Below are 72,089 nucleotides of genomic sequence, written 5' to 3'. Positions count from 1 at the left end.
TGCTCCAGTATCTGGCAAAAGAGGGACCTGTCAAGAGACCATAGGGCTCAGTAACTGGGAAGCTACTGGAGAGAGGCTTCTTCAGGTCTCCATTGACCTCACACCCTAGAATTAATTCTGTGCCACAGATTTCCAGAACCAAATCTCAAACAGAGAGAGTTTGTCTCCAAGAAGTGCTGACACATCTAAAATCATGGGCTCACAGGCTTATAGGAGGGAAAGGCTCCAGTCAGAGCCTGCAAGACCAATTACCAGCAGAGATAACAAGATCACAAGAAGCAAGTACAGAACATAAGCAACAGAAGCAAAGGATACTTGGAATCATCAGAACCCAGTTTTCCTACCACAGCATGTGCTAGAGCCCCCCATACACTGGAAGCAAGATTCAGATTTAAAATCACATGTCATGATGATGATAGAGGACATTAAGAAGGACACAAATAACTCCCTCTTTAAAAAATGCAGGAGAACACAGGTGAACAAGTAGAAGCCCTTAAAGGGGAAAAACAAAATTCCCTTAAAGAATTACAGGAAAACATTAAAAAAAAACTGGTGAAGGAATTAAATAAAACCATCCAATATGTAAAAATGGAAAAAAGAAACAATAAAGAAATTACAAAGGGAGACAACCATGAAGATAGAAAACTGAGGAAAGAGAAGAGGAATAAAGGAGATCAGAGAGAGAAACTCAGATGCAGAAGATACCATAGAAAATATTGACAGAATAGTCAAAAAATGCAAAATCACAAAAATTCCTAATTAAAAAAATAGAGAAAATCCAGGACACAACAAGAAGACAAAGCCTAAGAATACAGGTATGGAAGAAAGCAGATTCCCATCTTAAAGGGCCACTAAATAACTTCAACAAAATTGTAAAAGAAAATTTCCCTAACCTAAAAAAAAGAGAGAGAGAAATGCAAATGAACATATAAGAAGCCTACGGAACTCCAAGTAGACAGGAGCAGAAAAGAAATTCCTCCCATCACATAATAATCAAAATACAAAATCACGAACAAAAAAGAATATTAAAAGCAGTAAGGAAGAAAAGTCAAGTAACCTATAAAGGCAGACTTAACAGAATTACATCAGACTTCTAAACAGAGAGTCTAACAGCCAGAAGATCCTTGGAAGAGGAGAAACAGACTCTAAGAGAACACAAATGCCAGCCCAGTCGACTACACCCAGCAGAACATTCAGTTAACATAAAGAAAACAAGATTTTCTACAACAAAACCAAATTTATACAATACATTCCCAGAAATCCAGCCCTACAAAGGATAATAAGTGAAAATCTCTAACACAAGAAAGAAAATTCCACCCTAAAAGAACCAAGAAAGTAATCTTTTTTCAAAAAACCAATAGATGATAACAACACAAGTATAATTCCACCTATAAAATTAAGAATAACAGGAAACAATGACCACTTTTCTTTGATATCTCTTGTAATTAATTAACTATATTCCCCAATAAAAAGACATAGATGAAAAGACTGGGCAAATTAACAGGACCCAGCATTTTGCTTCATACAGAAAACTCATCTCAGTGACAAAGACAGAAACTACCTCAGAGTCAAAAGATAGAATAGTTTTTTTTTACAAGCAAATGGTCCCAAGAAAGAAGCTGGGGTAGTTGTTATAATATTAAGTAAAATCCACTTTCAACCAAAAGTTATCAGAAAAAGATGAAGAAAGACACTTCGTACCCATCAAAGAAAATATCTACCAAGATGAACCCTCAATCCTGAACATCTATGCTCCAAATGCAAGGGCACCCATATTCATAAAAGAAAATTTATTAAAGCACAAAGCCCAAATTATAACTCAGAAAATAATAGTGGGAGATGTCAATACCCCACTCTCATAAAGGGACAGATCATAGAAACAGAATCTAAACAAAGGCACAAGGAAACTAACAGAAGTTATGAACCAAATGAATTTAATAGATATTCTATAGAAAATTTCATCCTAAAATATATAAGAATATACAACGTTCTCAGAACCCCACTGTTCCTTCTCCAAAATTGAACATATAATCAGTGACAAAACAGGCCTCATGTACCAATGATAAATCGGGATCAGATAAACTGTTAAAACTCTCCTATAACCCATGATGAAAAAGGAGCAGTTATTAAAAATCTCCCAACCAAAAAAAAAAAAAAAAAAAAGAAAGAAAGAAAAAGCCCAGGAGCAGATGGGTTTAGTGAAGAATTCTATCAGCCCTTCAAAGAAGACCTAAGAGCAATATTCTTCACATTGTTCGACAAAATAGAAACAGAAGGAACACTACCCGATCTGTTCTATGAAGCCACAATTATGGTCATACCTAAACCACACAAAGACCCAACAAAGAAAGAGAACTTTAGTCCTATTTTCTTTATAAATATAGATTCAAAAAATCCAATAAAATTCTTGCAAAACAAATCTAAGAACACATCAAAACCATCATTCACAATTATCAAGTAGGCTTCATTCAAGGGGTGTGGAGATGGTTCTATATATAAAAATCCATCAACATAATCCACCATATCAACAAACTGAAAGAGAAGAAAATGATCATCTCACTAGATGCTGAGAAAGAATTGACATAATTCAACAATCATTCATGATAAAATTACTTGGAAAAATTAGGAATTTGAGGTCCATACTTAAACATAGTAAAATAAACATAGAACAAACTAGTAGCCAACATCAAACTAAATAAACCGGAACTTAAAGCAGTCCCACTAAAATCAGGGACTAGACAATGCTGCTCACTCTCTCCCTACCTATTCAGTATAATACTTTAAATCCTATCCAGATCATTTAGACAACAAAAGGAGGTCAAAAGGGTACAAATTGGAAAGAAGTCAAAATATCACAATTTGCAGATGACATGATAATATTTTTATATGACCTCAAAAATTCTACCAAAGACTCCTAGAGCTGATAAGTTCAGCAAAGTGGCTTGATATAAAATTAGCTCAATAAAATCAGTAGCCTTCCTCTCCTTAAAGAATAAACACAGTGAGAAAAAAAATTAGAAAAACAATACCTGTCAATATAGTCAAAAATAATATAAAATACCTTGATGTGACTTTAAAAAAACCAAGTGAAAAATATATATGATAAAAAGTTCAAGTCTCTGAAAAAAGAATCCAAAGATATCAGAAGATAGAAAGATTTTTCATGCTCATGGATTGTCAGGATTAATATAGTTTAAAAAAAATCCAGCCATCTTGCTGAAAACAATCTACAGGTCAAAGCAATTCCTATCAACATTCCAAAGCACTTCTTCATAGAGTTTGATAGAGCAATTTGCAAATTCATATGGAATTACAAAAAGCCTGGGAAATTAAATTTTTACCAACATTAACAGAATTTCTGGGGGAATCACCATTCCTGACCTCTACCTGTATTACAGAGCAACAGTGATTAAAAACTCCATGGGTTTTAAACAGAGACAGTCATGTAGATCAATGGAATAGAATTGAAGGCCAAAATTGAGACCACACACCTATGGTAACATGACCTTTGTCAAAGAAGCCAAAGCTATCAAGTGAAAAAAAAAAAAAACAAGAAAACAAAACAAAAACATAATTTGCAAATAAATGGTGCCAGTTCAACTGGAGGTCAGCATGTACAAGAATGCAAATTGATCCATTTTTCCCTCCTTATACAAACCTCAAGTCCAAGTTGATCAAGGACCACCACATAAAATGCGATACACTAAAACTATATAGAAGAGAAAGTAGGAAGGAACCTCAAACACATAACCATTGGCTTATGCTCTGAGATCAACAATAAACAAATGGAACATCATAAAATTTCAAAGCTTTTGTAAGGGAAAGGATACTATCAGTAGACCATAACAGCAGCCAACAGATTGGGAAAAGATCTTTACCAATCCTGTATCTGATAGAGAGCTAATATACAATATATACAAAGAACTCAAGAAGTTAGACTCCAGGGTACCAAATAACCATGTTAAAATGTGGTACAGAGGTAAACAAAGAATTCTCAACTAAATATATTAAATGGCTGAGAAACACTTAAAGAAATGTTTAACATCCTTAGTCATCAGGAAAATGCAAATCAAAACAACCCTAAGATTCCACCTCATACAATCAAAAATGGCTAAGGTCAAAAACTCAGGTGACAGGAGATGCTAGAGTGGATGTGGAAAAATAGGATCACTCCTGCATTGTTGGTGGGATTGCAAGCAAGTACAAGCACTCTGGAAATAAGTCTGGAGGTTTATCAGAATCTTGGACAGAATACTACCTGAGGACCCAGTTATACCACTCCTGGTAATAAAGCAAAAGATATTTCAATATATCACAAGGACACATTTTCCACTATATTCATTGCAGCCTTATTTTTTATATCCAGAATGAACCCAAATTTCTTTCAACAGAGGAATGAATACACAAAATATAGTACATTTACACAATGAATTACTATTCAACTATTAAAAAACAACTGTTTCATGAAATTCTTAGGCAAATGAATGGGACAAGAAGCTATGATCCTGAGTGAGGTCACCCAGTCACAAAAGAATGTACTTGGTATGCACTCACTGATAGTGCATATTAGCCCAAAGGCTTGTATTACACAAGATACAATTTTTAGACCACGTGAATATCAAGAAGAAGGAAGGAAGAAGTATGGAAGCTTCAGTCCTTCTTGAAGGGGAAACAAAATTCTCACATTTGGAAATATGGAAACAAATTGTGGAGCAGAGACTGAAGGAAAGGCTGCCCCACCTGGGCATCCATGTAATATATAAACATCAAACCCAGACAGTATTGCAGATCCCCAGAAATGTTTGCTGGCAGGAGCTTGATATAGCTGTCTCCTGAGAGGCTCTGCCAGTGCCTGACAAATACAAATGTGGATGCTGGAAACCAAACTTTGGACTGAGCATGGGATCCTAGTTTTAAAAAAAGAACTGAAGGATCTGGAGGGGTTTGCAATCCATTGGAACAACCACAATATCAACTAACCAGACTGACCAGATATCCCCATGACTAAACCACTAACCAAAGAGTTTATACACATAGAGGGAAACAAATTAGCAGAAGATGGCCTTATATAACATCAGTTGGATGAGAGGCCCTTGTTCCTGTGAAGGCTGGATGCTCCAGTGTAGGGGAATGCCTGGACAGGGAGTTGGAAGGGAGTAGGTGGATAGGAGGGTGGAAGGGCCCCCTCATATAGGCAGGGGTATGATGGCAGGTTGCTGGAAAGAAAAACTGGAAGGGGTATAGCATTGGAAATGTAAATAAAGAAAATATCCAATTAGAAAAAAGAAAAAAAAACATAAAAAATAAAAAACAAAACAAAGTTAAAGTAGAGTAAAATCATTTCTGAGACACATAGATTAACAAAGTCTGATGAAAGAGGTTTACAAAGTTATCATCATTATCTTCTCAACCTAGGATTATTTCTTTCAATGGAAAACAAGATGTTGGAGGGAAAGAAAAAAACTATACTTTTTCTGTACATAAACAAAATACACTGAGTAATTTATTCTTCTTTTGCCTTGTTCTCCCATACAAGCTATCAGCCAGAAACAGAATAAAAGGTGGCATCTGCATGTGGAATCTATTCCTGATGCTTTTACTAACACCATCAGCCCATGGCACAGGCACACTAAGCAACATTCACTTTAGCTAAACATGGCAGGGTGAGGATGTGTTTGATATATCCACAGGACTTGTTTGACAAAATTGATGTTAACTGTACTCCTATAAAAACATTTCATATCCTCCTTCATTGAAAAGCTGTATTTAAAAAAAAAGAAAAGAAAAGCTATCTTTAGGCATAATAGGAACAGGAAGAAGAGATTCTAAAGATTAGCCTGAAGGTCAGCTGCATGGGAAGCCAGAAATGTATTAGCCTACCTGGATTTAATTCAATCCCGGAGCATGTTTGAGATAAATAAATAAATAAATAAATAAATAAATAAATAAATAAATAAATAATCTCTTTTCATGAACTTTGGAGAGGTGGAGACTATGCAATTAACCCAGAAGTGGGTATGCTCTCTCAAAACCTTCTTTGTGTTCTTAGAGCAATGCCTCGGCTTGAGTCTGACCCAACCTCTAAGTTTATATGTGCTTCTCATTTAATAAATTCTCTTCTTTCATCTAAATGTCCATTTGTTTGTGTACTATTTTCTGTAGAGGCACAACTTGGAAACACTAGCAGCTGCCCTCAAAACTCAAACAAACATGTGCATCATCCTGGCAAGAAGCCAGAAGGAAAAGTTAAGCATACTATCCAAACTTCTGTAGCTCTCAAAAAGGGCAATAAACTACTCTAGCCCCCATCTTTGAGTGCTTTACAATGAAAGGCAGATTTCTGTAGATTAATTCACAACATTCTTGGAAAATCAGATGTGACGTCTCTTTCCTTCCCTCTCCCCTGCTTACAGCACCCCATGCATGATGATTGAAAGTGAGCCTTAAACCCTGAGAAATTCATGCAGTGGCAATGACTGCCTAACTTCAAGATTGAGTGACATCCATGGAGTGATGATCCACATTTAATTTGTGAAATGCCTAGATACTATAGATACTCCTGCCCTGATGGTGAATGGCCCCATGTTATCATAAACTGCCCTCACCACAGGCAGAAGTAAACATTCTATTTTGTTGTCTTCTTGGTGTGTGCTATCACTAAGAACGTGCTATTCACTGAGCCAAAATAGTAATTCTCATGTAAGCCAAGTTAGTGATAATCACAAGAAGCAAGATGGTGATTGTGATAACACCATCCAAGATGCCAGCGATCATGTGACTAGCCAAAATGGTGGTAACCGCAAAATTCCCTAAGTTACTTAATGTCAGTGTGTGCCTCAGTAATCATAACACCGCTAGAATATTCCATGCAACTATTTTGTACAACCTAATATATTTCTCCTTCTTTCTTCCTTTCCTTTTCCTTCTCAGATACCTATCAGTAAGCAGAAGCATAAGATTCAGATAGAAATCTGATATGGCAAACATCATGACAGCTATTCCCCAGTCAGTTTTTCAGAGCTTGGAATATTGAATCCTATCCACAATAACTTGCACATCTGAAGAATTAACATAACTAGGGTAATAAGGAATAAACAAATAACATACAGAAAGAAATGTTGAGATTGTACACTCTGATGGAGATGACCCAACAGCAACTTGGGAACTCCAGGAATTATATTTACATCTTAATTGAGAAAGCAGGTTCATTATATGCTGACATTATATGGAGGCAGTCTTATTTAATTTTAGTAAGAGGCCCTTTTTGGGGAGCAGTCTCAAGCTGTAAGTGTGCAGGAAATGTATGCTGTTGTTGATAGTTTCTGTGTACAATGGTTTTAGCTAAATGTGAATCAATTTAACATCTGTATTTGGATCAGAGGAAGGCCTTACCATTTCTCTGAGCCTTGCCTGGGAAATGTTTTGCTACTTCTTTGAGTCTAAGACATTGGGGTCCTGGATGTGGTGGTTCTTATGGCAACAGCATACATTCACCTTTGTAGGGCTTATTCTCTTCTCTACATCTTTCCTTTTGATATTTCTTATATGTTCATTATGAGTCTTCAAATTTAGTTTTGGAATAGTTCACTGCATTGCTCAACACTAGATCATAAAGATGTTATAAGAAAAACCTTAACAGCTGCTATGCTTAACAAAAACAAAAAGGACTTTTTTAACAAGTTAAATGGATTAGAGCCTCAAAACATGTCAATGATTAATTGGAAATACTGTCAGGAGAAACAATCTGATTGGAATGTGTTTGTATTTCTAGGATGCGGATGCTATCTGTGATAGTTTCAGTAGGTTTGACCCATAGGGAGTGAACAGTACTGTTAAAAGTTGTGGTCTTGTTGGAGGGAGTGTGTTACTAGGGGTAGGTTGGCTTTGAAGCTTGGCCTGTATACAAGTGTCACTATCTCCTAGCTACAGTCAAATCAAGATGCAGTGTTTTTAGCTCCTCCTGTGCCATGCTTGCCTGGACTCTGCCATGCTCACTTCTGCCTTGATGATAATGGACTGAACCTCTGAACCTGTAAGCTGGTCCTAATTAATTATCGTCCTATTTTAAGAGTTGCCTTGGTCATGGTGTCTTTCTTCACAGGAATGGAAACCCAAATTAGGACCCTAGTATTTTTGTGGGTTAAAACACCTAGGAGATGGGCTATTTAATTATATTTTCTTTTATTATGAGGAGTAATTATCAAAAATATATGTTGGCCATTATATTACATATTAAATCCTGTTTCAATCAGCCTGCCACAAATAATCTTAAGTGAGCCCATTGGCACCTCATATGGTTATAGAAGTCCTTCCCAAAATGGTGGGAGTCAGTATTAATAGGTATGAAAGGATGTGGCCAAGTAAAAAAGTGAAAAAAAATGGTGGCAGAAGCACATTAAATCTGGTTTGCTTCTGTTCTATCCCGATTGACCTACATTAATATGATGAGTAGAAACATCAGAAATGTAGGTGCTGAATTATTTTTCAGAACAAGGCATTGTGCTCCTTTCTCCAGCATTTGCATTACACTTTTTAACTGACCCCATGTTTTGTGGTGATATCTCCCTTGTATTTTTTGCAGGAGGCCTCCTCCTCTGGATCTACACCATCATCTTCAAGAACTATATTTTTGGTTCTCTTAGAATATATCAGCTGGCATCAGGCTCTTCACCAAATTTGTAAATCATTGTGTACCTTGAAGATACCCAAAATGGCAATTCCACACCATCAGGAAAGACATGACATACTTTCATTCCTACATCAAATCTAGTGGGATGGGCCAAATTATTTTCCTACCATTAATATTTTTCCATAGTACTCTAGGTTTTACTCACCTGTCCTTTGGCATCCACTGACAGTCTATAGGGTAGGAATCTTCTGTGCAATATTTTATTTTATTTTTTTTTCTGTTCACTATTATAATTTTAAAAGAAAAATAAGGCTTTATTTGGAGAATTGGTAGGAGAAGAGAATTTTTCCATTTTTATTTTTCTGATCGTTGTTTGAGACATCTGTGGTATCTTTTTATAATAGTCTGTCCCTTGGATTGTAAAAAATGCCCATATTGTGAAATTATTTTATGTTATGCATGGAAATTTTTATAAGCAAAAACTTGTTCATCTTGAGGCATCTGTGCTTCAACAGGGAATGTGGCAAAGCAGTGAACAGTAGAGTGGTTTGTAACTTCCCTGTGTGAGCAGAGGCATAAACACAATAAGAGTATAGGTATCAACAGAAACAAATTGTGCTCTCCCAAAGGGAAACACATGGGGAACATCCATCTGGCAAAGAGCATTGGGATGTAACCCCCTGGGGTTAACATACTCATGCATGACAAGCTGGAAAGGAAAACATTGAGCTCATTGCTTAATTAATTATTTGCCTAATCTACTCTCAGGAAAAGAAAAATTATTTACTTGAAAAGGAAGACTTTTTATATTATAGTGTATGCCTATCACTGGCTTTTATCCCTGCATAGCAACAGGGAAGCAGAATAGGGACTAAAACCACAGTGCCTGTTCATGTATTACCTTTAGCCAATGACTGGAAAAGACATGAATGTGACAAAATATGGCCAACATAGAAAGCACACTAATAGTGGAACAAGAATTCCTAAGTCCTGTGAAAAAGATGCTATGTGTTTGACCAAGGTAGGCTCACATTATCCCTTCTACATAGGAACTTCCTATAATCATGGTATAAAAGTCAAAATCATCTAAAACCATGGAGACTGCAAAGAGTTACTTATACTTGTTGAGTGGAGGTGCAGGATACACTTTGATTTTTACAACTTAACAAAAAGTGGTAGACAACATACTATTGCCAGAAACCTCTGTAATCATAGTCTTAGCCAAAGCAAAGGGTTGAGAGTATGTGACCTTGGGGAAAATAAACCCATGACTTGATGAATAGTCTAATATCTTGGATGGCTAAATATAAGAATCAAGCTATTCAGGGTAATTAACCGACTAACATTGCCAGGTAGTAGACTATTGCCAGAGCTGATATTGGTGTCTGGAATATGAGATGGTAATTTTGTCTGTGGTTTACCTAGAATCTCTGTAATACCTTTGTCCCCACTGAGATTAATTTTGCCATCAAGTCATCGTGAGGATTTAGAATCCTGCAAGAGAGATGTCATAAATGTATCCATTCCAAATGTTCTGCAGTTACCAAAGTACCACAGTGAGGACCATGGATGATTACAGGAATCCTACTGAAAGTGATATGGCTGGGTCTCATCTCTGTACTCAACTACTCAGCACAGCTTCTTCCACTGTAAATAGAGCCATCTAAGCCCCAGTCATAGAATAACATAGAGAAGAAGGACTTGTCTCCCCTTCTAAAATTTGGGAAAGTGGAAAAAGTTCCTGGGTCCTAAAGTGAAGGTCAAACCCAATTAACATCTCATAATAGTTGTTGAAAATCATTCTAACATTTGAGACACTTCTTGTGAATATTTAGCTTTTCAGGGAACACATTATATCCCTCTATAATTTTCCTGAGTTGTTGGAATGGAGATGTCTATTGAAACTATTCTTGTGTAATTTTAAGACCCCAGTCCTAAAGACTTTTTTTAAGGCTGATAAAATTCATTGCAAATTTAGAAGAATCAGGATGACTGATCAAAATATTATCCATATAAGTCATAGAGGTTTTTTGTCAAATAGAGCTTGATATCTTCCAAAGCAAGCTCCTGACACACAGAAGAGCTGTTTCTCTGACCTGAGGAAGAACTTTCTATTAAAAGTGATGTGCAAGTAGAGCATGATCAGGCAAAGAAGGGGTAAAACCAGATTTTTCAAAATCAGTTGTGTGTTGTTTTGTGAGAACAATCTCCATAACCTTATATATTTGACAATACAGCCCTTAGTTGTTGGAATTATTTGGGAAGGATTGGGAAGGGAGATATTATTGGAAGAGGTATGTCACTGGGATAGGTTGTATGCCTTCAAAAATGCATCTCTCTCTCTCTCTCTCTCTCTCTCTCTCTCTCTCTCTCTCTCTCTCTCTCTCTCTCTCTCTCTCTCTCTCTCTCTCCCTCCCTCCCCACAGCTTTGGATCACTCTATCCCCACAGCTGTGGATCAAGATGTAAGCTCACAGCAACTGCTTCAGCATCTTACCCACATGCTGATCTCTTAGCCATGATGATCATGGACTCTAGTCTTCTGGAGTCATCAGATACTATAAACATTTTATAAGTTGTTTTCATGTCTCTTCACAACATTCAAAAAGCAATTAATGCAGCCAGAATGTAGTGAAATGGTGAAAAGCACAAGTCCTTTAAATCAAATATAATTAAATATAAAGGGAATGGTATAACAGTAGGCAATGCCAGTCCTAGTTCTAAGGCTCCCATTGCCTGAATGACTCTATTCATGGTTCTTCATTCCTGCAACAGCCATTGTTTAGATGATTTCTTTTATAAGATAAAGACAAGGGTGTTCCAATGACTAGTAAATGGTCCTTTGTTTCCAGTGTATAATTGTTTCCCCACAAAAGCAGCACTGATAGTCCATTTTTCTCCCAGGATGAGCCACTGGTTGACCCAGAGAAGTTTCTCTGATAATCAAGTGATCCAGAAAGCACATTGCCATAAGGTTTGTATTATAACATCAACCATGACCACCAGAAAAAGAAAAAAAAAAAAAAAAAAAAAAGATCGATCATGGGATACCACAGAGATGTCATTTATCATTATCCTAAGGATTTATTGAAATATTGTACCTTGTTGAGTTTCACCTAAATTTAATGGGTGAAATTCTCTGTGTAACATCTGATGAGAGATAATGTGCTTCCATCTATATAAAAGAACTTCTGTTTGTCTCAAAATATCTTGGCCACATCAATATTAAGGGATTTTGGATAGGATATATGGCCCCAAACACCTTAATGACTTTTGTATTCCACCAGCAGACCATTGTAATGTCTGTGCCTCATTGATTCCCTGTAGATAACAAACATCTGGCTGAACTGGCCATGGTGGGCCATCAGTGTCACTCTGCAATTATGGACATATAGATCCCAATATCAGGAAACCCAAGGTAAGCTTTATCATTAAGTACAGTTTCATTACTCTTTGTATAGAATAAGCACAAGTTCAGGACTCAAAACATCCATCTTTACAAGGCTAAGTGTCTTTCCTCTTTTAACATTGGGGATTATCACCCGAAGAGCATTTTTAACGTGTAATATCAAGAAAAGTTTCAGGCAACTGAATCAGTACTTCAATATATAATCTTAATTTATTATTTCAGGTGAATCTGTGGTCCCTGTATGTTCTGACTACCTCTTCCTAAAGTAAGTCTTAGTGTGCTTAGAGGCAAAAACTCATATACCAAGATGGGTTTGGGTCATGTTTCTGGTTTATATAAGTCAGAGGGTGGAAATGAGGTTTGGTATTGCCTGATCATCATGATGCACTTTGGTCACTGAAGTTTATCAATTTGTTCTGTTAGTTCATGGGGCCCTGTATAATGATATACCCTACTCTGACTAGACCTGGGAGGTCATCATCTGGCATTTCCCACCCTTCATCAGAGATTTCCCATAAATATCCATTTATACTCAGCATTCATAACCATCCCAGTATATTCCTACCTGACATCATAGGCACAACCTATCTATGTAGACCATCTGTGGGGTGCTCAAGCCCACTTTTTATAATTTGAAATCTCGTGGTAGTAATTATATGAGAAATGTCTCATTTTCCAACTTGTATAACAGGTGCCATGTTATCCCCTTAGCGCATATAATTTCTTTAAGGGCTGCTGCATGAGCCACTCTTTGCAAGTGGCTAGTACCTATGTCTGCACACAATCTAATCATCTCTTATAAATGTAATCACTTATAAAAATCCCTAAGTGCCTCTGTGAAATCTTGTTAGCAATTGTTTCATAAGCACCATGCCTGCCTTGGGGTCAGCTATAAGACATCTCATAACTCAAGTTTGATCCTGAGAACCTAAAGAAAAAGAGGGTAATACTTTACTATAATACGGCATGGCCTCAATGCAATCTGAGTGATGGGAAAATTTGGCCCAAGGGTGGAAACTTAAATTATAACATCCGGCAGGTTGGTCTGTTTTGTAAAAATAAAGAAAAATTGTATAAACTTATGTTCAGGTCCTCATTGCTCTCTACCAGAAAGGTGTGATATACAACAAGTAGCTAAAAGTAGAAACACTGACCTCATAAATGATCCCCTTCTGTGTAAATTTTAGTTTTCAAATGAGAAGCAGTAAGCAACATGGTCCGAATAAAGTATCTCCTTCTATTTCACAGAGCTCCATGCCAACTCCACAATCTTCCACTGATCCCAAGTAACTATAAGAGAAAGAAGCACTACAGGACACATGTAGATTTATGTTAAGGCAATACATGATAGACAGGGAGAGGATGTGGGGAAAAGGAGAAGAAATGGAAGAGGAGGAGTCAGGGAGAAAGGGTAAGAGGAGGAGTCAGGGTAGAAGGAGGAGAGGACAGATCTATTATCATCAAGGCATGACTGTGTCTAGCCAGGCATGGTGCTGGAGGAGCTGAGAGTTCTATATCTTTATTGGAAGTCCACTAGGAGAAGACTGGCATCCATAGGCAGCTAGAAGAAGGAACTCAATGCCTATCCCCCACAGAGACACACTTCCTCCAAGGCTACACCTACTCCAACAATGCTGTACCTCCTGAATGTGCCATTTACTGTGCCAATGATATTCAAAAAACCACAGTGCTGAAGTACCCCTAAGAAATATTAATAAGAGTAGACTCAATTGTCTAAGACACAGGGATCCATGGTGAAGCCAAAACTTCTTACCCAAGAAAAATCCACCTAAAACCTTGCTAATTTCTTCAATTCAAGCATTGGAAAGGATGAGTAAATTAAGATTACAAACTATCATTGAAATTTTTCTAAAACATAGCCTACCAGAACTCTGAAAATGGCAAAAAAAAAAAAAAAAAAAAAAAAAAAAAAAAAAAAAAAGCTGTTGCCATCACTCTGATGAGTGAACATCCTTGAATTCTAACACCAAGTTCAGTTCCTACAAATTATTACCTGGAATTCCACTTTTCACTAGATCTAATATTAGATTCTGAGAGTTATCAGATGATGTAATATTTCATTTTTCCTTCTTCCATTTCCAGGAATAAGGCGTTGTCATAGTTACTGCTATATTGGTATCAAAAGATACCATGAAAGGTGAACTTTATAAAATTAAGCATTTAATTTAGGGATTGCTTACAGTTTCAGAGGGTGGGTCTATGATCATCATGGTGTGGATTATGACAGAAGACAGACAGGGTACCAGAGCAGTATCTTAGAGGATACATCTAATCCACAAACAGCAGACAAAGTGAGAATGGACTTTCGTGAGCTTTTGAAATCTCCAAGTCCATGTCTAGAGATATACCTTCTCCAACAAAGCCACACCTCCTAATCCTACCTAAATAGCCCACTGACTAGGAACCAAATATTCAAATATAGGAGACTAGTGGGCCCATTCTTGTTCAAACCACCATAAATATCCACAGGTTCCTATTTTAATCAAGGTTGCTGACCTTACCACTTCCTCTGACTATTGGGTTTACCTGAAGCTGTAATAACTACATCAACAACTCTCATTTATGAACACTACTAATCAGTATGAAGAAAACGGTCCACACTGAGGTTTCTATGTGTCTTTCTAGTATAACCCATATATTAGCCATAAACAGAAAAGTGAGAAGCAGCCCAAGAACTAAGAACCCAAATTTGAAGGATTAAGTAAAACTTTGAGTCAGAAGGCAACAGAAATTTCCTTTATAAATGGATGAGTTTCTCATTTGTGTGGAAGGGACAAATTTACAGTGATATGAAAATCTTCCTCTACACTATCCATGTGTGGTCTGTATGAGAAGGCAGAGAAGAACTGCACTGGAAAGTGAAGTTATGGATATTCAAACCATAAATCATTTGATCTAATTTTTTTGTGTCCTGTGTCCTGGGACAGCAGGATGTTTATTCTCCTAGTAACCATTTTTATGACTCCACTTTAGTAATAAATGGTAACAGGGACAAGCACTTTGCATGTCTCTGTCAGATAATGGGGTTGTATTACCATAGGATCAAAGGAAAGGCTGCTTGATCTATTTTATTCATCTTAATCTTCTAATCCTTTTTCACTGTAAATGTGACCTAGGAAGATCCCCTACTGTATCATCTCTCCTCCTCTGGGGATGTAATAATAATTTCCAAGGAAATTGTGCCTCTTCTGTTGTATATTAGTAAATACTGGATTCCTGTCTTTCACCTTAATACTTTTCCATTTCTACAGCATATGTTTGAGTCCAGAGATCAGCAACTGCTATTAGCCTACTAGATGGATAATTCTTGTCTTACCCCAGAAATGATGAGGTTAATATAATGTTGTGACCACTTTCCCAGACTTACTTAAATATACCAGAGAGAATTCCCAACTTCTAGGAATATTAAGAAGCTAAAGTCTTTTCTCCATTTCTCCCAGATGCAGCCTCCTACAGAAAAAGAACATATATAGCCTCAGGGTTACTAAACTAATCTTGAGTTCTGTGGCCTAAATGCCATCAACCCAGTATTAGAATTATCATGATGGAGGTGGAGTATACTCAGTGGTTTATTCATACCTACAAGAGTTAATTTTAAAAGGTCAGTCTAAAACCTGTCATTGGCACTAACAACAAACATGGGAGGCCATTTTAACTGCTATCTGGCACAACAGGAAAGTCCTCACTGCCTCTCACAAATGTTCCTGAAGAATTTCAAGGCCTTAGACATTTTGGCAACCAAAGCGGGGGAGGGGGGGGGATGCAATGCTTAACAGAATATATTGCTTTTGGATTAGTAATTCATGAAAAGTTGAACAAAGTTTTATAAAATTAAAAATGACTAGTATCTACTCATTTCTTGGGGAATAAAGAAATAGCCCACTGGTTGAGAGTTCTTTTTGCTCTTCCAGAAGACCTGAGTTCAGTTACCAGTATCTATATTAGTTCCCATTCTTTATAATTTCAGGGCATAATGTCTGATGTCCTCTTATGGACTCCATAGGCATTTTCACACATTGGAATATACTCACAGAAATATTAAATGTAAGATATACTCATGCATGTACACTCTCTACTTGCGATAAAAGTTATGGCTAGTCATTCTCTTTGGATTGATGAGGAGCTAGTAATAAGAAAGTAGCTGCAGTGACTCCAACAATTACATTTTATTAACTTCTGCTTTTGCTATCTGTATCTTAAATCTAATAACTCAATTTGTATCTCTTAGAATCTAACAATTACAACCAATTAAAATTCAGTCAAGGCTACCAACCAGTGGTTGACACAGATAATAAAATGGAACTTCCTCTCTAGTTCATGGACATAACAGAGAGAAAGGTATATGTTCATTCAGGCAGGAGCCCTACCTTTCATCAGCATAAAAACATCCAAAGAAGATGAATTATTAGTCTTCTGTACCCCAAAAGATTTCTGGGACAATTTTCACTGATAAATTAAGGCCAGAGGAGAATATAGTGGAGAAGCATATTTCAGAGATTAACATATAAAAAGCATCAGTATGGAAAAGGTAGAGGTCTATAGCCCTCATAGGCTTTATTCAACTAAAGGAGTATGATCTTAAAAGCCCACCTTATTATCTAAACTTTAGAGAGACTGATACTATGTAAGTGACCTAAAATAAAGTCATGCCAGTCACCAACTCCTGTCTTTCTCTTGGAGTCAGGCCACAGGCTGGGTCTGGTGCACCTCCTTTAATAAAATACCTTCTTTCCAGTAACTATTTTTATATCTCTGCACAATTCATTGTAAAGAGGCACGCATACTCTGATGGCTGTCCTCCAGATTCAAATCCATGTCTGTAACAGTCTGGACTTCTGATTTAGATAATCATTTTCTTCCCTGAACTACTAAATGATTTATTGACTATATGATTCATTTATTAATTATTCATTCACTTCCTTCCAACATCTTTTTAAATCAATTTTATTATTTTTCTGATCATAAAAATTAAATGTATTGTTCTTTAAAATGTAACTTATGGACTGTTTTAAAGAATAAGATAAAAATCATCTATAACTCAAGGAGCAGAAAATAAACCTTATTAATATTTAGACAAATTTCCTCTTCATATTTATATAGTATGAATATGTAAGCACTACTTTTGTTTCTAAAACTGGCATACATTCTGTTCATTGTCATTTTGTCATTTTTTACTTAGCATTACTGCATAAACACATGTTCCCACTTCAAATATGTTTTAAAACTTATTAATGGGAGCTTTATTTCTAGTATGAATGAGTAAGCCCCTAAAAATTATCCTGTGATAAGTTAAAAACAACAAAATAAAATATTACAGATTTCAGAAAGGAGTCAAAGCTTGGAGGAAGTGACCACCCAATAAAGATCTAGAGATTTTTTTTAATCAATCATTTAAATGAGTGTAAAGGAAAGAATACTTCCTTAGGCTCCTTGAAATTCATTATTTTGCTTCTTCTTCCTGATTCATTTACAGAAATAACTCAAAGAACAAAGCCACTTACAGATAGCAGCCCATAGGTCATACCAAGGCTTTTGTCATCAAATCAGTAGGAACAAGCTTTCCTTTGGGACTTAAATGGGGCCTAGACATCTCTGGTCACTGGAGCCAGGGATGGAACTGGAAAAGAAGGCATAGCCAGAGGCATAGCTGCTGTCTGAGCCTGAGTTTTGATTGTAGTCTTGGCCTGACCTTGGTTTATCTGAAACTAAGACCCTTTGAAATGAAAGCTAGAGCATATTTCCAGATCTCAGGGTGAACATACAAGCAAGTTGATTTAATTTGCAGTTTACCCTTTTGTCATCTTTTGTTTTCACTCACTCTTGTGGTTGACAAATGCCTAAATAGCTTCAGCCTGTGAATAAAGAGTCTTGGCCTTGCTGTCTTATATGTTCTTCATTGTGCTTCCTCTTTCCTTGTGCTTCTGGGACACAGGTATGTTTTTCTAGAACTTGAACACATTATTTAAAAGACTTATATTTTTATGATTAGAATTTCTTGATGGCATTTCTATGTACTTTTAAGAACTGGTTGTGCATGGTGTGGCTCTTGAATGTGGCTGTGCCTGCACTATAGTCCACAGTCTCTTTATTTGCTTTATATATAACTCTCTGAAAAACATATTATATCATCTATGTGCAAAGTTAAAATTCATTTGCTAAAAAATGCTAGGATTTTTAACATATTAACCTGGAGACTACTGAGGGTTAAATCTCTCTCATGGTCAAATTTGGACTACATATCCCTTTCTCTGTTAATATCAGAATAGTAGTATTAGATTTACCAATCCTTAGGATTTAAATTACAATATGAAAATAGAAATTAACTGGGTTTTGTTGAGGTTTATTAAGACAAAGCTACTTTCTAGTGGTCAAAAGAAAAGAATCTAAATTCTACCTTTGGCCCTGGATATAGACCTGGCATTCTAAAATGCCTAGAGCATTATATAGCATTGTCTCCACCTATTAAGGATTAATCTAAGTAGGCCTGTGAATCAGAGGCCAGATATACCCATTCAGCAAAAAAGTTCATTGACTTGAAACCAAACTATGATGGGGTAATAATTATCTGCTTAATGTGATATATCATCCTAAAAACCAGAGATCCAGGCAGTCATTTGCTTATACCACATAGGGCTGTCTCAAAGAAACCTGCGACAAATGTTACTCAGTATCTGTGACTCCTCCTAGCACTTATCATCCCACCCCTACCTTAAAACTCTCCAAGCCTAGAGTTGGACTCCCTTCCACAGGGTCCACCCATCCACAGGGTGTCTTGGCTCCTGGCTAGCTCCACTCCTGGATCTCTTTGGGTCTGCTCACCCAGTTCTATCTCCTCTTGATATCTCTCTCTTTCTCTCTCTCTCTCTCTCTCTCTCTCTCTCTCTCTCTCTCTCTCTCTCTCTCTCTCTCTCTCTCTCTCTCTCTCTCTCTTCTCATGGTCCAGTTCAGTCTGCTGTCCTGGCTCAGGCAGGACCCTTCCAGTTACCTCTGGCTATTCTCTTCCTTTATCTAAAATAAACCAGAATTCTCTTCGTGTCCTCATTTTAATACACACAGCACTGTGACTTATCTGCTTTTCTGTAAAAACCATGAATAGCCAATGCTTTCTGAGATGCTCTGGAATTTCTCACTCTTTTTCTCTAAAGTTATTCAACTTCACCAGGCAACTGTTTGTCTGCTTAAAAACAACATGACTTTCTTACTCCATTTCCTTATTTTTTTTTTCTGAACCTATATATAAATTGGTTTAGTAATGAAACTAAGAAACCAAAAGAAGAAATCCCAATTTTCATATAAAATTAAGAGATAACAGCAACAAACCCTCCAAATATTAAGGTCATGGTCCTAAAGACAAACATATTGATAATTACATTAAATAATGGAATATATCCTCAAAACCAAATGTCAGAAATACAAAATAGAATAAATAAAATAAAATAAAGACTCAAATATAACCGACCCATGATTGGTATGCATTAAATCCATAATAGATGTATAGGGAAAATTGATTGTTTTAATATATTTTCAACTGGAATGCCTAAGAAAGCCACAGAAGTTGTAGCAGAACCTGCTAAATGAAATGTTAAGATAAAAAGTGGTATATGTTAAGATACAAAGTAGAATATTTTGCAATAATAATATAATTAGTCTGCCTAGAAAGCATGCCCAAATGTACATGAAGAAACAAAATTGCAAACTCATAGTATAAGACTTACATAAACCAGAAAGTTCTAGGATATCTATTCAAATATTAAGCATAAATATAAAGAATCTGAACATCACTAACAGCAACATTAAATTACCTGATACTTATAGATAATTATAGATTATTACCCCCAAAACTATACGTTTATTTTCATAACCACAATATACATACCAAGATAGCAAGCACTTAAATAATCATAAAATAAATCTCAGTGAAATTAAAAAGCTTTGAAATTATACATAATATATTCTCTGACCATACTAGAATTCAATTAGAAGCCAATAAAAATAAAAATAACAGAAAATAAAGAAGAAAGTTGGAGTAACTATACTAAACTACAAGATTCATTACAGAGCAGTAATGCTTGTTATATGAATTAAAGGATAGAAACTGAACAATGGGATAAGATCAAAATGATTGATATATAGAATTAAAACTTTCTCAACAAGACTGTCAAGCCACTCCAATGCTGGAAAGAAAAATAATTTCATCAAATTATCCTGGAAAAACTGCAAGTAGAAAAATATGAATGTTATCTATTGTATATCAAAATTTAGTAAAATATGTAGAATATGTTATATGTGTATATGATATACTTCTATATAACCATAAAAAGGAGAAAAGGTATTTTATTATTAAGAAAGTGAGTGAACCTGGAAGACATCATGTTATCCTTTATTATAATTAATATCTGTTAATACTTATAATGAAAGGATTTTCTAAGTTAAAGATAGCAAATCTGTAAAACCTTGAGAATAAAACATTCAGAATAAAGAAAATATTTTGTTTAGTCTCTACAAAATGTTTTTGAACACCACAGATAACAATAATTACAAAAATGTATTAACCTCATCAAAGTGAAATTATTGTTATTTAAAACATACCTTTGATAAAGTAAAAATTTTAAGCCACAGAGAAAAAACATGTCACAGTATTAAGTAGTTCCCAGGTTCTAACAAGTAACTCAACAATATAAAAATTTTGTTGATAAAACATAAAAACCAATAAGATTCCTAACCAAAATAAATATTATGGCACAAATAACTAATTATATGAGGAAATACTCAACATAACAGTCATTAGAAAAACTCAAATTATGCTACAGTGGTTTACTACTAGGACATATTAAAATGACTCATACAAAATAAAATTAAAATGTCAACAATTAAAAATGTTAGTGATGTGGTGTAACTGGAATTATCATTGATAGCAGGAATGGAAAATGTCCTTGGAAAGCAGTGGCAACTTCTTCTAACATATTTTATATTTCTTTTTAAAAACACACATAGTAATTCAATTATTTTATTGTTAAGTAATTATCCATTAGAAATGTAAATTCATATTTATAGACACCTATCTAAAATGTTAATAGGTGCATTATTTGTAGAAACATATTTGTCCTTTAGTGAGTCAACAAGCAAATTGTGGTATCAATGTAGAATACTACTCAGTAATCAAAAAATGTTGGATGCCTTTATGTAGAACTCTAGAAAACATACACTAATCTGAAGGAAAAGAAAGTAAATAAGTGAATAACTTGGGCATGATGAATGGTGAAAGGTGGATTGGAATATGTCACAGAGTCTTTTATTGGTGTCTTAGTTACTTTTAAACTGCTATGGCAAAATACTGAGATCACAGAAACATATAAAAGAAAATACTTTATTGAATTTACGGTTTCAGAGCATTGGAGTCCACAGTAGCACTGCAACAGATGACAGGAGCAGCACCTAAGAGGTCACATCTTGAGATAAAAATCATAAGGAGGAAAGAAAGTAGACTGAAAACGGGTCTTAAAAGACCTCAAAATCAGACACCAGTGGCCCAGCTCTTCCAGCAAGTCCATACTTGCTAACCCTTCCCAAACAGATCCACCAAATAGGAAGCAAGTATCCAAGTATGTGAGCCTTTGAGGGCCATTCTTATTAAAAACAGAACATTATAATTTCCTGCCCTCATAGGCTTGTGCCATATTATAATATAAAATGAATTTAATCTTCCCTCAAAATTTCCTAGAATCTTTCAGTTCTTATCTCAATTTGTAAGACTCAAAACAATCTATCAATTTTAACATCCTATAAAATCAAAAGGTAAATTATATCCTCCCAACATACAATGACACAGAATACACATCACCATTCCAAAATGGAGGACTTGGGCCACAATAGAAATATTGGACCAAATCAAGAAGAAAACATACCAAGGCAAATTTCAAATCTGGTAGCTATATATCCAATGATAGAAATCTAAGATGGCTCCACATTTCTGGCTTTGCTGTTTGTGAGATAATTATTTTTTGAGCTCATTATACTTCCTGCTTGCAGCTCTCATTGGTCAACATCCCAAGACTTTGATACTCCTGGTATCAATTTATGTCTTATGTAGAAATTTTATTGTTGTGATAAAATACTATGATTATAAACAATTTGTGGTGAACTGGGGTCCAGTCTTAAATGAGTCAGGGGTCATCAAGGACTAGGGATACCTGGTAGGCAAATAAGAAAACACACAACTGAGATACAATACTGACAGACTGTTCTTGCTGTGAGATCCCCTGAACTTTCGAGTCAGGGTACTCTTATAGACTTAACTCAGCCCCAGTCTCTTATTGAAATCAGACAAGAAAGTTAGGTTACAAAGTTCATACGGGTGGGGGGTGACAAATGATTTTCTATTTTTCTCTGCCATTATTTTCTTGTGATATAGAGTAGTACAAATTTAGAACAGAAGCAAAAGAAACTATACAATCTCAAACATAAAAGTTTTGAAGGAAGCACATTTTTTTATCTCTTGACCACCAATCTCCAGTGAGGTTGGAGGGCACTGGTATTGAGGTCAGAACATCAGTATCTTTCAGACTTGTGTGAGAGTGTTTGGTTTCATAAAATGGCAAATATAAGGTCATGCTGACCCTGAAGTCTTTGTAATTTTTGGACCTCATCTATCTGTCTATAAAAACATCCTCACTTAATCTGTATGAAGAATTGCTAAGGGGTTGCCACCATTGTCCCTGAACCCATGGAACCCTTTGCTGACCTTCTGGGGAAATATCTGTTTGTTGTTCCATCATTATATGTGTAATAAAATTGTCCTGTTTAAATATGTAATAAAAATGTCCTGTTTTTATTATAAAAAATGAGACTAAGATGGGAGAACAGCTGCAGATTTACTCAACTTTGCCCGTAGCTCTAGGTTACTTTCATTTTCACCTGGAGCAAATGACTATAACATACATTTCTCTTGAATTCAAGGACAGCTTTCACTTTAATATTATTGGAAACATCTAGTTCTTGGATGTCAAGCAGGCTCCTACTGGGTCTTTTAAGTCACCAAATACCAGTTTAATCAAGAAAAGGGGAAAGAGAAATAACAGCAAATAGATAAGGAAAATGATAAATACTAAAAATAGTTGCAGAAATGACATCTCAAGATGCTTGAACCTAAGAAATAGGCCTTGGAGCCTCTCAGTACTTTGTAAAATACTGGGACCCACAAGAGGCCATAGCCTCATGCTTTGAAACATGGTACCCCTGGTAGCTTTTTCTTCCTAGCCATCAGAGGCACCAGACATCTCTTGCTTAAAGTCGTGTTTCTCCAACAGAGAAGGAAAAGGTTTATTTTACTTATACTTGCATATCATATTCTATCATCCAAATAAGTCACGGCAGAGACTAAAACAGGGTAGGAACCTGGAGACAGAAGCAGAAGCTGAATCCATGGAAGAATGCTGTTGAATGTGTTAGAAGAAAGCAGGATGAGCAATTCACAAATAGACAGGATATAATATTTCAACATGCTTGATTTTTTAAGTAGGATGATAGTTGTACTTTGTCATTTGTACATGTATAAATTTGTTCAATCAAGAACCCATTAGTAGCTTTTGGAAGAAATACACCACATTCTAAATAACTGTAATCAAATATTTAAATCCCCTCCAAAAATCCCTAAGCACTATATAAAAACAATCTAAGATACAAAGACAACTCTACTGGAAATGGTGTCCAAGATGAAGACTACTTAAAGAAAGAGTAAAGTGTCTATGTAGCCAACAATAAGTAGTTTAACACGTATAGGGCAGAAACTACATATGAAATAATATTTATCTTTCTGATCATAGGTTATCTCACTAATGTGTTTGTTTGTCCCATATATTTTTCTGAAAGTTATGAAATTTTACTTTTCTTTATGATTAAATAAAATTCTGCTGTGTGTGTATCACATTTTTATTATCTATGTGTCAATTCTATTTTCTTGCTATTTTAGTAAGAGAATTGTTAAATACAGATGTGCAAATATCTTTATAAGAGGATACATCGTATTTTAAGAATATGTCCAGGATTAGTGTGGTTGAATCACCTATCTAGTTATAGCTTTTAAAAAAAATCTTCTACACTGGTTTCAATGGTGGCTTTATATTCCCAGCAACAACTATAAAGACACTTTTTTCTATACCCTATCAGAGCCATCTGTTCTCATCTGTTTTCTTGATAGTAGTCACTCTAGCTGAAGTGAGAAAGAAAGTAGCTTTTATATATATTGCACTTCTCCAATGGGTAGAGATGTTGAACTTATCTAAAATTATTTGCATTTGTCTATCTCTTTCTTCTTTTTTCTTTATTTCTTTCTTTTTTCTTTTTCTTTGAGACCTGTTTATTCAGTGCCTCAACCCATTTACTGATTGAATGATATTTTTTGTTATTGCTTAATTTTACACTTTTTTTTACATAATCTAGTGGTTCTAAATCTATGAGTCACAACCCATCTTGGGTCAAAGAACCTATCTACAGAGTTATCTAAGACCATTATCAAATACAAATATCTATATAACAGTTCATAATGAAAACAAAATTATAGTTTTGAAGTACCAACAAAAATAATTTTATGGTGGGAATCACTACAACAAGAAGAACTGTATGTATTAAAGGGTAACAGCATTAGGAAGGTTGAAAAGCACTATTTTAATCCACTGTCTGATGTGTAGTTTGTAAGCATATTTATTTCATTCTATAGGCTGCATCTTCCCTCCTATGATAGGTTCCTCTACTATGCAGAAGCCCTTCAATTTAATGTGATCCTATTTGTTAATTAGCACTATTCCACTTACTATAGGTATTATATTATAAATATCTTGCCTGTATTCACATTTATTAGCAGTTTTATTGTTTCCAGTTTTAAATGAAGAATCATTTCATTGATTTTATGCATAATGAGAGACATGCATCTAATTTCATTCTTCTATAGATGTATATACAATTTTGCCGATATTGTTTATAAAAAGGCTGTCTTTTTTCAGTACCAGGAAACCCAAAATAGGCCCCAAATTTGTGAGTAAAGGGAGGAAAAGCTTAAAGAAAAGGGGTAGGAAGATAGTAAAAAGTATAACCTATGGAAATGGAAGGGGTACTGAAAGGAATTAAGGAGGGCAAAGAGGGAGAGGTGAGAGAAGGAATGGAATAAAATAACAGAATAAAATAAATGAAAATAAAGTATCATAAAACTGCCATAAGTAGGAAACTAGAGAACACTGGGTTCCAGTCTGCATATGTTCCCTGAAGTTGAGGCTGTCCTGCAAGCCTACATACCCAAGTCCTTCCTGGAATGTGCTCATCTCCCAGGAGTACTCTCAGTCTTAAGCCCACAGGTGAAAACCATCTTTTAGTCAAAAAAAATGTCTGAAGAGGGATATACCAGGAATGAACAGGGTACAAGAGCTATAGAGAAGCCTGGGGAAACGATAATTCTGCACCCTAGAGCTGAAGCTGTCCTGCTGAGTACTCTCACTCCTAAGATCACAGGCTCATAGGCCCAAAGAGTGGCAAGCTCCATTCAGAGACAGCAAGACCAACTAACACCTGAAATAACTAGATGGCAAGAGGCAAATGCAAAATTGTAAGCAACAGAATACAACACTACTACTTGTCATCATCAGAACCCAGCTATAAAAATACAGCAAGCACTGGATACCCCATCAAATGGAAAAACATGATTTGCATTTAAAATCACATCTCATGATGATGATAGAGAGCTTTAGGAAGGACACAATTTCCTTAAAGAAATACAGAAGAACACAGGTAAAACAGTAGAATCCCTTAAAGAGGAAACATAAAACCCCCTTAAAGAATTATAAGAAAACACAACAAAAAGTGAAGAAATTGGACAAAAACATACATGTTCTAAAAATGGAAAAAGAACCAAAAGGAAATCACAAAGGGAGGCAACTCTGGAGATAGAAAATCTAGGAAAGAGTAGTCATAGACTCAAGCATCACCAACAGAATACAAGAGATTGAGGAGAGAACTTTAGGTGCAAAAAATACCATAGAAAACGTTGGCATAGTAGTCAAAGAAAATGCAAAATGTAAAAAGCTCCTAACCCAAAACATTCAGGAAATCCAGGACACATTGAGAACATGGAACCTAAGGATAACAGGTATAAAAAAGAGTTAATATTCCAAACTTAAAGAGCCAGTAAATATCTTCAACAAAAGTATAGAAGAAAACTTCCCTAATCTAAAGAAATAGTTGACCATGAACATACAAGAAGCCTACAAAACTTCAAAAAATTGAACCAGAAAAGAAATTCCTCAAATCATATAATAATCAAAACACCAACTGTAAAAAGAAAGAAAGAAAGAAAGAAAGAAAGAAAGAAAGAAAGAAAGAAAGAAAGAAAGAAAGATAACATTAAAAGCAATAAGGGAAATAGGTCAAGTAACATATAAAGGTCAACCTTTCAGAATTACACCAGACATCTCAATATAGACTATGAAGACAAGAAGATCCTGGGCAGATGTCATACAGACCCTAATACCAGCCCATGCTACTATATCCAGCAAAACTCTCAATTACCATGGATGGAGAAATGAAGATATTCCGACAAAAACACATTTATACAGTATCTGTCTACAAATCTGGTCCTATAAAGATAATAACCAGAAAACTCCAACAGAAGGAGGAAAAGTATATACTAGAAAAAGCAAGAAACTAAACTTTTTACAACAAACCAAAAAGAAGATAGCCACACAAACATAATTCCACCTCTAATAAAAAAAAATATAAGGAAGTAACAATCACTTTTCCTTAATATCACTTAATATCAATGGACTCAATTCCACAATAAAAAAACATAAACTAAGAGAATGTATAATCAAGCAGGACTCAGAATATTGATGCATACAGGAAATAAACTCCAGTGTCAAAGACAGACACTACCTCAGAGTAAAATTTTGGAAAACAATTTTCCTTTCAAATGGTCGCAAGAAACAAGCTGGAGTACCCATCAAATAGCAAATAAAATCTGCCTTCAACCAAAAGTTATTTAAAAAGATAAGAAAAGATACTTCACACTCATCAAAGGAAAAAAAATCTACCAAGATGAACTCTCAATTCTGAGCATCTATGCCCCAAAAAACTTTACTTAAGCTCAACCCACACATGGTACCACACACAATAAGTATATAAAAAACAAAATAAAACAAAAAAAGAACACTGACTCTTAGTACATGGGACCCAGATTTAATTCCAAGTACCCATATGGTAACTCACATATATTTGTAATTCCACTTCCAGGGAACCTAATATCCTCTTGTGTCCTTTGCTGGTATTATGCACAAAAGTGATGTTCACACATGCAAGCAAATACTTGTGCATATAAAATAATAATATAAATTTTGGTTTTTCTCTGATACAAAGAATTTTCATTGTAAACTGCTTTTTAAAAATAATTGTTAAAAAAGAAGAACACTTTATCTGCCATATTTGCCTTAGGGAAAAAAATCTTCAGAAAGATTCATATGTTTTGTGGTTCATATGGTTTCAGGAAAGGTACAGTTGCAAATATACTTGACAATAAATTATTAGATAAATTGTCTTGAAAGGCTTTCATGACCTATATCAGAGATTGCAGTAGTGACTGAATCTTATGTCAAAGCAGAAAGTTAGCTTTCTACTTGATACAGCCTGGCATGTGCCCAGCCTCATTAGCTATGTCCCTTGAACTGTCTGTATTTCTTGTTAGAGGGACTGCAGATGAATGAGGTACCACAATGCCTTCCTTTTGAGCTCTTTGGAAAAGGAAGACTATAAATCCAAGACATTTGTTGTTAGCTGGGAGAAGGAAGATCTATTTACTGTGTGCTGGCATTTTGGGAAGCCATGGTTGACTATAAATCACCCAGATACATCAAAGAAAAACAAATGGAAGAGCATGAGGAATGAATGTGAATCAAGGCTAATGTCTAGAGACAAAGTTAGACATCAGGGAAAGTCTTACACTTTTCTGAACTTTCCCTTGTATCTTCCCTGAATAAGACAATAATTAGTTCTGTTTGGTTCTTTTAACAGTATTCAATATATATTAATAAATATTCTTTCAGAGTCTCTACTCATCATTAATTGTTAATGCACCATGATCTTGATGGAGAAAGGAAAACTGCTGATTTCGTTTTTTGTTTGTTTGTTATTAGTAGGGAATGCTGCCCATAATCATGTCATTGACACATTTTCTTAACAGGCTTATCTATTACTCTACAATCTCATAAAATGTCTAATGGCTACAATTTGTATTTAAAATTATAAAATGTTTTGGTTAAATTTGGGTACTATTTCTTTAAGTGTATAATTGAAGTCTTGTTTTGGAATAAAGATTGATTTTGAAAGAAAGATGGACCATTGTCTTAAGAAATAGTACATCACTGTCTTGTAATGGCATTAGGATTTAGTTTTCAAGTGAATAGTGGAGGTATTCAATGATAATTGAGTGATTGATATTCCTGTAGAGGATCAGAATTTGAAGCAGAGACTTTTCAGTGTTGTTTCTCTTTTGATAAAGAAGCATGGAAAATTTTGAAAAGTAAAGCCTAACAGTTTTAACAAAATATTGGGGGGGTACTACTAATATGGTCAATCCACCCTAGCATAATACCTACTGCTAAAGATAGTCCAGACCTGATCTGGCACAGCACTGAGAAACTGACTTCACCATCTGGCTTTCTGGCATTTTTTATCAAGCCTTTTTAATTAGGTTAAAATCAGTGATCTCCTTTCTCAGCTTCTACCTCTCTTGATGCCATTAGGATGGAACATATTTCCAGAGCACTGCAGAGTGCTCAAATGGAACTTCAATTGAATTGTATTTTCCCTCAGGTTTTCACACCTTACATATCCTTGCAGAAGTAATGTCATGCTTTTCCAGAACTGCATATAATTCAATTTTTGTTTTATTAAGATATGAAGATGAACATTGCCAGAAGCCAACATGGATAAGTTAAAAACTAGAAGATGATATTCCTGAGATGGTACAACTTTGGATTAAAACCTACAATAGATTTGGTCTTGTGGGCAATGTCCAGGAGAATTTCATTTTAGGAAATATTAATGGTATTTTATGTTTTTCCTGTTATTATTAAATATATATAACAATCACTAGGCATTATCCCACACTTTGGAACATACTTCTACAGAACAATGAAGATGTTAGTGATACTATATAGACAAATAGATGATTACTTAGTTCTTAATGAAGATTTTTTTAAGAATTCCTTCCTACAATTATAGTAACTACTAAGCTCTTTTTTAGTAAGACTGTTATTAAATCTTTCCTGATGGTACAAGTGCAATGAGAATTCTGAAAGTATTCAAATGATGCCAGCTAATTGCTTCTGAGATAGCAAGCAGGCATCTATTACTCAGAGAACATACCAAGACATTGTAAAACCATTAAAGAAAGTCATTTTAATAAACTAAGAATTTATTATAGGTGCAAAGACAGAAGATAAAATATTGACTGGACTTATCTATACAAAACTTCACTAATACCTTAGTCTCCAAAATTATTATTTTTAATGTTACATGAACTGTTGAGCTTTAGCCAGGTTATTAATATTTAGACAGATAATTACTCCTAATGGATATACATGTAAACAGTCTCTGTAGTAAACTTCTTATTCCATTTATGATTGGAATTTATATGTAAACTTGTGGTGAACAATTACCATGTGATCATGTATTCTAAAAGATGTATAAGTGTTGAGAACAAAGATAGGAGACAGAACTTGGGGGAAATTTTTAGATAGAACCGAAGACAAGAACTTAGAAGTTAGAAGCACTGAGAGTAAGGGCATCGTTACATCAGAGCAGGAAGAGAGCAGAAGAATAGAAAGAGAATGCAGAGTGGAATAACTTAGAAACTCTAAGCCAATTTTTAAAATTAAGACATCAGTATGCTGAATAAAGAGGAAACAAGGGGAAAAGAAGCTGCAGAAAGAGCAGAAGGTACAGGCAGGCAGGTTTCTCTTTACCATGGGACAGAACATGTCATTTCTTAATAGCAAGGCAGGCTTAGTCTTCCTAAATAGAATAAAGCTTTCTTCTTACAGACTTGATTTTAATTCATTTAGCAATAACAGGACAGAAGCTTTTTCTTTCTCTATGCAATAAAAATTGAAGCTCATTTTTTATCTAGAATGAGTGAGTTCTTTCTGCACTAGCGCTTGGTCTTTTGTTCCATATGTGTGTGTGTGTGTGTGTGTGTGTGTGTGTGTGTGTGTAAGTGTGTGTATGTGTGTATTTATGCGATATTATAAAAGCTGGACCCAATCAGTTCAAATGGAGATTTAAAAATGTGTATCCATGAATCTGTATAAGAATTTATGTGTTTAATTCATATTTTCTGGTGTAAAATGTGTACAAAAAAAGAGAAAGTTTTTCCTTCTGTGAGAATGACTTTCTTCTCCTGGTTCAACAGAAGTTTATTGTTCCAAAATTCTCCCTAGCCTGAAAAGTGAGAGGCATCTGGACAATATGGAAAAGGCTCTATCTATAAACCCATTACTTAACCCACTGCTTTATTAACATGAGGTACTAACGCAGCTTTTGGCCTCAGAGGAACTCAAACAAGCAGGTCAGCCACTACAGCAAATGACTTAAACTTAAGATAGGTAAACATTTTATTATTATATAGCAACCTTAAATATCTTGCCCCTGCTGACACTCTTCCCTATCAGCTTACCTTCAAGAGAGAACCAAGGAAAAAGAACAACCAGGTATAGCCCCCACCAGATCATTACATCAAAGTCAGGCAGTCTTAAGAGATCTAAATGAAAAATAGAATCATAGTTAGAGAAATTCATGGTTTCTGTAGAAACAGGGAAATGGAAATGGGAGCACTTAGATATCACCTAGAACTTGAACCACTGAAACCATGTGCATAATAGAAATATTTAAAACATTTTCAAGTCAGAACGACTGTTGCACTCCTCTATAAAAATATTTCCTCAATGTATGAAAGATTTAAAAGTGGTCAGATTTGCTCATGCCACCTCTCTGCTGTTAATTTACAATGATCCAAATTTACTAGAATTTAGTCTTCTGTTCAGGCAATTGGAGAACATTTTTCTTCAGAACTAGTTGTGTATTTATAACCTGAAATCATTTCACTCTCTAAGGAAGATTATAGTCATATCAACATGCTTGCCTCCTTCATATGATTTCTGAGTACAAAAGAATGGCTTTCAAAGGTGGAGTCAGAAAGACTAAGATACATTCTAAAGACATTTCTAGGGGCTGAGGAAGTGGGGGACAAAAGAAAAAGTCACTTGTCCTGTACGCATGGAGATCAATTTGATTCCCCAGTACTCAGTAAGGCTTGAATGATGCTGGATATTGGGCATATGCTTTTAGTTCCAGCATTAGGGGTGTGAGGCAGCAAAGTTTAAGGTCAATTTGATCTATGTAGTGAATTCCAGGATAGCCAGATATATATGGTGAGAAGTTGTCTAAATGAGAGAGAGAGACAGACAGAGAGAGGGGGGGGGGGAGAGGGAGGGAGGGAGGGAGGGAGAGAGAGACAGAGAGAGAGAGAGATCTTTGTAAGCATGTTGCCCTCCACGTTACCTCAGTATAGGCAGACAGGGATAATGCAACCGTGTATGAACAAACTGGCTAGCCAAATTAGCTGAAACTACTACAAACTCCAATTTCACCAAGAGACAGACCTTCCCTCGGCATACAACACAGTCAAATGCTTCCATAGTCATACGCTTGTGCAACTGTACCTAAATATGCATATGCCCCCATATGCATGTGAATACATGTACATAGACAGGTACACCTCATAGCATACATATACAAAAATATTAAAGTGGCTAAGAAGCTCACAAAACATTAAACAACTTTTGTGATTTTACCCCCTGTGTTTATATTGAAACATCCACCATAAATTCAGATGAGATAGGAAAAATAAAAGAAGAAAGAAAAGAGAAAAGAACAGGCACTCCCTAACTCAATAAGACAGTCTAGGAGGCAGTATATGTACCACAAAGCTCTGAACCCCTTTCATACCAAAATGCTACACAGTATATATTGAGCAGACCAAAACTTTCATCTCTATACACTTGTGCATACATAAGTGGTTTAAATTGTACTGCTATATTCAAAATGCTGACTCTGGATTTTAAATGTACAACACATGATGATTGTATGCCTATAGTGATTTTCTACGAAGTACTTAGGCCTGAACAAAATAATAACAATAGTAATAAGAAGAAGAATAACAAGAATAAAAATAAAATCATTTTGACCAACACAGCTACTGAACTCAACTACTAAAGAATTTTATGTGCCCTACATCTTAGAAGACTCAACATTTCATCCCTGCAAGCACCTTTTTTTTTTTTAAATAGTTCTAAATAACACCTAAGATTTTTTTTTCCCTTCTGAGCATTTAAGATTAAATTTTCCATTTTTCTCTCAGTGTCCTAATTGCTCCTGAAGCTGAAATGGACAGAGGTCTGAGAAGCTGTGTGTGTAACACCTGTTCACATTGACATCTGAAGTTCGGAGAGTGGAAGTGCTCATCACATTTACATTAAGAGGACATGCAGGAGGACTCGTACAGCCTAAGCAAAGAATTTTTCATCGACTTTTGCTCACCAGACTGTAGCTTTCCGCAATTTTAGACTATTCTGCTCTCTAAGCACTTTATAAATAAATGTATGTGCAGGAGCTGCAAATGTTCGTTCTTTTATATTTTTTTCTAGGTAGGGGGTGGGGTATCATTTTGGAGTGAGCTTCAACATTCATTATGCTAACCAACAGCATCAGTCTTTGCTGGGAGTTTAAGTGACCCTGAAATAATTTATATATTTTTAGAATCCTCTCCTAAGGCAGTCAAGCTAACCACAGATTATTAAATTCATTGAGATTTTTTTTTTTTTTTTTTGCTTTTTACACATTTCCTTACTGCAGATGAGCTAAACCATTCAACAAAAATGTAGAAGGCAGCAGAACAAGCAGAGGCCTGAAGAGCCCTAATAATTACAAGCGACTGTCGACTTGGAATACTTCTGCAGTACACTAAGGTTTAATATCATCTGTTCTTTTCCTCTGCATTCCCAATGGGCCAATTGACATGATTTCACTAGACACAAATCTTCCATAACCTCTTCTCACCATTCTTAGTTCTTCCCCTAGCAGAACTATCCAGTGGAGCCCATGTCTCCCCCTCCACTGAAGCAGTCATTTTTTTCTCACCAGGCCTTCCTTATTCATCCATCCCTAACCCCACAGCACTGTTCTTAAAAATCAGTCATAGCCAGAGGGATCATTTAATAATCTAAGTAACACATTTCGACAAACTTTCTTTCCCTGGGTAACAAATTCAAATTCCTTCAGGGTTCACCACTTAGTAAAGGAGCTAAATTGCAAAGTAAGTTCAAAGTGAAATATCCCCCAAAGGGAATACAGTACTTCCAAACCCTTAAAGGTCTACATCACCTGCCTAAAAGCAAATAGGGCTCCACACAACATCTCTAGGACCTGATTAAGCATCAAATATCATAGCTTTTCCTTTTAGACATGAAATATGACAAGACAGCCTTAAGAAAGGCAATACCTTTTCATGAATGTACTGTTTGCCTCACTTGGCATAAATTGTTGCACACACATGGTAAGTTGATAATTGCAAGACTTTTGTTACATTGGCCACCTATTGCCTAATATTTCAGTACAAATTTCTGACTGAATGAGTCACCTTGTGATTTGTAGTTATACAAGCCATAAATCTTGATCATAGTCTAGGTATAGACCTCAAAATTTGTCAGCAGTTCATGTTATACTATGATATCTCATTTGGCTATGATGTGATAAAGTGTGACAGCTACAGTCTATAACTAATCACAGTCTCATCCTCAATCCTTCTGTGGAAAGAATTTCAGAATCCCCATAGGAAGAGAAGCAGCTTTGCCCATCAAGCAAAATTTACCTGAACAGACTGTTTGTACTGGGAGAATGGAAGTTTACAGGCATGGTTTTTATCGCATTTACTTTTTCTCTTGTTTTTCAATTTCAAATGATTAATCTTCATAAAATTTCCAGATCAATATTAGGGTTTTCATATTTCAGGCAGTAAGAAATCTGAGTGCGGATATATGTCTCAATTTTCCCAGGGGAAATGCATGGAACACATAAAATGAAGATAGGGTAGAAGACAGATTGATACATAGAATTCAGATATGATTTTACTATCTGTGAATAATTCAGAGCGTCCACATTTTGATAATAGACAGTAGAAGAGAGACAAGGCTAGTTCTTAGACCAGAAGTATACGGCATGTGTGAAGTTGACATGCAGCCTATCATTATTGGCTTTCCACTTTTTAAAATCTAATGGATTGCTTCCTGTTGTAGCATCTGCCAAAATGCATAAAAATATTTCAGGCATCCACGGGAACCGAACTTGCATTGATCAGGGTTAATATATTGATTTGTGGTTAGAAGAGACCCGTTGTTTCCACTTTGCTCTATCGAAATGAAAACGGAATGTACACTAATGTGAACTGAGAGCAGATAGGTAATGGCAGAGAGATGTCCTTGTATTAGTTTTCTGTCCATTTCATTTTCAGTATGTTTGTTATAAAAAAAAATTGTGCTATTAATAATCACAGTAATAGTCAAAACCCATCCTGAATCTTCCTAAACTCATACTAAAATCAAAAAGGTTTTCTTTCGGTAGGGGCTGAGCAACTGGTGGGTGGGAGACCTGGGCTGCCAGGGAGCATAGAGATCTCTGCAGAGTGCACACGGAAAGTGCACCCCCTACCTTGACCTGCCCTGCCCTGCCCAATCCAGCTACCATGAACAGAAATTTCAAACTTGTTTCTACCCGGTGGCGACTTCAGGACACAGAGCGGAGCCTGGCCCATCTGCCACCCAGAACGACAGCTCGTAAAGGCTGAACAACTGGTGAGTGGGGGACCTAGGCTGCTGGGAAGGGAGGGATCTCTGCAGAGTGCACACAGAAAGTGCACCCCCTGCCTTGCCCTGCCCCGCCCTGTCTGATCCAGCTACCAGGAATAGACTTTGGAACTTCTGTTCCCACACAACGACTCTGAGGCATAGAACAGGGCTCAACCCATCTGCCACCTGGACCAGTGGAGATGCAGGGACACAGACCAGATACAAGGGAAAGGCAAGAACATATCACTGACAACAAAATGGCAAGAGGAAAGTGAAAGAGTATATCCCAATGAAACCAAGACAACCTGGCAACACCAGAACCCAGCTCTCCCATAACAGCAAACATTGGAATTCCAAACACTCCAGAAAAGGAAGACACAGACCTGAAATCATACGTCAAGATGCTGATAGAGATACTTAAACAAGAACAGGAGGAAAAGCAAAAAGATTCAGAAGCTTTTAAAGAAGAAACAAGAAAAACACTCAAAGAACTCAAAGAACTAGAGGAAAACAGAACCAAAGAGATGAAGAAATGGAAGAGGGAATTTAAAACGGTAATTGACACAATAAAGAAAACACAAAAAGAGATAACCCGAGAGTCAGAACACCTAAAAAAGAAATCAGGAATCACAGAAGCAAGCATTTCCAATAGATTACAAGAGATGGAAGAGAGAATCTCCGGGCAGAAGACAACATTGTAAACATAGACAAAACAGCCAGAGAAGATGCAAAAAACAAAAAGCTCCTAACCCAAAAGGTCCAGGAAATCCAGGACACAATGAGAAGACCGAACCTAAGGATAATAGGAATAGAAGAGGGAGAAGAGTATCAACTAAGAGGCACAGTAAATATCTACAACAAAATCATAGAAGAAAACTTCCCTACCCTCAAGAATGAGATGACCACGAGCATAAAAGAAGCCTTCAGAACACCAAATAGGTTGGACCAGAAAAGAAATATCTCCCAACACATAATAGCAAAAACATCAAGTGCCCAAAGTAAAGAAAGAATACTAAAAGCAGTAAGGGAAAAAGGTCAGGTAACATATAAAATCAGACCAATCAGATTCACACCCGATTTCTCAACAGAGACTATGAAAGCTAGAAGAGCCGGACAGACATCATGCACACCCTAAGAGAACACAAGTGCCAGCCCAAGAAGCTATACCCAGCAAAACTATCAATCACCATCGATGGAGAGAAGAAGATATTTCAAGACAAATGAAAATTTACACAATATCTGACCACAAACCCAGCACTACAATGAATTATAGGTGGAAAACCCAATACAAGGAGGGAAAATACAGCCTAGTAAAAACAAGAAAACTCCTAAACAAGAAAACTAAAGAAGAAAAAGACACAGACACAACTCAACCCACAAAAGCAATAATGGCAGGAAACAGAAACAACTATTCCTTGATATCTATTAACATAAATGGAATCAACTCCCCAATAAAGAGACATAGGCTATCAGACTGGATACATAAACAAAATCCAGCCTTTTGCTGCATACAGGAAACTCATCTCAGAGACAAAGACAGACACTATCTCAGAGTTAAAGGGTGGGAAAAAAACTTCCAAGCAAACAGCTCCAAGAAGCAAGCTGTAGTGGCTATTCAAATATCGAATAAAGTAAATTTCCAACCAAAAGTTATCAAAAGAGATAAGGAAGGACACTTTTTACTCATTACTGGGGAAATCTGTAAGGAGAAACTCTCAATCCTATACATATATGCTCCAAATAAAAAAGCACCCACATTCATAAAAGAAATCCTACTAAAGCTCAAAAAATACATTTCACCCCACACAATAATAGTGGGAGACTTTAATACCCCACTGTCACCAATGGACAGATCATGGAAACAAAAACTGAACAAGGACACTGCAAAACTAGCAGAGACTTTGAACCAACTAGAATTAATAGGTATGTACAGAACATATTATCCTAAAGTAAAAGAATACACCTTCTCCTCACCACCCCATGGCACCTTCTCAAAAATTGACCTCATAATTGGACACAAAGCGAGCCTCAATCGATATAAGAAGATTGAAATACTCCCATGCATCCTCTCAGATCACCATGGTCTACGGCTGGTCTTTAACAACAACAAAGACAACAAAAAGCCCACATACACATGGAAACTAAACAATGCTCTGTTAAGGGATAGCGGGTCAAAGAAGAAATAAAAAAAAGAATTAAGGATTTTCTAGAATTCAACAAAAATGAAAACACAACATACACAAACCTATGGGATGCAATGAAAGCAGTACTGAGAGGAAAACTCATAGTCCTTAGTGCTTCCAAAAAGAAACTGGAGAGAGCGAACATAAGCAACCTGACAGCACAGCTAAAAGCCCTAGAACAGAAGGAAGCAGATATACCCAAGAAGAGTAGACGGCAAGAAATAATCAAAATTAGGGCAGAAATAGACCAAATAGAATCAAAAAGAACCATTGAAAAAATCAACAAATCCAACAGTTGGTTCTTTGAGAAAATCAACAAGATTGATAAACCCCTACCAAGACTAACTAGAGGGCAAAGAGAGAGTATACAAATTAACAACATCAGAAAGGAAAGTGGGGACATAACAACTGAAACTGAGAAAATTCAAGAAATCAACAGATCCTACTACAAAAACTTATGCTCAACAAAATTGAAAAATCTGGAGGAAATGGATGAATTCCTAGACACATACAAGATCCCAAAGTTAAACCAGGACCAAGTTAACCATCTAAATAACCCTATAATACCTAAAGAAATAGAAGAAGTCATCAAAAGTCTCATAACCAAAAAAAGCCCAGGTCCAGACGGGTTCAGTGCAGAATTTTATCAGACTTTTATTGGGGATATAACACCAATACTCTCCAAACTATTCCAAAAGATAGAATCAGATGGAATACTACTTAACTCATTTTTGAGGCTACAATAACCCTCGTATCTAAGCCACACAAAAACCCTACAAGGAAAGAGAACTTCAGACCAATCTCACTTATGAACATTGATGCAAAAATACTCAACAAAATCCTTGCAAACTGAATCCAAGAACACATCAAAACGATCATTCATCATGACCAAGTAGGGTTCATCCCTGGGATGCACGGATGGTTTAATATAAGGAAATCCATCAATGTAATGCACCATATAAACAAACTCAAAGATCAAAATCACATGGTCATCTCACTAGATGCTGAGAAAGCATTTGACAAAATCCAACACCCCTTCATGTTAAAAGTCCTGGAAAGAACAGGAATCAAAGGTCCATACCTAAACATAATAAAAGCAATATACAGCAAACCAACAGCCAACATCAAACTTAATGGCGAGAAACTTGAAGCAATCCCACTAAAATCAGGGACTCGACAAGGCTGCCCACACTCCCCCTACCTATTCAACATAGTACTGGAAGTCCTGGCTGGAGCAATTAGACAGCAAAAGGAGATCAAGGGGATACAAATCAGAAAGGAAGACATAAAAACATCACTCTTTGCTGATGACATGATAGTGTACTTGAGTGACCCCAAAAATTCCACCAGAGAACTCCTACAGCTGATAAACAAGTTCAGCAAAGTGGCTGGATACAAAATTAACTCGAACAAATCTGTAGCCTTCCTATACTCAAAGGACAAATATGTGGAGAAAGAAATTAGGGAAAAGGTACCCTGCACAATCATCACAAAAACTATGAAATACCTTGGTATGACTCTAACTAAGCAAGTGAAGGACCTGTACGACAAGAACTTCAAACCTCTAAAGAAAGAAATTGAGGAGGATCTCAGAAAATGGAAAGATCTCCCATGCTCATGGATTGGAAAGATCAACATCTTAAAAATGGCCATCCTACCAAAAGCAATCAACAGATTTAATGCAATCCCCATCAAAATTCCAACCCAGTTCTTCATGGTATTGGAAAGATCAATGTGCAATTTCATATGGAATAACAAAAGACCTAGAATAGCTAAATCCATCCTCAACAACAAAAAAACATCTGCGGGAATCACTATCCCTGACCTCAAGCTATATTACAAGGCAATTGTGCTGAAAACTGCATGGTACTGGTACAGAAATAGGCATTTGGATCAATGGAATTGAATAGAAGATCCAGAAATGAGCCCTCATGTATATGGTCACCTGATTTTTGACAAAGGAGCAGTAAACATTCAATGGAAAAAGGACAGCCTATTCAACAAATGGTGCTGGTCCAACTGGCACTCAGATGCAAAAGAATGAAAATAGACCCTTTCTTATCTCCTTGTACAAAGCTCAAGGGTAAGTGGATCAAAGATCTCCACATTAAACCAGATACACTGAAACTATTAGATGAGAAAGTAGGGAAAACCTTAGAACACATAGGCACAGGAGAAAATTTCCTGAACAAAACACCAATGGCTCAAGCTCTAAGGTCAAAGATTAACAAATGGGACTTAATGAGATTGCAAAGATTCTGTAAGGCTAAGGACATTGTCAAGAAAACAAAACAGCAACCAAGAGAATGGGAAAAGATCTTTACCAACACCAAATCAGATAGAGGCCTAATATCCAAGGGATACAAGGAACTCAAAAAGCTAGACACCAGGGATTCAAATTACCATATTAAAAAATGGGGTACAGAGCTAAACAAAACGTTCTCAGTTGAGGAACACCGAATGGCCGAGAAACATCTGAGGAAGTGCTGGACATCCTTAGCCATCAGGGAAATGCAAATCAAAACAACCCTGAGATTCCACCTCACACCAGTCAGATTGGCCAAGATCCAAAACCCAGATGACAACAGATGCTGGCGAGGCTGCGGAGAAAGAGGAACACTTCTCCACTGTTGGTGGGGTTGCAAGCTAATACATCCACTCTGGAAATCTGTCTGGCGATACCTCAGAAAATTGGATATAATACTACCTGAAGACCCAGCTATTCCACTTCTGGGCATATACCCCAGAGACACTTTAATACACAACAAAGATACATGCACCACAATGTTCATAGCAGCTCTATTTATAATAGCCAGAAGCTGGAAAGAACCCAGATGTCCTTCAGAAGATGCATGGATACAAAAATTGTGGTACATTTACACATTGGAATACTACTCAGCCACCAGAAACAATGACTTAACCAAATTCTTAAGAAAATTCCTGCATCTAGAGAATATCATCCTGAGTGAGATAACCCAGTCACAATAGAACAGACATAATATGCAGTCACTGATATTGGGATGCTAACCCCAGAGGCTTGCACTCCCCCAGAAACAACTCACAGACTGTATGAAGTCCAGGAAATAAAGAAAACAAAAAATATACTTATATTCACAAAACAAGAAGACTTTGACTATTTCCATGTTGCGTTTTGTTTTGCATGTACTTTATGTTCATTGTAACTATTAGGTTTTCAATGCATACTGTCAAGCCCTTGAAAAAATCAAGTACTGACTAAAAAATATACTCATGTAATTTTATGTAAAAAAAAAAAGTTTTTTATTTCAGTATCTTTCATTATGTGAGTATCAAATGTACGAGTTGGAATCTGAATCACCACATCAAAAGAGAGAAATATTTTCAGGTTTTAAATTTAAACTCTCAACACACATTCACATACACAAACACACACTACTCTTATATCCATTTTGTAGGTTTGTTTCCAAGGTTCAGTCTAAGTTGAATTAAATTTACATAGTTTCTGTTTCATTGGAAAATATATTCTAAAAAACATAAATGGAATTATCGAAAAATAATAAAAACACATCCTACATGAACAAAAGTACATTAAAAATAAATTTAAGTCATGATAGATTCCTAGAAGAGGTGGTATTTTCACATAGTTTCAACTGATGTTAAATAAGCAAACTGACAAATTAAGGTTGCAACAATATTCCAGATATTCAATAGAAAAGCCTTCAAAGTTAAAAGAAAAATGTTAGAAAATGCAGTCAGGCTATTGTCAAAAAAATGGATGTATAATAAAGGTGACCTGCTAAAAGTGTAAGGAACACTGAAGTGAGAAACAAGTTAAAGATTAAAGGTAGCTGAAGAAGTCGTTTCATCAACTTCTTTAAAATGTTTTCTTGTACTTTAACTCACCACCCCCCCTCTCTCTCTGTGTATGTGTGTGTGTGAGTGTATGTGTGTTTGTGTGTGTCTCACAGTCCAGAAGAAGGTAGAAGCTGGAGTTACAGATGTTTGTGAGTTGGCTGATATGGGTACTAAGAATTTGGGTCCTCTAGAAGTACCATAAATGTTCTTAATCACTGAGACATCTCCCTATCCCATGGTTAACCACTTAATTCTGGACAAACTATGCCAGTTATCCCTTTAAAATGCAATATACCATGTTCTTAAAGTGTTTCAGACAGATTTCTTCATTCTCCAAGCAATTTCAATAGTGTCACACTTTTTAAACCTTTCTGTTAAACTTTTTAACCAATCATAATCTTTCAGATAATTTAACAGAGCTTAATATATTTTTAAGTTAATCATCAGATGTTTTTGGTCCCCAAAATTTACACTTCTGAATAATAAAATATAAATATATAAATTTTATGCAGTTTTAATTAGGGTTAAAAACTAGAGTACAAATACAATATGATGGTCAATAATCAATCCTTTTTATTTCCTCATTGTCCTGCAATACTTACACTTTCTTTTCTAATATCTTATATAATGGCATAACCTGGTTCTTTTAGTTTGGATATTACCACCACTATTAATGAGAAACCCCAACTACCATTGTTGTTTTACCCTCTGAAATATGATTGTGCTATATCTGTTGATGCCATATGAGCCCTAAACTATCATGCTATTTTGTCATCCTAGTAAAAATCATTCTGACCTTCCCATTTCTGTTCTCATCACTGAATCTCAAGCATTCAATGAGCTCCTCTATTTTTCCTACTAGCCCTCATACTTAATAGAATTTGGGACTGAGGGAATATCTTAGTCTCTCGAAGGCTTACCTATCATGCTTGACGCCCTGGATTTGGTCTCTAGCACAAAAATAAACTTCCTCTGGTATGCTACACCTGTAATCCCAAGCATTCACGAAATTAGGAGGATCAAAGGAGTTTCCTCCCATTGGTGCCAGAGAATGCTATCTTCTGCTGCATATGCACCTGGAGCCATGGGTCCCTCCATGTGTACTCATTGGTTGGTATTTTAGTCTCTGGAAGCTATAGTGGGTTTGGTTAGTTGATAATTTTGTTCTTCGCATGTGGTTTCAGACCCTTTCAGATCCTTCAGTCCTTTCTCTAGCTTCTCCATTGGGGTTCATGCATTCATTTTGATGGTGTGAAGGCTCATTTTCCCAGTGTAGGGGAAGGCCAAGGAGCTGAGGTAGGAGAGGATGGTTGGGAGAAAGAAATCCTTCATGGAGGCAATGAGAGCAGGGAGAATAGAATTTGTCGAAAGGAGATAATATCTAAAATGCAAAGATAGAGAATATCCAATAATTTTTAATTGAATGTAAAACTTAAACTTTTCATTCAGTTCAAATTTATTATACTTATTTAAAAATAGTATTCTAGTTTGTTATCTGTTGCTGTGATTAATCACTGATCAAAATTAAGTTGGTGAGGAAAAGTTTTATTTCCTTTTACACTTCTACATGACAGTCCATCCTCTGAGGGAGCCAAGGCAGGAACTGAGGCAAGAACCTGAAGTCAAGAGCTAAAGCAGAGACTACAGAGCAATGCCACTAATTAGCTTAGTCCCCATGACGTGTTCTGCTTTGTTTGTTTGTTTTACTTTGTAAAACAAATCCCTTAATTTTATTTCATTTTCTCTACTAACATTGAATAAATTTGGATTAGAGCTTTAAATTAAAACTGCATGTACCTGTAATAATGTTTTTAAAAAGATTTATTTTATGTTTAATGGCTTTAGTTAAAATATAATTATAGTAATCCTCCCCCATCTTTCTTTTCTCCAGTCTCTCCCAGCTAACTTTTCTCAATCCCCTCCAATATCACCCACTTTCTTTTTACTTTGCTTATAATCATTGCATATATGTGTGTTCATATGTATATTTGCAAATATATAAAATTAAAAAAAATATTAATCGGGGGAGATTAAAAGTTTAAGGTCATTGTTGGGTGTTACACATATTTGACCCATGGAATACATGCAACCCCATGTCAAAAATATTTTTAAATATGAGGCTCTGATTTAGGTCATTTTCACCAGAACAACTATAATAGCCTTCTATACATTCAGAATAGATTTCTTTGCACCTCATCTTCTCACAACAAATAAAGTGAACTAAAGTTTACTGTGTCATCCTTTGCTTCAGATTCTTTAGACAGTTTCATTTTGGAGGCTCCAAGGTAGTCTCAATACCCTACCTCAACTTCTATAGTAGAGTACAGTCTTGATTCTCATCCTGCTTGAACCTTTTCATATTTAGAATCCAAGCATGGTAGTTCATTTTATTTCACAAGCTCTATGTAGTATCACCCACATGAGCTGTTAGTTCCTCTGTTACTCAATTCTCTATCATTATATAATTTCTATATTATCAGCTTTCAGCATAAGGGTTATCCTAGGGCATCACTCCTGAGTTTACAATGCAAGTACAATTACATTTGCTTAAATTGTAATGTACTGATCTATTCATACTGTCATGACAAAATTGTAATGGACCTAAACAGAAGAAATTTAAATTATTAATCCTGACATGGTCAGAAGAAAACAAAAGTTTTGAACGAACAAAGAAGAGTAAGACATGACTTGGTTCTTCAAAGTATATCTAGCTTATGAATTAGGTCTGAGGGGGTATAATGCAGTTTATCAAATTGATAATATTATCAAAATTAATTGGTAATATTATCAAAATTACATTAGACAGATACATTTGTTAATTGTGATAGGATGAAGAAAATATGGGGTAGGATCTAGAATCAGAGCAATCTCCACAATACCTATGGACTGGGAGAGAAAGTATTGGATTCCCAGAAACTGGAGCTACAGATTATTGTTATTTGCCTTAGAGGTATTGGGAACCAAACAGTAGTGAGAGAAACAGTGTTTTAATGACAGAGCCATTCCCCTGGTCACCAGTTTTTCATCATTGTGACAAAATAAAAGAGGGAAAAAATGTTAAAGGACTTTATTTTGGGTTCCTGGTTTTGATGTTTCAGTCCCTTCTGCATTTGGAAAGTTAGTCAAGGAGAGACCAACCATTACAAGTAAGCACATGGTGAAGAAAGCTTTTAGCTTCTTTGTTGCCAGGAATCAAAGAACAAGAATGAAAAGATCTGTGGACAAGTTACATAGCTGTCAAAAACACTCCAGTTACCCACTTCCTCCAACTGGGCACCACCTTCTAGTAACATATTCAGCTCTGAATTTATCAATGGATTAATTCACTGAGGAAGTTTCAGCACTCACTGAAAAATGCTTCCATCTGAGAAATAAGTGTTCATCTCATGAGCAACTCAGGTGACTACTTTGTATTCAATCATAACAATAAGTTAGATATTTTTCCCCAAAATACAATAAAATATATAATAATTCTTAATGGTTTTCCCCTGAGGTTCTTCTGTTTTTGTGTGCTTATAAACAAAATACAGCACAAAAGCTGCATGTGGCTAGTTTATATTTAAATTAATTAAATTTAAATAAAAATAAACATTTAACTGCACTAGCAACATTTACAGTGCTCCATAGACACATGTGTCTTTATCATTTGGGCAATGGGAATTATAGAACATTTCCATCATTGAAGAGTGCAGATTATAAGAAATATAGCCATTCATACATTTCCTAAATTTATACTAGGTTATTATTATTTGTCTTGTAGGTATAGCACTTGATATTAGTAGGTACAAAGCTGTAAATGACAAACTCCTGATTACACAAGGCTTTCCCTAATCTATTGGCCTTCCTTTACTCACTCAGATTGCCTATATTTCTCTTCCAAAGTTTTTATGTTCTTGTAGATTGCTGAACATTACTCAGCTGCTCAGCAATAAAAACCATAGCTTGGAATGGAAGTTTATATAAATCCTGTATTTAGTATGTACCCATTATATGACCACCCTATGCTGAGGCCTACAGGAAATACAAAAAAAAAAAAAAAGAATATAAAACAACATCTCTTTTCTCAGTGAGAGTTTAACTTAATGAACATTTGAGTTTCATTTATATAAGCCATGAATTTATTTCTATTGTTAAAGTAGAACTTAAAAGAAATGCCTTGGTGATTAAGAGCTCTTAATTCCCTTGTAGAATAAATTAAGAGCACTGAATTCCCTTGTAGAGGACATAGGTTCAGTTCTCAGGACTGAGATGTCATATCACAGCAACATTTTTACTACAGCCTCAGAGAATCAGAGGTTCTCTTCTGGCCTCCAAGGGTACCATGAATGCATGCTATGCTCATATAAACATACCAGCAAAACACTCATATACACAAAATAATAACATATATCCATATATAATTGTAAAAATTAACAAAAGCACAATGGCAAATACTGTATTTACATAAACATAATGAGTAGAGAACAATACAGCATATTACATAACCAAATGCTTAAGAGCACACTATCAATTTATAAGTCCTCTGCAAATCCAGGATTAAGAAAAATATCATGTAGGAAGAGGATCACAGAAGTCCTTACAGTAAAAGTGGAGCTAATCATAAAATTGTTCATGGTACAAGCAACAGAAAACCCTAACTAGAGTCAGCACAAAGGAGCTGTATCGATTTATGCTCAGGTGTAAGATTCAGATAGATTTATTTATTCAGTGAGTCAACCCCTTTGTCAGTCACCTCTACAAAGTCACTTCCTCTCTTTTACATTACATTTTTTCTATATGTTTATTCTTAGGGAGACTCTCTTCATAGTAGAAAAGGACTATCAGCTTCACCACACATTTATCCCTCTCATTCAGCATCCTCAGTTTGAGAAAGGAGCTCATCTTCCGTTCCCTTTATTTGGGCCACGTTGCATTCTGTGAACAATCACTGCAACAAAGAGAAAATGCTCTTACTTGTCAGATCTGCTTCCCAGACTTATCAGAGGAGAGAGAGAAAGGAGAATTTTTTTTTTTTGAGATGGATAAGTTTAATCCCACAACATCCTGGATATAAAATAAGAACAAACAAAAGGTTTTACAATGTAGCTCAGAAGACAAATGCACTTTTAGCCTAGGCTGATATCCTAAAAACCCACATAGTGGAAGGAAAGAATCAAATTCCCCAAGTAGTCCTCTGACCTGCAAGTGTGTTGTATGGCATGTGCACACATTCTCCTTACAAACCCACTAAAGAAATAATAAAAGGTATAAAAGTAACATAAGAACAAAAGTGTGGAGACAAAATTTATTATCCCAAATCCAAGTCAAAATAGGTCTTAAATTTCCTTCTCTTGACCCAAGAAAGGAGAAAAAAATAAATAAAAGCCAAAAAGAATGAGTTTGACTTTTCTAAGAATGTATCCTGTTTTACTACATGGGAACTGCACAGAAAGGACAGCAAATCTGTTTTCATTTAATTTCCTCAGCATGCTAGGGGGAAAAAAACCTTTTACAGTCTTCCCAATCCATTTAACACAAATCAAAAACAAATACAGACCCATACAGACAAATTGGTGAGACCCATCCCTTGTTACCCAGTCTGACTGCATGGTTTTTATCTTTAATGCTTATTTTCTATTTCAGTATATTTGCTTCTTAGACTTCACCAAAACAATTAATGTAAATATTTTCTTACCAACACTACCATCTACCCTCTGCCTTTCTGAGTCTGAAAGACAGTTTAATTTCTAGAAACCAGTTCTGACTATTTGGGGCCAGCTAACACCCATAGCACTAAAGTGTGATCCAAATTATCACAAATTAATTTTAACATGTTGGGGAAATTTCCACAGTTGCCAGTTTTATGTCTGAAGTGCAGTTCTGTTTATGGCACTGAGTACTTCAATGAGACCAGAAAATATCACAGAAATACCTCTGTGCCTTGAGTTTTCGTGTATTGGGTTTGCTGTCTAGGCTATAATATTGAGAATAATCTGCTCTAAACATAGAGAATCAGGGAGAACACTGTAAAGAATTAACAGCAATGATAAAGTAAATTGAGAATCAGACTCCCCTTTATTATGGCCATATACTCACATGTTAGATAATGTTGGAGATGAAGTACTCCTCTGAGGTGAAGAAAGCTTTGGTCAGATAAAGTTAGGATTTCTCAGCTTCAATGTTATTGACATTTCTAACTGTCTAGTCATTACTGTAGAGACCTATCCTGTGCACTGCAGAGTGTTTAGTGACATCCCTAGTCACACACATCAGATGCTATCATGCCCCTTCTCACTTGTGAAAACTAAAAATGTCTAGTGTTTTAAGGTATTAGTATTAAAACAAGATATATTAATCATACAAAATAATGAGATTCAGAGTGATATCTCTATGTACCAAAATGACTTATATTATTAAATGGCACTTGGTTGGCAGAACTATCTATATATGAAACCACAAATCCAAGTTCAAAACAATAACAATGACTACTATTAAAAATTTAACAATAAGGGGCTGTTGAGATGGGTCAACAGGTAAAGATAAAGTGATCTCCATGCCCACTCCCACATGGTAAAAAGTGAAAAGCCAACTCCTGCAAGTTTGCTACTGCCTTCCACACACGTGCACACACACACACACACACACATTAAATACATATAAAACAATCAAATAAGAAAAGAAATCTGCATTATATTGTTGTTAGGTTGTTTGATTTTGTTTCATAGTATACTTGGACTATGATTCGGATAAGCAGCCCCAAAAGGGCAATGTCCTGAATGCTTACACTCTAGCCCATGCCATTATGTGAAGGTTTGACACTTAAAAGGTAGGAGCAAGTGGGAGGCCTAGATTATCAGGGACATATCACTGGATAAGAACAATAGAATTGACCCCCTTATGATCTTTTTTTCAAAACTGCCGCACATTGCCACCATGATCTGCTGCCTTATAAGCCAAAAGTCACCTAGACCAGCCACCCATACAACAAGATCTCAAAAAATTAATGGCTAACCATTAAAACAATACTTTGTGTGTGTGTGTGTGTGTGTGTGTGTGTGTGTGTGTCTGTGTGTGTGTGTGTCTGTGTCTGTGTCTATGTTGAAAGGGAGGCTCACACATGCCACAATGTTAGTACTGAAGTTAGGAAAGAACATCTTGGAGTCAGTTCTCTCCTTTTGCCTTTCTGAGAATTGAAAGAATAAAACTCAAGTCATCAGATTGTTAGAGAAAACCCTGATCCATATCAGATATTTATAACAGTATTGAAAATCCACATTGTGAATTTGGTTTGATTTTCTAACATGGAAAGTAAAAAATTTAGTGTTAAGCTGAAATATTTTATTACATTTTAATGTTATCATTAAAATATACCTATATTAATGATAATACCAAGGCATTAGAATTGTTTTGTTAGGAAATTATATTATTTATTAATAATATATTATATTTTAAATATTTTCATGAAAATATTTTGATACTGAACTTGTTAAATATATTAAATTAAACATTTTTACTTATAACAGATACTTCGTGTCATGTTTTCTCATATTTTACTGGTATAAGTTTCATAACAAGTTAAAAGGCATTTCAGTGCTGATAAATGCAAATCTTGCTCTCTATTTTATTGGATATACTCTGTATTTTGATTTCAAATGTTATCCCCTTACCCAAAAACCAACCCCCCTTCCCCCTCCCCTGGGTTCCACGAAGGTGCTCTCTTTCCCAACCTCCCTCTCAACCTCAGCTTCTTGGCGTTCCCCTTCTCTGGCTAAACAAGCCATCACTGGACCAAAGGCCTCTTCTCCCATTGATGCCAGACAAGTCCATCCTCTGTTACATAGGCAACTGGAACGATGGGTCTCTCCATGTGTACACATTGGTTGGTGTTTTAGTCCCTAGGAGCTCTGGAGGGTTTGGTTGGTTTGATAATGTTGCTCTTCCAATGGAGTTACAAACCCTTTCATATCCTTCAGTCTTTTCTCTGGCTCCTTCATATAGATTGGACCAGAAAAAATTCCTCCCAGCACATAGCAGTCAAAACACCAAGTGTTCAAAACAAAGAAAAAAATACTAAAAGCAGTAAGGGTAAAATACCCAGTCACAAAACAACATACATGGTATGCACTCACTGATAAGCGGATACTAGTGACAAAAGCTTTGAATACCCAAGTAACAATTCACAGAATTTATGAAACCCAAGAAGAAGGAAGTCCAGAATATGGACACCTCAGTCCTTTTTAGAAATGAGAACAAACACTCATGGGGGGTGATATAAGTACAAATAAAGTAGGGATTGAAGAACAGATCACTTAGAGACTGTCTCACTTAGGGATCCAACCCATGTCCAGACACCAATCTCAAGCACTATTACTGATGCCAAGAAGTGAAAACTGGCAGGAACCAGATATGGATTCCTCCTCAGAGGCTCTACCAGAGCCATACTGATACAGAGGATGATGCTTGCTAGAGAAAAGACTGAAGAAGCTGAAAGCCTTTGCAACTCAATGGGAAGAACAACATTATCAACCAACCAAACCCTCCATAACTCCCAGGGACTAAAATACACACTAATGAGTAGACATGGAGATACCCATGGCTCCAGTTGCCTAAGTAGCAGAGGATAATATTGTTTGGCATCAATGGGAAAAGAGTGCTTTGGTCCAGTGAACATTGTTTTCCTTGTGTAGGGGAATGCCCAGGAACTGAGGTAGAGAGGGTGGTTGGGAGAGGGAGCATCTTCATGGAAGCAATAGGAGGGGGTAAATGGAAGTGGAAGGAAATGGATAACATTTGAAATATAAATACAGAGAATAACCAATTAAAAAGGACAAATATTTTAAGGAGAAAAAAGTTATCTACTTTAACGGTAGATAACTGTTCAGCATGTGCCCCTCTGACATAAGAATAAATGCATTTCATTTGTCTATGGCAAGGTTTTTGCACAGCCAGCACTAATTTTGAGAGTTGATTCTGCCATGTCTTAAGATATTTTCATTCACCAGAAACTGAGTATAGAAACACAGACTATACCTAGTGAACAGATAACAGAAATGCCACCAGGTCCCCTGCAAGATTAGTAAGTCAGATATGAGTGAGACAGCTTTCCATCACTGTGACTAAATTCCGGAGACAATCAGCAGAAGTGTGAAATATGCATGTCGTTTTGTGAGTTTGAAGGTTTCAGTATATAATCACCTGGCTCAATTCCCATGGACCTGTGGTAAACAGGGCATCACTGAAGAAAGTGTATGAAGAGCGAGTATGTGATGAAGAAAAGCTCATGGCAACCAGGGAACAGCAAGAAACAGAGATGAGCACCCTGAATAAGGTTTATTTTCTGAGGTTAATATTTTCAGGAACCATTCAACTCAACTAGGTTCTGTCTCAAAAGATGAAAGTCATTCCTCAACAGCCCAGTGAATGAATCCTCTGAAGAGATTAGAACCCTCTGTATACAATCACTTACCAATACCCCAACACCTGGCCATCACATTTCCAACACCTAGGCCCTTAACAGAGAGTTGAAATCCAAATCATAACCTCTGTCTCAGCACAGAGTGTCCCAGACAAAAGGACAAAATGACCATAATGTAAGAAATAATCAGCAGAGACAAATGAGAGAATAGATTCAATTCAACTTCAAAATGGCCAGAGCAGACTTTTATTGATCTGAGAGCTCCCTAAACCCTGCTACTTGGTATCCAAGAGTTACCAATCAAACCAAAATGAAACAAACAAAAACAAAACAAACAATGCCACCACCAACAAAACCAAAACACTCTGTGAAAGATCTGACAATCAGTTTTTGAAGTGGAGAGTAGGGTTGGATTTGTCAGGCGCTGAAACTGCTTTTTAAGTAAACTGTTTTTTGAAATTGCTCAGTTGAAGCTAAGTAAGACAGCCTGTTTTTGCGACTTCCCGGCCTTCAGAGTATGTGATGGGAATTGGCTGCTTTCCAGAATTCCACAGGCAAAAGAGTTCTTGAATCCTTGAGTCTGCTTTGTGGACGTAATTTTGAGGGTAGTCGTGACCTGTAAATAGTGCTAAAGTGGCAAAACCTCGCTAGAGTAATGATTCCCAGAATTGCATAAACTTTCAGAGCCCCACAAATATAAGGAATATACTCCCAACTAAAGGAAACACTGACAGACCTGGGCCATTACGTAATAAAACACTCTCCTGACTCCCACTTCTGCCCACCTTGCTAGTTGTGTGCTCTCGCCTACATTCTCATCTGTTCCATGTCGGTGTGCCCCTCAGAGGGAGTTGTGTTTTTAGATAGAGATTGCTGGGGGAATAATCATTATCCTCTTTCAAACCTTCTCAAAGCACAATAGGTGAAAAGTTAAATTGAAAAAGAGAAGGACACTCCAAATCAAAATATGTCTTGCCTTTATTTCCAGAGAAACTGTAAAGTCAGGTGCAATCAAGCCAATCAAGTGATGATTCAAATCCAGAATAAGGGCGATTTAGAAGTTTTAACAATGGAAACCAAAAACTGCAATTAGACTTCCTAAAATGCCCCCTTTATGGAATTTTTATAATTCTCTTGTCTTCCAGGTAAATAAAAGGTAAAATCAGAATCATCCACTTTTTGATTCCACAGATAGTGCAATGACATATGAACCCCATAACAAATGAGTTTCATTTGTAAATAAAAAATAAAAATAGACAGAATTGCATTAAATGGAAGAGTGAAGTGAAATAAAAGCAAAAAAAAAAAAGATGCTTTAATTTTCTCCCTGTGGGGTGGAGATGTGATATTTGAATAAGAACTAAGTAGAAATATAATTTCTTTGATCAAAACTCAGCACTCTTATTGCCTTGATAAACTCTCTCAGGAGCTAGTGGTGAAAGCTATTTCATTTTCATTTTAATTACAATGAACTACTCATTAAATGAGAAAGTCTGCAGTAGATATCTGTCTTCCATACTAGTTCTCATTCTTCCAGGGACCAGTGTAGAGCCATTCCTATTTGACACCATCCTTGGCTACTTTATTAGCATTTTATCAGTGCAGGTTATTCACTCAGTCAGCTGGGCTTCTTCAATAGATAAAATGACATCATTTCTCCTGTTGTAAATGCTATGGTGCTTTCTATCTTTGTGTAGAAAAAGGGAGGTGGGAGGAAGAAAATCTTTGAAGTTATATTTTCATCTTCTCACTATATCAAAGTCATGAGCTCAGATTCTTGATCTTATATGGTATTTTCTGACAAAAATATCCTGGAATAAGTTAAATACAAAGATATAAAACAGTTAACCAAAATGTATGAGAATTTAAATAAACTGAGCCTCAGCCTGCCAAGTATTTTATTACTTCTTAGGAGGTAAGGTTATGTTTATAATAATTACTTTCTTTAATATACTACACTTGAACTTTTTAATAAGAATTTCTAATTTAAAGCAAGTCCGCCCTAAATAATTTGTTGCTAAAAATTTAATTAACCCTTTTTTTCCTAAGTATGTAGTTTATAGCAAGTGAGAAAATAAGGAAGTACAAAAAGATAATGACCATTGCCTGAGCTGAAATATGGCTCCCCTCCACAACAGAGATTTAAAGACAAGTTCTAGCCAAATTTCATCTGCTCTTCATATACCATTTTGTGTTTCTACTATACATCATTAATTCTACATACAATGAAATATAGGTTTGATTTGTGCTTTAACTACACTTACTTATGACAGCAGGTGTCAGCACATAGAAAACATTAGTGATCCCGTCATTAACTCCTGGATAAGCTTGTTTAAAATTGTGGGACACAACATAGCAACACAACGTGAACAAAAGCGGCTTGCAAAACTGAAGATCCAATTCCATGCTTTTTTTCTGCAGCATACTCTGTCATTGAAGTTAGTATTGTCACATTTACAGCTTATTGATATCTTTACAATAAATAAACCTTTCCTTTTGATAGCTTCGCTCAGAATTTGCAAGAATAGCTAGTTTGAATGCCTGTTTCGGTGACCTAGACCAAATTTATGGAAAGTCTTCCTAGTAATTGAATGGCTTAAGATGCTCCTCCCTGTCCCAGAGACAGCCACATACATCTTCTCATGCAGTGCCAGCCTTGTCCCTTACACATGATGGTGAAGGTCGGTGTGAACACCTTGGCCGTATTGGGTGCCTAGTTAACAATATGATAACCTTCAGCTCTGCATCTGGCAAAATGGAGATTGTTGCTATTAATGACCCCTTCATTGACCTCAACTACATGGTCCACATGTTCCAATATGCCTCTATCCATGGCAAATTCAATGTCACAGCCACGACTGAGAATAGGAAACCCATCAGCAACTTTCAGGAGCAAGATTCCACTAACATCAAATGGGGTGATGCTGGTACTGAGAATGTCATGGAGTCTACTGATACCTTCACCACTATAGAGAAGGCTGGGGCCCACTTGAAGGGTGGTGCCAAAAGGGTCATCATCTCTGCCCCTTCAGCAGATGCCCCCGTGTTTGTGATGAGTGTGAACCACCAGAAATAATGGCAATTCACTCAAGATTATCAGCAATGAATCCTGCCCCACCAACTGCTTGGCCCCCACTGGCTAAGGTCATCTGTGACAACTTTGGCATCATGGAAGGGCTCATGACAACAGTCCATACTATCACTGCTGTTGAGAAGACTGTGAGCATCTCCCATATAAAGCTCTGATGTGATGGTCCTGGGGCTTCCCAGAATATCATCTCTGCATCCACTGGTGCTGCCAAGGCTCTGGGCAAGGTTATCCCAGAGCTGAATAGGAAGCTCACTTGCATGGCCTTCCGTGTTTCTACCTCCATTGTATCTGTTGTGAATCTGGGGTTTGGACTGGAGATAACTGCCAAGTATGATGACATCACAAAAGTGGTGAAGCAGGCAGCAGAGGGTCCACTAAAGGGCATCCTGAGCTACACTGAAAACTGGGTTGTCTCCTGTGACTTCAACAGCAACTCCCACTCTTCTATCTTTGATGCTGGAGCTGATGAAGAAAACCTCCAAGTATAATGTCATCAAGGAGGTGGTGAAGAAGGCAGCAGTGGGTCCACAAAAGGGCAACCTGGGCTACACTGAGGACCAGATTGTCTCCTGCAACTTCAACAGCAACTGCTACTCTTCCGCCTTTGATGTTGGAGCTGGCATTGTTCTCAGTGACAACTTTGTGAAGGTAATTTCCTGGTATAACAATAAATATGGCTACAGAAACAGAGTGGGGGAGCTCATAGCCTCAAAGGAATAAGAAACCATGAACTACCCACCCCTCAGAAAGGACACTGAGAACAAGAAAGAGGCCCTCAGTTGCTGAGGATTCCCCATCCCAACTCGGCCCCCAACACTGAGCACCTCTCTCACAATTTTTATCCCAGACCCCCATAACAACAGGAGGGACTAGGGAGCCCTCCCTACTCTCTTGAAAACCATCAATAAAATTTCGCTGCACTTCCCCCATAAAAAAGATGTGTCTGTAGTAGTTTGAAAGTCCTGAATGTGCCACAGGTTTACTTCTTTCTTTTATAAAAGAGTCCCTCAGTCTTTACACTATGAAGCCATGATCCCCAATGTTGTTGTTTAAAAATTTTAAAGGCATGGGGGGAATGTAACAGATCTTTATTGACTCAGCCTGGGAGCATCAGTTACAGATCTGTCAGGTATCTGACCATTAGCTACAATTAGCCCCCCAGCTCCTCCACTTAACTATCAGAGGAAGTAGAAGAGTATAGAAAATACTTAGATGTGTGGTGAGAACTATCTCTACAACAGTATCCTCAGCTGGATATTATTCATTTTCAGTTTGGTGGACTACTCATCCATTGTTGAATTTAAACTCCATCTTGGCTAGGTCCAAGAGACATGAATAAATTTCCATGTTCCCAGCAATATAACCAGCAAGGATATCTTAAGTGAAGTTTGTTGTGAAGAAAGGAGTTGTGCTCATTAAGGACCCATGAACCAATTTAATTGTACCTTATAAATGGCTAACTTAGATAACTATGCAAAAATGTTATAGAAACTGACACACCTTGACTGCTGATAGGATGCAACCATCTTGAAATTTGCAAAGCGTATTAATCTTTAGGTTGTCACGAATGCCTACAGGCTACCTTCAAAAACATTGATTTGTCTGTCAGGTTGGGGTAAAATGTCAACATCTCATACTACCCAATTAAGGCTTTGGAGACATACATTTTCTTGCAGAGAAACAAAAGGTCTGTCTCGTCTTATGTCTCACATAACTCAATGTATGCAGTGTACAACGTCATATTACAGAGATACAAATAACAATGGCACATAACACAGCTGGGACACAGACTCTCTACCCAAGTAAAGCACCAATGTCACTGACATGGCAGAAGCTGCCCTCATTAGTAATGATGTACAAGGAGAGCAGTGTTTCTTTTTTTTTCCTTTGCAAAGTGGCTTGTCAGAACACAGTACATCTAAATTTTTGCACATATGACTTAAAATCTTACTTGCAGCCGTCCAACATTCTATGGTTATTTATTTGCTCATTTGTTTGTTTTGTTTTGTTTTAAATTACAATAAAATTTAAGCCCTGGAAAAAATCCCAAGTAAAAAACAGTTCAGTCCTAACTTGGGGAGCAGCTCTATTTCTCAGCCCTTTCTATGGTCAGTGTCAGCAGCCTTTACTGGGATTGATAGGATAATCACTCTCTGCTGTTTCCATTTGAGACTATGGAAATAATTACTTGTATTCTGAAAAAATGGTGATGGTATGGCCTTGGCTATGTTTGAACCTGCTAAGATTTGTTGTGTGTTTGGGATTGCTTTGAATCCGACTCTAACAATACAGAAAATTCAATAGGGGGGAGGTTATGAAAACACTAGTTATTTCTCTGTATTTAAATTTCTCTCTTCCCTTCGTACTACCCAGTGTTGACAGTTCAAAACAGCATTTCAAAGATTCCCTACAAGACACTACTGACTTATTCTTATGTTCTTACTAGTAGAGTAAGAGCACGGAGGGTATTTTTGATGTGCCTCACTTGCTCAAAAGAAAATCGCTTAAAGTGCTGTTCTGGCTAGTTTTATGTCAACTTGACACAAGCTAGCATCATATGAGAGGAAGGAGCCTCAAGTGAGAAAACTGTTCCATAATATTGGTCTGTGTGGAAGCCTATAGAATATTTTCCTAATTAATAAAATGGAGGGGAGCTCAGACCACAGTGGGTGGGATCACCACTCTGCCTGTGGTCCTGGGTTCCATAAGAAAGTAGGCAGAGAAAGCTGTGGAGAACAAGCCAGTAATTAGCATACTTCTATGGCCTCTGCTGCAATTCCTGTACCCTGTATACTTCCGTGACTTCAGTGATATACTGTGATATAGAAGAATATGTGAAATACAATCTTTTCCTCCCCAAGATGCTTTTGATTGTAGTGTTTCATTATAGCAAGAGTAATCCTGCAAATGATTCCTCTTTCTGCAATGCAGAACATAGATGTGTGAAAGAAAATGCAGTTTGGTTAAACTATCTAAGAAAGATGGAGGGAGAAAGCAGAGCAGTAAGACAGAAAGGCCTGTTTCTGAATTAACTAAGAAAGCAAAAAAATCACTATTCTGAATCAGTTAGACTTTGCTAAAGAAATTACATATTTAGTCAACTGAGGAACTATCAAAACACGTTGTTGTTTACCTATTGTGGCCTGTGATACTCCATATAACATTCCCTTCACTAATCTCTGATTGTAGATGCAGCCTGTGGGGAAAAATTCCACATGAGCTTATCTCCATCACATTGAAACCACTCATTCATTAAATACATGCTGTGAAATTTTCTAGTCTGGCCTGAGACCATTTCCAATGCCACCTATGCCACTTTTGCAGTCCTGTTGAACCAGCCAAGTTATGGAATCAACCTAGGTGCCCACTAACAGACAAAAGGTTACAGAAAATGTGCAGATTACATAATGGAGTTATCAAGAAGAAAGTAATTAGGTCCTGTTTGGGAGAATGGATAGAGCTAGACATCACTGTAATAAGACAAGTTTCTGCAAACATATAAGATTTTACAGTTTTGTTGAGTTTAGGCTTTTGTTGTAGAATCTAATGATTTTTAGAATTTCTAGTTTTCTGTTATGTCTCCCTTTTCTATTCTGATTTTGGTAATTTGGGTATTACCAAATACCAAATTGGTAATTTGACTCTGTTATGTTGGGCTAGTCTGGCTAAGGGTTTAATCTATCATGTTGATGTTCTCAAAGAACCAGCTCCTGGTTTTGTTATGTCTTTGTACAGTTCTTTTTGTTTCTACTTTGTTGATGTCAGCTCTCTGTTTGATTATTTCCTGCTCTCTACTTCTCTTGGGTATATTTGTGTCATTTGTTCTAGAACTTTTAGGTTTTCTGTCAATCTGTTACTGGATACTTTCTCCAGTTTTTTTTTTTTTTTTTTTTTTTTTTTTTTTTCTAGGCACTTAGAGCTATGAGTTTTTCTCCTAGCACTGCTTTCAATCTATCCCATAAGTTTGTGTATGTTTTGCCTTCATTTTCATTAAATTCTTTTTTTATGTTAAATTGTTTTTAACAACTTTATTTTACAAAACAAAGATAAATGTACAGATTTTAAACATTTTTTGCATAAAATTATACAATACATTTTTGTCAGTACTTTTTTTCAGATTTTAAAATAATTTTTACATAAAACTGTATGAGTATATTTGTTAGTCAGTACTTGATTTTTTTAAGGGTTTGATAGTATGCATTGAAAACTTAATAGTTACAATGAGCATAAAGTACATGCAAAACAAAATGCAGCATGGAAATAGTCAAAGTTTTCTTGTTATATAGACATTTTTTGTTTTGTTTTCTTTTCTTTTCTTTATTTCTTGGACTTCATACAGTCTGTGAGTTGTTTCTGGGGCAGTGCAAGCCTCTGGGGTTAGCATCCCACTATCAGTGAGTGCATATTATGTCTGTTCTTTTCTGACTGGGTTATCTCACTCAGAATGATATTCTCTACATGCAGCCATTTTCTTAAGAATTTGGTCAAGTCATTGTTTCTGGTGGCTGAGTAGTATTCCATTGTGTAAATGTACCACAATTTTTGTATCCATTCATCTTCTGAAGGACATCTGGGTTCTTTCCAGCTTCTGGTTATTAAAATAGAGCTGCTATGAACATTGTGGTGCATATATCTTTGTTGTGTACTAAGGTGCTCTGGGGTATATGCCCAGAAGTGGAATAGCTGGGTCTTCAGGTAGTGTTATGTCCAATTTTCTGAGGAATCGCCAGACTGATTTCCAGAGTGGTTGTAACAGTTTACAACCCCACCAACAGTGGAGAAGTGTTCCTGTTTCTCTGCATCCTTGTTAGCATCTGTTGTCATCTGAGTTTTGGATCTTGGCCAATCTGACTGGTGTGAGGTGGAATCTCAGGGTTGTTTTGATTTGCATTTCCCTGATGGCTAAAGATGTCCAGCACTTCCTCAGATATTTCTCAGCCATTCTGTATTCCTCAATTGAGAACGTTTTGTTTAGCTCTGTACCCCATTTTTAATAGGGTTATTTGATTCTCTGGTGTCTAGCTTTTTGAGTTCTTTGTATACCTTAGATATTAGGCCTCTATCTGATGTAGAGTTGGTAAACATCTTTTCCCATTCTGTTGGCTGCCGTTTTGTTTTCTTGACAATGTCCTTAGCATTACAGAAACTTTGCAATCTCATTAAGTCCCATTTGTTAATCTTTGACCTTAGAGTTTGGGCCATTGGTGTTTTGTTCAGAAAATTTTCTTCTGTGCCTATATGTTCTAAAGTTTTCCCTACTTTCTCATCTAATAGTTTCAGTGTATCTGGTTTAATGTGGAGATCTTTGATCCACTTACACTTGAGCTTTGTACAAGGAGATAAGAAAGGGTCTATTTTCATTCTTTTGCATGTTGAGTGCCAGTTGGACCAGCACCATTTGTTGAATAGGCTGTCCTTTTTCCATTAAATGTTTACTGCTCCTTTGTCGAAATTCAGGTGACCATATATGTGAGGGCTCATTTCTGGAACTTCTATTCTATTTCATTGATCCACATGCCTATTTCTGTACCAGTACCATGCAGGTTTCAGCACAATTGCCTTGTACATTTTCATTAAATTCTAAACAGCCTTTTATTTCTTTCTTTATTTTTTCCTTGACCAAGTTGTCATTGAGAGTTGTTTAGCATTGACGTATATTTTGACTTGTTGTGGCTTTTGTTGTTGTTGAAGACCAGCCTTAGTCCCTCATCATCTGAAAGGACTCATGGGATTATTTGAAAGTTCTTGTATCAGTTGAGACCTTGTTTGTAACCAAATATATGGTCAGTTTTGGAGAAGGTACCATGAGTTGCTAAGAAGGTATATTCTGTTATTATAGAAAACATTTTCTATAGAATATCTATTAAATTCATTTGATTTATAATTTCTGTTAGTTTCCATGTGTCTCTGTTTAGATTTTGCTTTCATGATTTATCCATTGATGAGAGTAGAGTGTTGAAGTCTCCCACTATTATTGTATAAGTTGTAATGAGCTTTGGTAAAATTACTTTTATGAATGTAGGTGCCCTTGCATTTGGAGCATGTATATACAGAATTGAGAGTTCATCTCAGGAGATTTTTCTGTTGATGTATATGAACTGTCTTTCATTACCCTTTTTGATAACTTTTGGTTGAATGTCAATTCTATTCTGTACAAAATGCTACTCCAGTTTGTTTCTTAGTACCATTTACTTGGAAAATTTTTTTCAGCCTTTTATTCTGAGGTAATGCCTGTCTTTGAAACTATGGTGTATTTCTTCTGTGTTACAAAATGATGGATCCTATGTATGTATCAAGTCTGTTACTTCATATATTTTTATTGAGGAATTGAGTCCATTGATGTTAAAAATAATAAGGAAAATTGATTGTTGTTTCCTGTTAATTTTGTGGTTAGAGGTAGAATTGTATTTGGCTATCTCTTCTGGGTTGTTTTTTAGTTTGGTGTGTGTGTGTGTGTGTGTGTGTGTGTGTGTGTGTGTTTTTCATTGTTTATTGGATATTCTCTGAATTTACATTTCAGATGTTATCTTCTTTCTCCAATCCCATCCCCTTTCACCCTCCCATTGCCTTCAAGATGGTGTTTGTTCTCCTAACACCCTCTCCTCCTCAGCACATTGGCATTCCCCTACACTGGGAAAAGGAGCCTTTGCTGGTCCTAAGGCCTCTTCTCCCATTGTTGCCAGAGAATATTATCTTCTGCTGCATATGCACTTGGAGCCATGGTTCTCTCCTTGAAAAATCATTGGTTGGCGTTTTGGTCCCTGGTAGTTGTGTTATGTTTGGTTAGTTGATGATTTTGTTTTTCCCATAGCGTCGCATACCCTGTCAGCTCCTTTACACCTTTCTCTAGCTCCTTCATTGAGGGTCCTCTTGTTCAGTCTTATGGTTAGCTGCATGCATCCTCCTCTATATCAGTATGGTTCTTGAAGAGCCTCTAAGAAATCTTAGGGTGAGTTTGATTTACATTTACCTGATAACTTAGGTTGTTGAGCATTTCAATATTCCTCGGGTGAGAATTCTTTATTTATGTCTGTATCCCATTTTTAATAGGATGATTTGTTCTCTAGAGTTTAACTTCTTGAGTTCTTTGTATATAATGGATACTGGCCTTCTATCAGATTTAGGGTTGGTAGAGATTTTTTTTTTCCCAGTCTGCTGATTGTCTATTAGTTCTTTTCACAGTGTCCTTTGCCTTACAAAATATTTGCAATTTTATAAGGTCCCATTTGTCAAGTCTTGATTTTAGAACTTATGCCTGTTCTGAGGAGAAAAATTTCCCCTGTGCCTATGTGTTCTAAACTCATCCCCAGTTTCTGCTCCATTAGTTTCAGTGTACAGAGTTTTGTTTAGAGGTCTTTAATCAACTTGGACTTGAACTTTGTACAGGAGATAAGAAAGGATCAATTAACATTCTTCTGCATGCTGACTGCCAGTTGAACCAATGCCATTTGCTGAAGAGGTTGTCCTTTTTCCATTGAATGTTTTTAAATCCTTTGTCAAAGATCAAGTGACCTTAGGTGTGTATGTAGGTTTAATTCTGGATCTTTGATTCTATTTCATTGATCTAAATGCCTGAATTGTACCAATACCATGCAGTTTTTAATCACAACTGATATGTAATACAACTTTAAGTTAGGGAGGGTGATTTTTCTAGAAGTATTTTTATTGTTGAGAATAGTTTTTGCTCTCCTGAATTTTTTATTATCCCAGATGAATTTGTAAATTGTTCTTTCTAACTCTATGAAGAATTGAGGTTGAATTTTGATTAAGATTACATTGAATCTATAAATCGCCTTAGGCAAAATGACCATTTTTACTATGTTGATCCTTCCAGTCCATGAGCATGAGAGGTCTTTCCACATTCTGTATTCTTCAATTTCCTTCTTCAGAGACTTGACATTCTTGTCATACAGATTTTTTTTTACTTGCTTGGTTAGGTTCACCTCAAGGTATTTTATATTCTTTGTGACTATTGTAAAGGTTTTTTATTTACTAATTTTTTCTTGGCCTGTTTGTTCTTTGAGTAGAGGAACACTACTGAATTCTTTGAGTTAATTTTGTGTCCAGCCACTGTGCTGAAGTTGTTTGCCAGCTGTGAAAGTTCTCTGGTGGAATTTTTGGGGTCACTTATGTATACTATCATGTTTTCTTCAAATAGTGATATGTTGACTTCTTCCTTTCTAATTTATACCTTTGACCTCTTTGTGCTGCCATATTGCTCTGGCTAGTATTTCTAGTACTATATTGAATGTGTAGGAAGAGAGTGGGAAATATTGTCTAGTCCTAGATTATAGTGGGATTGCTTCAAGGTTCTCACCATTTACTGTGATGTTGGCTACTAGTTTGCTGTATATTGCTTTTACTATGTTTAAGTATGAGCCTTGAATTCCTGATCTTTTCAAGACTTTTAACATGAAGTGGTGTTGAATTTTGTCAAATGTTTTCTCATCATCTTAACAGATGATCATGTGGGGTTTTTTGTCATGAGTCTGTTTATATAGTGGATTAAGTGGATGAATTTCTATATATTGAACCATCCTTACATCCCTAGCATGAAGCCTACTTAATCTTGGTGAATAATCATTTTGATGTGCACTTGAATTCAGTTTTCAAGAATTTTATTGACCAAGCTATCATTGAGTAGAGCATTGTTTAGATTCCATATTTATGTGGGCTTTTTATTGTTTTTGTTTTTGCTGAAGACGAACCTTAGTCCATGGTGATCTGATAGGATGCATGGAGTTATTCAGATCTTTTTATATCTGTTGAGGCCTGTTTTGTGGCCAACTATATGGTCAGTTTTGGAGAAGGTGCCATGAGGTGCTGAGAAGAAGGTATATTCTTTTGTTTTAGAAATTAAATGCTCTATAGATGTCTGTTAAATCGATTTGGTTCATAACTTCTGTTAGTTTCACTGTGTCTCTGTTTAGTTTCTGCTTCCATGATCTGTCCATTGATGAAAGTAAAGCTTTTAAGTCTCCCACTATTATTGTGTGTTGTGCAATATATGTTTTGAGCTTTAATAGAGTTTCTTTTATGAATGTGGGCCCCATTGTATTTGGAGCATAGATGTTCAGCATTTAGAGTTCATCTTGATAGATATTTTTCATTTGATGAATAAAAGTTATCCTTACCTTTTTTTTGATATCTTTTGGTTGCAAATCTATTTTATTAGGTATTAGGATGGCTATTTCAGCTTGTTTTTGGGATCATTTTTTTGAATTTTTTTTCTGAACCCTTTACTCTAAGTTAGTGACTATCCTCATCTCTGAAATGAGTTTCCTGTATGCAGCAAAATGCTAGATCCTATTTATGTATCCAGTCTAATAGTCTGTCTTTTTATTGGGATATTGACTCCATTGAAGTTAAGAGATATTAAGGAATACTGATTGTTGTTTCCTGCTATTTTTGTGGTTAGAGTTAGAATTATTTTTCTGTGATTTTCTTCTTTTGGGTTTGTTGCAAGAAGATTAACTTCTTGCTTTTCCAAGGGTGAAGTTTCCCATTTTGTGGTGGAGTATTTTATCTCTTATCTCTTGTAAGGCTGGATTTTTGGACAGATATTGTATAAATTTTGATTTTTCCTGGAATATCTTGATTTTTTTCATCTATGGAAATTGGCAGTTTTGCTGGATATAGTTACCTGAGCTGGCATTGGTGTTCTCTTAGTGTCTGTATGATATCAGTCCAATATCATCTAGCTTTCATTGTCTATGTTGAAAAGTCTGGTGTAATTCTGATTGCTCTGCATTTATATGTTACCTGTTTTCTCTTTTATTAATGCTTTTAATATTCTTTCTTTATTTTGAACATTTGTTGTTCAGACTATTATGTGTCACGAAGAATTTCTGTTTTCCTGGTCCAATTTATTTGGTGTTCTGTAGCATACTTTTATACACGTGGTCATCATTTTCTTTAGGTTAGGAAAGTTTTCTTCTACAATTTTGTTGAAGATATTTACTTTGCCTTCTAGTTCGGAGTCTTCACTCTCTTCTATACCTATTATCCTTAGGTTGGTCTTCTCGTTGTATCCCAGATTTCCTGTAATTTTCAAGTTAGAAGCTTTTTGGTTTTTGCATTTTTTTCTGGCTGTTTTGTCAACGATTTCTATGGTGTCTTCTGATCCTGAGATTCTCTATTTATCTCTTGTATTTTGTTTGTAATGCTTGCATCTAGAACTCCTTGATGTCTTTTCTAGGTTTTCCAAATTCAGGGTTGTCTCCTTCTGTGATTTCCTCGTTGTTTCTATTTCTGTTTTCAATTCCTTCACCTGTTTGATTGTGCTTTCCTGTAGCTCTGTGAGTCATTTTTGTGGGTTTGTGTGTGTGTGTGTGCTTCCTCTCTACCAGCTTCCACTTGTTTGTGTGTATGTGTGTTCTCCTGACTTTCCTGTACTTTAAATGCGTATTTATATGCTTCTCGAGGATCTCCGTCATCATCATGAGTGTGATTTTAAGTCTAAGTCTTATTTTTCTGGCAAGTTTGGATATTCGCTATTTGCTGTGGTGGGAGAACTGGGTTCTGATGTTGCCGGGTTGTCTTTGTTTCCATTCCTTAGATTCTTGTGCTTGCCTCTTGTCATATTATCATCGGTACTGCTAGGTGATCTTGTCTCTGACTGAAGCTTGTCTCTCCTGCAGGTCTGTGGGCCCATGGTCTCCAGAGGGTGATTGCTCCTGTGTTTTTGGCTCTCTGGGTAGGATGTGAGCTTAGATGGTGGTGGTCAGTCCTGATGTAACAGGGTCAGAGTCTGGCCTTGGGCAGCGTGTGATTGTTCCCAGGTGGCCTCTTCAGGATAGTCAGTGGGGAGGGAGTGTGGAATGCCCCTGTGCTCAAGAGTGACAGCTCTCCTGAGGCTCTTTCAGGTTCCCAGCATTCTTTGAGTAGGCCTCCAGTTCTGATGAAACTGGGCTGGGTCTCTCCTTTGGGTTTGTTGAAAGAAGACTTTTTTTTTTTTTTTTTTTTTGCTTTTTCTAGTGTGCAGTTTCCCTCCTTGTGTTGGAGTTTTTCATCTATTATCCTTTGTAGGGCTGGATTTGTAGTCAGATATTGTGTAAATTTGGTTTTGTCCTGGAATTCCTGGAATATCTTGGTTTTCCCATCTATGGAAAATGAGAGTTTTGCTGGATATAGTAACCTGAGCTGGCATTTATGTTCTCTTAGGGTTTGTATGACATTTGCCCAGGTGTTTCTACCTTCCACAGTCTCTGTTGAGAAGTCTGGTGTAATTCTGATATGTCTGCTTTTATATGTTACTTGACCTTTTTACCTTAGTGCATTTAATACTTTTCTTTGTTTTATGCATTTGGTATTTTGACTATTATGTTATGGGAGGGATTTATTTTCTGGTCCAATCTATTTGGTGGTCGGTAGGCAACTTGTGTGTTCATGGGCATTTCTTTCTTTAAGTTACAAAGGTTTTCTCCTATGATTTAGCTGTAAATATTTATTGTCTCTTTTAGTTATCAATCTTTGTTCTCTTCTATAATTATTATCATAAGGTTTGGTTTTCTCATCGTATCTTGGATTTCCTGGTATTTTGAGTTAGAAGTGTTTTGTATTTTTCTTTGACTGTTGTGTCAGTGTTTGCTATGGTGTCTTCTGTATCTGAGATTCTCTCTTCTATCTCTTGTATTTTATTGATGATGACTTTTGATCTCTTCCCTAGGATTTCTAACTTCAAAGTTGTTTCTCTTTGTGATTTCTTTGTTGTTTCTATTTCCATTTTTAGGTCCTGTTGTTTTCCTGTAATTCTATAAAGGATTATTGTGTTTCCATTTTAAGAGCTTCTGCCTGTTTAGCTGTGTTCTCCTGTATTTCTTTAAGGGAGTTCTATATGCCTTTTTTGGATTTTACTCTTTTTTATTTTTTTTAATTTTTTGTTAGATACGCTCTGTTTTTATATTTGAAATGTTATCCTTTTCGGCCATCCCACTCCCATTGCCCCTCTCCCTTACTTGTCTTCACAAAGGTTCACTAGCTCCCAATCACCCTCTTTAACTCAGGGGCTCTGCCAGAGTCAAGCAGCTGAGCATTCTTGCAGCTAACCATCAGACTGAGCATGGGAACCCCTGTGAGAATGCTGTAGGGTGTGGTGATGAAGGAGCTAAAGGGGGTTGTGGCCTCAAGGGAACAACAACATATAAGCCCTCATTAAAGTCACCTATAATCTTCATGTGATATGATTTTAAATCCAAATCTTGCTTTTCCAGAGTGTTGGGATATCCAAGACTTACTTTGGTGGGAGAACCAGATTGTGATGAGGCCATTTAGCCTTGGTTTTTACTGCACAGGTTCTCGTTTTTTGTCTCTTGCCATCTGGTTATCTTTTTTTCTTATTTGGTGTTGCTGTCTATCAGGGTAGCTTGTTACTCATGCTGACCTGTGAGTTTGTGATCCCAGAAGTGAGCAAACTTCTTAGAGACCAACTCTCTCAGGGTAGGATTTAGGTCTGGCAGTCTGTGGGACAGCTTTAGCTCCTGGTGCAGATGGAGTCAGGAAGGATCCTGTCCCATGTTACTTTGTGGTTCCTCTGCCCTGTGGACTCCTGACAGGTGGCTCTTTGGGCATTTATTGGAATGAAAGTCATGGTCTCACCTGTGGGCTTAGGAGTAAGAGTACTCCTGATTGACCAGCTCTCTCTGGGAAGAATTTGTGTGTGGGTAGTGCAGTGGAACAGCCTTAGCTTTGTGCACATATGGAGTATGGAATGATCCTGTCTCTGTGCCCATTTTCAATAAGATTATTTGGTTCTGTGGAATCTAACTTCTTGAGTTCCTTGCATATATTTTGCATTACCCCTCTATTGGATTTACAGTTGGTAATGATGTTTTCCCAATCTGTTGGTTGCAGTTTTGTCCCATTGACAGTGTCCTTTGATTTATAGAAGCTTTGCAATTTTATGAGATCCCATTTGTACAACTTACAGATCATGAAAAAAAGAATAAAAGCCAAAATGTGGATGCTTCAGTCCTTCTTAGAAGAGGGAACAAAATACTCACTTTATGTAGAGAAAGGGAGGGACCTGGGAGGAAGAGATAAGGAAACAGGAAAAGGGGGTTAGTATTAGGTGTGGGGGCAGACTAGGATAATAAAATATCCAATAAAAAACAAAAGTATAAAATTGAAAATGTCTAGATAGATATATAAAAAATGTAGAAGATAAATATTATGGAAACTCTTCTTCACAGTGAGTATCAATAATTACACAAGTCAAAGTTCTTTTTTATTGAACATTTTATTTATTTACATTTCTAATGTTATCCCCTTTCCTTGTTTACCGTCTGTAAACCCCCTGTTCCATGCCCACTCCCCATGCTTCTATGAGGGTGCATTCCTGACTCTCACTTTACAAATCTAGTCTTTTTCTACTCTGGGGCATCAATCTTTTACAGAACCAAGGTCCGCCACTTCCATTGATGCCAGATAAGGCCCCTTCAGCTCCTTTAGTTCTTCCCCTAATTCTTCCACTGGAGTCCCTATGATCAATCTGATGATTGGCTTCCAGCATCTGCATCTGTATTGGTCAGGATGCTCCACTATGTTTATAGCATCCATATTTATAATGGCCAAAAACTGGAAAGAACCCAGATGTTCCTCAACAGGGGAATGGATACAGAGTGTGTGGTACATTTACACAATTGAATACTACTCACCTATTAAAAACAATGACTTCATGAAATTCACAGGCAAATGGTTGTATCTTGAAAATATCATCCTGAGTGAGGTAACTCAGTCACAAAAGAACATACATGGAATGGACCCACTGATAAATAGATATTAGGTGAAGAGTTTGGAATACCCAAGATACATCTCACAGACCATATGAAGCTCAGGAATAAGGAAGACCAAAGAATGGATGCTTCAGTCTTACTTAGAAGGGGAGACAAAATAATCAAGGGAAGAAGAGAGTGGGAGGGACTTGGGAGGAAGAAAAGAGGAGGAAGCAGAAAAGACAGGCAGAATCAGTTATGGGAATAGATGAAGGAGATGTACAGCGGGTCAGAAAATTGAACAGAGGTGTGTAGCAATGGGAAATGGGAAACTGGTGATAGCAGCCAGAAAGTTCCAGATGCCAGGAAAACAAAAGGCTCCCAGGACCTCATGGAGATGACAAAGTCCACATTCTTAAGCCCAATGAGACCTGCCAATACTGAGTTACAATTAGTATGTAGTCTCCACATGTGAGAAATGAAGACTACCAAGAAGAAAACATGTTGAAAATAATCTTAGTATCATAAATTCAAGCTTGTTCAAAGTGAAGTCTCTAAAACACACTATTGGTATTTATTGACAACCTACTTAAAATTCTGTAATGACTCTAAACTTCTCTCAGAAGACAGGAGCCTACAGTGTGTGACTTCTGGCCTACACAGAGTTCCCAATACCAACAAACCGTGAAAAACTGTGCCTCAAACATGCCAAGTTTGTTCAGCTCTTTGCCTCTACAGTAGCTAGTTCTTTCTGCCCTGTTTGTTTCTTGAGTAAACCTTTCTCAGAGAAGTCCAAGCCTGGCAATTCTTCCTCTGCCAAGCCAAGTCTGAGTCTTGTCTGCCCCCAACACAACATGTATAACAGTTCTTCATTGAATGCTCTGTAATTTCTAATCCATTTACTTTCTCATTGTTTCCTCGAGTTTCCCAAAGGGTCATGCAATAATCTAGTTGCTTGTCTGTCAATTACACTACACTGTCATTTCCTTGGAATCAATGACGGTATTTTCCTAACTGTTCCCCCTGCCTTGTATCAAAAGATATCTGGCCTGTATTGAGCATATAATTGTTTAAATAAATGAGAAGATGAACAAGTGGCTTTTGTGAGATATTACAGTCAGTGAATCATTAAAATGGTGGCTGTTCTGAAGCATCCTGAAAGTTTTCTCCAACTTAGGCTGTAATTCTACTAAGAGAAAGCTTGGTAAATACTTAATGCCGATTAAACTCATTTAATGAAAATTAGTCTAAACTATCAGTCATCTCACCATAAAGAAACTTTTATTTTAAATTAAAATGAACTTTATTATACTTATTGGGTTGTCCCAATAAAATTGACAAGTGAAAATTTGGGGTTTTGTAACATTTCTTACCAGTTTTGAGCTAATTTGTACCTACTCTTTTTTTTTCAATAAGGTTCTAAAAATAGTAGAGGAATGTATACACTCATTTATAAGCATGCACAAGCATGTCTGTGTACATATATATGTAATATATCATTAGATCTGTGATGTAATGACATAAATAAGTCATAATACTGTGAAAATAAAGAAATAAATTGAATGATATATTTACATAATGCTCACTATTCAATTTTTAATATTCCTTATTAATATAATTACACCATGATTATCCATCTTAGGCTCTATAAGAAATAAAGACATTACTAATATAAGTGAACAACTTGACCATTGTTTTCTATTTCTCAATGCTGTCTGTAGCAGAAACTTGGGAGGTACTTGGTAGAAAGCAGTTGAGTCTTGCTCTGATTATTGTTGGCATTAATGGTTATAGGTAAATCAGAAAGCCTCATGTCATAAAGAAAATATCTACATTTAATTATCACTTGTCCTAAGAAAATTTATAATATTGGTACTCTCTCCTATACTATTAAAGAATCTATACACAGTTAAAAAAATAAAAAAACATTTTTATTCTAGCTTTCTTGCACTGTAATGATTCTGAATGCTAAGACACTTAATCCTAAATAATTTAATCCAGATAGTAATTACTAGAACCATGCCTTGGCAAAATGATGGTGATATGAAAGTTGTGCACATTTTATGTGCCCTTGTATTCTCTTTTGTTTCTTTTATTTTTTAAGGATGTATTTCTTTTTTAATTTTTATGCATTAGTGTTTGTCCTGGCTGCACCATGTGCACCCTACCACCCTTGGAGGTCAGAAAGGGGTGCTAGATTCCCTGAAACAGGCATTAAGGATGGTTGTAATCTTGCATATTGGAACAAAACCCAGATTCTTTACAAAAGCCTTAACCCCTTAACCCCTGAGCTATCATTCTCATCATCCCATTCCTAATTTTTTTCTCAATATGTAAATTCCTTATTATTTTTGATAGCACATGATGCTATACACCACTGTACTTCATGTGTCTCAGTCACTTACTTTAATATTTATTACAGCTAAAAACTATTCAAAATGCATGATGGGATAATATTATCATTAGTTCATATGATTATTCCCATCGATAAGACAATCTGGAGTTGAACCTCTACTCTTTCTCTGTTTTACTTTGTTTTCCTTGATTGAGTTTAGATTTAGATAGGGTCATCCTAATTTGCCCAAATTATCACAAACTCACAATCATCCTACCTCAGCCACCTGAGTGTCAGGATTACAAATGAGAATGGACCACCGTGAATTATTATATTTTTTTCATTTTTTATTAGATACTCTCTGTATTTACATTTGAAATGTTATTCCCTTCCTCCACCCTGATACCATAATCCCTCACCCTCCACTCCATCTTGGGAGTGTATTCCCAGGAGTGTAATACCTGAGTTTTCAGATAGTACTATGTCCAATTTTCTGAGGAATAACCAGAGTGATTTCCAGAGTGGTTGTATAAGCTTCCAATCTCACCAAAAATAGAGGAGTGTTCCTTTTTCTCCACATCCTGGGCAACATCTGCTGTAATCTGAGTTTTTTGATCTTAGACATTCTAACTGGTGTCCTGAGGTTTGATTTGCATTTCCCTGATGACTAAAGATGTTGAGCATTTCTTTAGGTGCTTCTCAACCATTCAATATTCTTCAGTTGAAAAGACTTTGTTTAGCTCTGTACCCCATTTTTAATAAAATTGGTTGATTGTCTGGGGTCTAATTTCTTGAGTTCTTTGTATATATTAAATACTAGTCCTCTATCAGATGTAGGATTGGTAAAAGTCTTTCTCAATTTGTTAGTTGCCATTTTGTCTTCTTGACAGTATCTTTAGCCTTACAGAAACTTTGCAATTTCATGAGGTCCCACTTGTCCATTCTTGATCTTTGAGCATAAGCCATTAGTGTTCTGTACAGAAAAAAATTTCCCCTGTGCCTATGTGTTCTAAGTTCTTCCTCACTTTCTTGTCTAATAGTTTCTGTTGACCTGGATTTATGTGGAGGTCTTTGATCCACTTGAACTTGAGCTTTGTACAAGGAGATAAGGGATCAATTCACTGACAGTTGAACCAAGACCATTTGTTGAACAGGTGGTCTTATTTCCATTGAATGTTTTAAACTCCCTTGTCAAAGGTCAAGTGACCATATGCATGTGGGAACATTTCTGGGTGTTCAATAGTGTTCCATTTATCTACCTGCCTGTCTGTGATCCAATACTATGCAGTTTTTATCATGATTGATCTGCAATATAGCTTGAGGTCAGGAATGGTGATTCCCCAGAAATTCTTTATTATTGAGAATAGATTTCACTATTCTAGGTTTCTATGTTATTCCAAATAAATTTGCCAATTGCTCTTTCCAACTCTATGAAAAAATGAATTAAAATTTTTGAAGAGGATTACATTGAATTTGTAGATTTTTTTTGGCAAGATAGCCATTTTTACAATGTTCAACCTTATAATACATAAGCATTGAAGATCTTTCCATCTTCTGACATTTCTTTAACTCTGAGATTTCTTCAAATTCCTTCTTCAGAGATTTAAAGTTCTTGTCATACAGATTTTTCACTTGCTTAGTTAGAGTCACACCAAGGTATTTCATAGTGTTTGCAACTATTGTGAAGGGTGTCTCTTCTCTGATTTTCTTCTAAACATGTTTATCCTTTGAGTACAGAAAGGCTACTGGATTGTTTGAGTTAATTTTATATCCAGGCACTTTGCTGAAGTTGTTTTTCAGGTGTAGGGGTTCTCTGGTTGAAGTTTTGGGATCACTTAAGTATACTATCATAATATCTGCAAATAGTGATATTTTGCCTTCTTCCTTTCAATTTTCTATCCCCTTGACTTCATATTGTTTTCTAATTGCTCTGGCCAGGACTTCCAGTACTATATTGACTAGGTAGGGGGAGAGTGGGAAGCCTTGTCTAGTCTCTGATTTCAGTGGGATTGCTTCGTGTTTTGCTCCATTTAGTTTTATGTTGGCTACTGGTTTATTGCATATTGCATTTACTATGTTTCGGTATGGTCCTTGGATTCCAGATCTTTCCAGAACTTTTAACATAAAGAGATGTAGATTTTTTCAAATGCTTTTTCAGCATGTAGTGACATGATCTTGTATCTTTTTGTTGTTGTTGTTGTTGTTGTTGTTGTTGTTTTGATCTTTTTTATAAATGGTGGATTACATTGATTAATTTCCATATATTGAACCATCCTTACATTCCTAGGAAAAACCTATTTGATATTTTTTTTAGTTTTGATGTGTTCTTAGATTTGGTTTGCAAGAAATTTATTGAGTATTTAGCATCAAGGTTTTTGAGGGAAATTGATCTGAAGTTTTCTTTATTTGTAGGGTGTATCTATGGTTTAGATGCAAGCATAATTGCTGCTTTGAAGAACTAGTTGGGTAATGTTCCCTCTGTTTCTATTTTGTGGAATAGTTTGTAAAGTATTGGTATTGGGTCTCCTTATGAAAGTCTGATGGA

The sequence above is a fragment of the Micromys minutus genome (genome assembly GCF_963924665.1).
Source record: "Micromys minutus genome assembly, chromosome: X".
NCBI classification, from domain to species: domain Eukaryota; kingdom Metazoa; phylum Chordata; class Mammalia; order Rodentia; family Muridae; genus Micromys; species Micromys minutus.
The sequence above is the reverse complement of the archived record's forward strand: the minus strand, read 5'-3'. Positions refer to the sequence as shown.